This window comes from Drosophila santomea, chromosome 2L, assembly GCF_016746245.2.
Source record: "Drosophila santomea strain STO CAGO 1482 chromosome 2L, Prin_Dsan_1.1, whole genome shotgun sequence".
Lineage (NCBI taxonomy): Eukaryota > Metazoa > Arthropoda > Insecta > Diptera > Drosophilidae > Drosophila > Drosophila santomea.
The window spans coordinates 25,302,476-25,374,564 of record NC_053016.2 but is presented as its reverse complement, the minus strand read 5'-3'; the positions used below and the strand labels follow the sequence as shown (position 1 = coordinate 25,374,564).

Below are 72,089 nucleotides of genomic sequence, written 5' to 3'. Positions count from 1 at the left end.
ACCTCTACCCGTGCGCGAACTTGCGGGTCGCGCGCTCGCTTCTCCACCGGCCTCCATCCGACCGCGCCCACCTCCTCCCACACGCGGGCCTCCGGCGTGTCCTCCGGCGGTGCGGGCCATGTCCAGGTCACCGTTTGCTGGTGCCACCGGCGGCCGCCCAGGCCGATGGTGCGCAGCGTCTGCGCGACGTGCGCCTGGTCCACTTCCCAGGACTGCTGCCGCTCGCACCGGGGCCCCTCCTCATCCTGGGGTGGCGGCGTCGGCGTGCGCGGCGGCGGCGGCGTCGGTGGTGCTGGCGGCGGTGTTGGCGTGCGTGGTGGCGGTGGTGGCTGCGGCTGCGCCGGTGGTGGCGTCGGCGGCAACGGCGGCTGCGGTTGCGGCGTCGGTGGCTGCGGCATCCCCGGGTGCTGCGGCTCCGGTGTCGGCGGCTGCGGCTGCTGCTGCGTCGGTGGCTGTGACTGCGCCGGTGGCGGCGGTGGCGGCTGTGACTGCGCCGGTGGCGGCTGTGGCTGCGGCGTCGGTGGCTGCGGCATCTCCGGGTGCTGCGGCTCCGGCGTCGGCGGCTGCGGCTGCTCCTGCTGCTGCTGCGTTGTTGGTGGCGGTGGCGGCTGCGACGGCGGCGGTGGTGTCGGTGGCAACGGCGGCTGCCGTGGTGGCAACGACGGTGCGTGGGGCACCCACAATGCCTCCTCCTCCTCTTGCCACTCCGATAGGCGTTTTTCCCACGCGGCCTTGGCGGCGGCTGCCTTCCGCTCCACCACCATCCGCTCGAACCGCCGCAGCGTGGCGATCCGTGCATCCGCGAACTCGCGCATCTCCCGCGGGTCCTTCGACGGCATCGCCTCTCCAAGCCGAATCCGACCGTGGCCCTGCGTCGCCCGCCGCACGCTGCGGTAGGCCATCCTCGCCTTCGCGCTCCGGCCTCCTTCGTCCTCCTCCGAGGATACCACCGGGGTGACGGTCTCACCCCCGTCGTCCTCCTCGCTCTCCGAAGAGAGGGACACATAATCCACGGGTTCTTCGTGGGTCGCCTCCATTGCCTCGTCCTCCGACAGCTCCGTGTCGGGCACCTCCTCCGTGTCCTCCTGGACCGGGGATGGGGATCGCGACACCAAGGGTGACGCCAGAAGCTGGAGGTAGGACTCGGAGTCCGCCCTCCATATCGCTCCGGGCTGTTCCCCGGTGCCGGTCACCCTCACCTCCCGGTTGTTCTCTGCGTTGCTGCTCATCTCGTGCCGACTTGATTTTAAAAGAAAGCCTCTAGCTTTTTCCGCCGCGACGAAACCTCGGTTTTCGATTTACTCCTTTCCGCCGTTATTCCGCGGGGCCTGTACCGGTAACGGGATTCTCCTCCGTGCACCTGCCTCCTACGGAATTCGCAATTGTGTGCGTTAGCCGTTAACGGTTTTCCGGCTGTGTACCCTCCCTGTCCCGCTCTCGCGCTCCAACGGGCCTTTTTTGTGTGTGTGTGTGTGTGTGTGATTAACTGCGACTTTCCACGGCCTCCTCCGGAGATTATAGTGGCGCGCCTGATCCTGCGCTGCCTTTTCCATGTTCCTCCGCACCAGTTCGAAGATCTCCTTCAGTATTCCCGCGTTTTCCGCCGGCGTCTGTGGACATCTGCCCGTTCCGGCCGTCTGTTCGTCGAACAACGCATTCGGCAGCCTCGGTTCTCTTCCCTGCGTTATAAATGCCGGCGAGTATCCAGTGGTTTCTGCCACGCTCGTGTTCACCGCCAACTGCAGCTCTGGCCAGTTCTCGTCCCATGTCCTCTGATCGGCCCCCGTGAACTGCGCGATCATCGTCTTCACGGTCCTGTTGGCCCTTTCGGTCGGGTTTTCTTGTGGAGTGTATGGAGCCGTGAGCTGGTGTTTTACACCCAGCTCCTCCAAAAACCTCTTGAATGCCCTGCTCGTGAACTGGACTCCGTTGTCCGTGATTATGACCTTTGGCACTCCGTACCTGGCCACTATCCGCTCTCGCACGGCCTTTCGTAGCGTCTCGGTGGTCGCCCTACGCATCGGAACGATCTCGGTCCACTTGGAGAACCTGTCCACCAGGACCAGCAGCATCGAATTGCCGTGCTTTGACCTCGGCAAGGGGCCCACAAAGTCCGCACATACGGTGGCCCACGGTTCTTCCGGCACCTGTGTCAGCATTTTCCCGGCTGCTTGCAGTTGGTTGGGCTTGTATCTCATGCAGCTCTCGCACTTCCTCACGTATTTCCTGACGTCTCGGTGCATTCCTGGCCAGTGGTACCTGGCTGCCACCCTCGCCATAGTCTTCCGACTTCCCAGGTGTCCCGCCGTCGGCATGTCGTGGTTCTCGGCCATGACGCGCTGTCTCTCCCTGGTTGGTACACACAGCTTCCATGACACCACATCCTCGTGTCCTGCCCGGTGCGGAATGTGCCTATACAATTGGCCGGCCTCTTCCAGGTAGTCCGGGTACTTTTGGGGCTCCTGCTTCATTTTCCTCCGCATCCCATCTATCCACTTGCACTCCTGCTGTTCGTCCAGTTGCCCTTCTTCCGTTATCCTGCGGCTCGTTTCCTGCAGCGGCTGCCTCGATAGGGCGTCCGCGACGATGTTCAGCTGGCCCTTTCTGTACGAAATCTCGAAGTCGTATTGTTGGAGCTCCAATGCCCAACTCGCGATCCTTCCGGACGGACTCTCGATGCTGTTCAGCCACTTCAGGGCCATGTGATCCGTTATCACTTTGAAATGGTAGCCCTCCAGGTATGGTCTTAATTTCCTGACAGCCCACACTATTGCTAAACATTCCTTCTCTGTTGCAGAATAATTTTTCTCCGCTCCGTTCAGCGCTCTGCTGGAGTAGGATATCACCCGCTCGCCTTGCTCGGAGTGCTGTGTGAGGATAGCGCCCAGCCCGTAGTCGCTGGCGTCCGTCTGTAGCACGAACGTCCGTGTGAAGTCGGGGCATGCCAGGATCGGGTCGGAAACCAACCTAGTTTTGACGGCCTCGAACGCTTCTTGGTGGGCGTCAGTCCATTCCCATTTTTCTTGTTTCTTTAGGAGTGCGTTCAGTGGTTGTACCAACGTTGCAAAATCCGGTACAAAACGTCTGTACCACGACGCCACTCCTAGATACTGTCGCAGCTCCTTAACGTTTCCCGGGGGCTTTAGCTGAGCTATTGCCGCTACCTTCTCCGGATCCGTTCCGATGCCCTGATCCGTCACCCGGTGGCCCAGGTATTGTAGCTCCTTTCGAAAGAACTTGCACTTATCTGCGTTAACTTTCAGGTTTGCCGCCCTCAGCCTCCGGAACACCTCTTTCAGGTTACGCTTGTGCTCTTGTAGTGTCCGTCCGATCACAATTATGTCGTCCTGGTACGCAAATGCGTGTGGCATCATCTCTGGTCCTATCACCTGGTCCAACGCCCGCTGGAATGTTGCCGATGCGGAGTGCAGTCCGAACGGCATTACTTTCCATTGGAACAGGCCCTTTCCCGGCACCGTAAATGCCGTATATTGCCGACTTGCTGCTGCCAACGGAATCTGCCAGTACCCGTCCTTCAAATCCAGACTGCTTATGTATTTCGCCTCCCTTAGTTGATCCAGAATGTAGTTGATCATTGGCATCGGGTACGCGTCCTTCACGGACTTTGCGTTTATTTGGCGGAAATCCACACACAAACGCCACTGACCCGTCTTCTTTTTTACCATCACTATGGGAGAGCTGTACGGGCTCCTAGACGGCTCGATGCACCCCTTTTGTAGCAACTCGTCGACCTTGGCGTTGATCTCCACCTGCATCTTCGGGTTCTTCGGGTAGTAGCGCTGTTTGACCGGTTGATCGTCTTTCATCGTGATTCTGTGCACCGCAACCGTTGACGTCCCTTGGACTCTTCCCAATTCTGCTAGCTCTGCCTTCAGGAAGCCGTCTATATCTTCCTCCGCAAAGTCGGTCGTCCTTTCCACGACTGCCACTGACAGCTTCTCGCGTGCATTGCTTCGCACCAGCTGTCCCGCCGGTATCGTTGCGCTCAGACCCGCGCATGCTATCCTGGCTCCAACTTTCGTTAGGAAATCCCATCCCAGTACTAGAGCGTCGATGATGTTGTGGAGGATTAGCAGTTGCATTCTTACGGTCCTCTCTCCCAGTCCTACGTCTACTTCGAGCAGCGATGTGACCTCCTCGAACCGTCCATCAGCCATCCGCACCTCTCTTCTCGTGGCTACGACCTCTCCCACTGCCCGCAACCTGTCCGCCAACTCTTCGCTAATAAAGCTTGCTGTGGCTCCGGTGTCCATCGTGGCCTTAACTTCCATACCGTCTATGAGCACTGTGGCGGACAATTGCCTTTCTTCCGCCTTCAGCTTGCCCATTAATTTTGAGGGGCAGCACCTTGCGAACCCTGGTTGCCCCTCTGAGGCTGGGGTCGCGTGGCGTTTCCCGATCTTGGGCAGCATTCTGCGGTCTTCCGGCCGATTCGCCCGCACGACCAGCAAAATGTGATCGGTCGGTTCCGACACTCCCGCATCCAGTGCTCCTGGCTTCCGCACCTATGGCAGGCTTGCGCTGGGTTTAGCACAAACCCCCGCCGCGCCGGGTCTGGTCCTCGCCCGTTCGTCTCGTGCCTCGACGGCCTTTGGGCTCCTCTTGGCACCTTCTGCACATCGTGTGCTGTTCCCCTCTTTGGAAATCCCGCTGGTGGCGGGCTCTTTGGGTCCGCTCTGATTCGAACCGCTCCCTCTGGGAGTCCAGTTCCTCGAATTCGTCGGCCAGGACCATCAGAGCATCCAGGTTTCGGCACTCGTATGGGCGGACAAACATCCGTAGAGCCGGAGTGCTGTTCTCCCTTATCCTCTCCAGGATCTCTTTGTGGGACATCCCCAAGGGCCGCATTAGGGTCTGCATGTCCACCATGTAATCTTTGAAGCATTCGCCATGCCGCTGCTTCCTCTGCCTGACCTGGTCTGCCAGCTTTGTCATGAAGCCTCTGGGCAGGAAGAATTCCTGGAAGCTATGGATGAACTCTGCCCATGTCTCCCAGAATCTGTTGTTGGCGATGAACCACTTTAGGGCCCTGCCCTTCAGCAGTTCCGGCATCGCTCGTGGGATTTGGTTGATATCCAGGCCGTACGTCATTGCTGACCACTCCACCTGTTCCACGAACTCCAATGGCTTGTCGTGACCGTCGTATCGGAAGCTCCACTCCCGCACCTGTTTCGCCACCTTTGTGTAATCCGGAGGGGCTACCCTTGCGATGTCTCGCCGATCGCGGCTGGGCTCCCGCCTCTCCCTTCTCTCGCGGCTGCTTTCCCGCCGTTCACTCCCGGTTTCCTGCCTTTCGGGTCTGCTCCCGCTGGCCTCCATCATGCTGTGGACATCGAGGCTCCCCACCAGGCCTTCCACACCGGTGACTTTGATTTCCGGGGCCGGTCTTCTTGCGTACTCCCTTTCCAACGCCTCCAGTATGGCGACTGTTTCGGGCTCGTCTGTGGTCTGCTGGATAAATTCGGACAGCGTCCTCCGCATATCCTCAACCAACCCTTCGAGCTTAATGCCTAGGGCGCTTGCTATTGCGGGAAAGTCATCCCTCTTCAGGCTGTATAGCCACGATTTCCCCATCTTCTCCTCTGTTCTTTTGATCAGGACAATCACGGTTGGGCGCCAGATGTAACGAACTGTTTTTCTTGTTTCGGCTCGCTACGAAATGCAACGGCTAGCTCAGAGATTTTGTTTGTTCGTCCCACCAAATTTATGATTTGTGTGATTGCCCGACCAAGAAGATGACAGATTCTCAGATTTAACCACTTTTATTTAGCGTCACTTGTTGAACAGGATTCGGTGATCCTCGCCGCTGGATGCACGTCGTTGCTCCCTCGTCGTCCTTCCGTCGTACGCCTGCGTCGCTGCCGACGGGGATCCGTACCGGCTCGCCTGGGGCTTAGGATGTTATGGGGCAGGGTGTATCGTCCGCGAGCTAAGCTAGCGCTCCACTCCGAACCACCATGCGACCACTGACTCCACTGTCCCTTCCTGCGTGTGCCAGGCACTTGTTGCCCTCGCCGAAGGATAACCTGCGGGCTCGACCGGGGCTTAGGATGTTATGGGGCAGGGTGTATCGTCCGCGAGTTAAGCTAGCGCTCTCCTCCGAACCACCGTTGCGACCACTGACTCCACTGTCCCTTTCTGACCACGCTAGGTCCTTGTGTTTGCTCGTCCTTCGCTGATCTTCACGTGCGGCGATCCACTCTGGATGCCCGCTTGGCGCACTTGTGTTCACTGTCACTCGGTATCGACTCTTCGCGTACTTCTTAGCTTTCCGTATGGCTGTATGGCCCTTCGCGTACTTCTTCTCGACTGTATGGCTGTATGGCCCTCGCGTACTTCTTCCTGACTGTCCCGAGCTGCGCCGGCGCCGTCCCTTATATCGGCTGCGGGAACCCCGTTATTTCCCCTTTTGCACACGGCTCGCTCGGGTCCAAGGTCCAAACATGTCCCGTTAGTTCACGGTGCGTCCTCTTTGTGCCTGTCCAATGTCCGCACCATTACCGTATGACCTCTACGCCCTTGGCGGGTTCGAGTCCAAGGTCCAGCGCGGTACCGTTAATTCACGGTCTCTCCGCTTTGCCGGGGTCTAAGGTCCATTATTCACCGTTCGACCTGACCTTGGCTCCTCTCGCATTCCAGCCGTCTTCGCTGTTGCTACGCCGATCTCCTGCACCCGGACTTGTGGGGAGTTTTAAGACTCCTCACACAGGTTTGACGCCTCCAACCCAAAACACACAACAAAACTAAAGCACAACTGAACAGCAAGAAACAAAAACTGAAAAACTGATGAAAGCCTTACAACAGAGCATGATGGAGTTTATGACATTCATGAGGACCACCATTCAAGACGTGATGCGTAACAAAAACCTTTTGATACAAATGCTTGTAGCCCAACAATCAAAATAAATAATGGCTACCTTACGCATAGCTACGTGGAACGCCAATGGCGTTTCACAGCGCAAACTTGCGCTAGCTCAATTCCTACATGAGAAGCATCGACGTAATGCTTCTTTCGGAAACTCATCTCACAAGCAAGTACAATTTTCAAATGAGAGACTACCACTTCTATGGTACAAATTACACCGACGGAAAAGCCCACGGTGGGACCGCCATACTCATAAGGAACCGTATGATGCACCACTTTTACAAACAATTTGCTGAAAATCATATTCAGGCCACTTCTATCAACATAAAGCTGGAGGACAAAACTCACCTCACACTAGCGGCCGTATACTGCCCTCCCCGTTTAACAGTATTGGAAGATCAATTCCTGGATTTCTTCCAAGCACTAGGACCATATTTTATTGCTGCAGGTGACTACAACGCTAAACATACCTCACACCTACAAAATGTATTCACGCCAAACCAGGCTACTAACACATTCGCGCTACCGTCCTCACTCGTAAACTGCCACCAGCAACACACCCCAATTGTGTTTCGTCCAAAAGAAGTCATTAAAATAATCAAAGACAATCTCAGCCTGAAAAAATACCCCGGCTGCGACCTTATAACACCGAAAAGGATCATCGAGCTGCCACACTCTGCAGTTCGCTACATAACCCAGCTCTTTAATGCCATCACCAAACATCGTTATTTTCCACTACAATTGAAGAGATCGATTATCCAAAGCCTGGTAAGGACCACACAGTCCCTTCATCTTACAGACCACTAAGTCTACTCTCATGTATTTAGAAAATATTCGAAAAATGCCTGCTGATCCGACTTAATCTACATCTGAGAACCCACAACATAATCCCAGCCCACCAATTTGGATTTCGGGAAAGCAACGGAACCATTGAACAGGTGAATCGTATAACAAAGTAAATAAGAACTGCTTTTGAAAATCGCGAATACTGTATTTTTAGATGTATCCCAAGCATTCGACAGAGTGTGGCTTGACGGCCTAATGTTTAAAGTTAAAACAGCCCTACCCGAAAGCACACAGGTCTAACCAAGGTCTAACCAAGCTCAGCAGGCGTTCCCGTCTCCGGCGAAAAGACCTAGCAACCCATCAAAGAAATTTTTTGGGCCGTCTAATGGCGGCTGTGGCAGCCATCTTTCACCTTATAGTTAAATTTCCTTTAGCGGTAATTACGCTGCAGTCCAAACCGACTATCTGAAAGAAATGAAACTCTTTTTTATAGATAAATGTTGTGGCTAGTGATTAAAACTCGCTAATCTTAAAAAATTTTTAAATTTAGTGACAATTTCTTGCAAAAGAAAAAGGTTATAAAATTGTCACATTTTTTTTCTTAATATCGAAAAAACTATTTTGTAGTTATTTAAACAATTAGTTTTTATTAAAGTTAGAGTTGTAATCACTAGCGGTGACTTTAATCTAAAAAATGACTGTGCTTCCTGAATAATGTCTATGTTACTTCTGGATGCGTTGCCCCACAGTTTATTCGTTCGCAATCGTGATTACCGACTGAAAATAAGTGGTTTCGAGAAAACACGCTTTAAAGGTTTTGGACCCAACCTGAAGTGGCTACGCCCGTTCTGGGACCTGTCAGTAGTAGTAGTACGACTTTCAAACTTTGGGATAATCTTTTAGAATAGTATAGCTTTAAAGAATAAAAAAATCGATTGATTGAATCGATTGATACAAGAAGTTGTATCAGGATATTTTGGTTTTTCATAAGCTGTTGCAAAGTATTTTCCATGAACGTCATGAAGTCTTTCATGCATTGCTGTAGGGATAGCATCTTAGCTTCGATGCCACTTTGTTGAGTCTGTTGGATATTTGTCATTGTATATTCGAAATGAGCAGTTCTTGTCGGTGGGGCGGGGACTTCTAGTCCGGATTTTAAGGCGCTAGCGAAAGAAGTACTAGGAGTAGTGCTTGGGACAGTTGAGGGTGGTTGAAACATCAGTTGCGGAGAGTAGAAAGTGACTTTGTTGCATGTATGTGCTTTAGGCGGCTCTATAATTCTTTGTACACCACACAGCATCTGTCGTGTGCAGTATATTTGTCCCCGCAGTTACTGCATATATCACAGACTTCTCTTTCTTATTTTTGGGGCAGTCCAACAACATATTGTTTCCATGCCTTGAGCATGGCAATGTTCCGACGAAATCGGCACACACTGTCGACCAGGGCTCTTCCGGGATCTGTGTCAACATTTTTCCCACCGCCTGCAGCTGATTCGGTTTGAACCTTGCGCAGTCCTCGCACTTCCGAACGTACGCCCTTTCGTCTCTCTGCATTCCTGGCCAGAAGTACCAGGCTGCCAGCCGCGCAATTGTCTTACGAATGCCCACTTGGCCGGCTGTTAGAGAGTCGTGGTTTTCTCGCAGGACGGTGTTCCTAAGTTGCCGTACGTATTCTGGGAACTTTTGAGGATGCGCCTTTGTTTTTCGCAGAATCTCTGGCACTGTTGACACCAATTCTGCAGTGGCTGCCCTGATAACGCATCTGCTACTACGTTCAATTGGCCTTTTCTGTATGCGCCCTCGAAGTCATATTGCTGTATCGCTAACGCCCATCTGGCAATTCTTCCTATGTTCTATTCAATTCTTTCTATGTTGTTCAACCACTTCAGTACCATATGATCCGTCACTACCTTAAAGTGGTAGCCCTCCAGGTACGGCTTTAGCTTAGTAAGTACAGTAGTTCTTGCTTTCTCTAGGTTTATTCGTAGGTTCGCGTTTTTCAAGCGGCGGAACACTTCCCTAAGGTTTCTTTTGTGTTCTTCTAGGGTGCGACCAATCACGATAATGTCATCTGTATACGCAAAGACATGTGGCGACATTTCCGGTCCAATCACCTGATCCAGTGCCCGTTAAAATGTGGCCGACGCGGAGTGTAATTCAAACGGCATCACTCTCCATTGGAAAGGCCTTTCCCTGGGACCGTAAAAGCCGTGAAGAACCGGCTTGACTCTTCCAACGGTATTTGCAAATACCCATCCTTGAGGTCCAGAGTGCTTATGAAGCGCGCCTCCCTCAGTTAGTCGAGGATGTAGTTTATCCCTGGCATTGGGCAGGCACCCTTTATGGATTTCGAGTGTATCTGCCTAAAGTTCACTGCCTAAAGTACATTCAAGGGGATCCTTGAATGTTCTGTAAGTTCCATTTCCAGCAGTTCGTCCACCTTTGAATTTTTGGATTCTGGGTCTGTTCATTGAGTGAAATTCCGCAAACTTTGTTTCCAGGAATTTATCCATGTCATTCTCTTCGCCGTTCTTTTGGACTACTGCGACCGAAAACTTCTTCTCGACCACCCATTGTGTCTGCCTATGGCCGGTATCCGGATTTTATGACCGGCGCACTTGATGTCAACTCCGACTTGCGTGAGGAAATTCCACCCCAGCACCGTTCCACGGGCAGCCAGCTTGTCCGCCAGTTCTTCGCTTATGAAGCTTGCTGTCGCCCCGGTGTCGGTCGTGGCCTTGTACGTGTTCCCACCGATCGCTACTGCTCTGGACAATTGCTGCTCCAGGCAATCGCCTGGTTCACATACGTAGTCTCCGACACAGCTGACCGGGTCTTCACCACAATTCCTGCCTTGCTCGGTTTGGCCCCGCCTGTTGAATGCTTCCGGACTAACCGTTGTTCCGAACGTCTCGACGTAGCGATCTTGTTCCTTGCTGACTATTACGGCTGTAGCTTCCTTGCTGACTTTGTTTCTTCACATTGTTGACTCGTATACTCGTTCTGCTTGATTGTCCAGCTTCCAGCGTTCGGCCTGTTTCACATCGACTATCTCGATGATAGTCGTGTATGATGGCATGAGTGTTGCTGTGCGTCATAGCCCAACGACAAGTGCTTCAGTCTGCCACCGAATCGCATGAGTCCAGAGTTGTCAATGATGGGTGCGAGAGATGCAATAGAGCTCGATGATTTTACTTATCGACTGTTGAGCAGGACATTATAATCCTCAGTAAAGTTTCATGCCTCAGGTGATGATGATGATGGGGTACCAGATGCGATAACGACATTTGAAGCTGTATCCAAAAACATGCTTCAATTTTTGCCAGCAGTCTCCAAATTTACAACTGGTTGGGATGTCGATGTCGAAGGGGGCCTTGAGAGCGATGAGGGCCTTCTAGGGCTTAGGGAGAACCTTTGGAGCAAGACAAGACTCTGGCCAGTGAGATTTGTCTTCTTAAAGATAAGCAGGACCATGAGACCAAAGATTTGACTCGATTAGCTCACTAGGAAGGGCCCCTCTGGAAAGTATATCCGCTGGATTGCAGGCTGCGAAACACAATGCCATTCTATGCCATTTGCCAGGTCCTAGATTAAAGAGATGCGATTATCATCAACAATTTGAAAGCGTGACGACTTATCTCGAATCCAGGACAGCACCACAGCAGAACCTGACCAGCAATAAACAGGTCATGGAAATATACCAAACTGAAGGACTTCCAGCGCCAGTTGAGCCAGTAGAACTGCAGCGCATAATTCCAATTTGGGAACTGTGAGGGTCTTCAATGGGGCAACATGACATTTAGCACAGAAAAGGTGGGCTACCCGTTGACTATGAGACATGGAGACTATGTAGATGCATCCTTCATATGTTGGCATCACTGAATCCATGGATTTCGACTACGCTATAGGGTACCAGTGCAAGACGAGCCAACTGAAACTTCTGGGTGAGGCTGACAAATTTAGCCATGCAGAATTTGCTGCAGCAGGATTTTATCCTTCGTTATATAGGGGCAGATAATACCAAGAGGGTAGTAAACGGGAGCAATTTTAGACAAGACAGAGCGCTTGCTGGGGGTCATCATTTCTGCTAGCTACTGCATGGCTCTGACAGATAGAAGCGAAGCTGGCTTTGTTCCGTAGGTGACGGTTTCAAGCTTACCTGGGGTGTGTCACGTATAGAGGTTAGAAGGTTGAGAGCAGAAAGGGATAGTATAGTTAAATCCTTCTTTGTATTAAAAATTTTTACCTCCTTCTCCTTGATCCGTGCTGCTGCTGCTGGACTGGTGACTCATGATAATCGAGGCGGTGATCCGCTTTATATAGGGCTCCGCTTTAGTGTGCCCACCAGAGAGCTGCAGCAAGCCACCGACACCCTAAGTGCACCCGGTAAACACCAAGTGTCTCAGCACCCGAGTGTTTGTAGACACACTATTTTTGCACACTTGTGCAAGTAACAAAAACACCCGGGTGTCTGCTGTGCTTTTCTGTATGCATAAATTTTGTATGGGTGGACGGTCTCAGTAATGAAGGGTGAAAGGAAACACCCAAGAAAAAGGTCGTGCACATGTTGTTGCGTTTTTATGTATCTAATGTCTTAACAAAAAACAAACTTATATATTATTAAATAACATATTATATATATTATTAAATAATATTAATATCTTATACTCGTATATAAAATTCTGCTGTCACACTGTTAGTAACCAAACTCCTCCGAAACTACTTGACCGATTTTAATGAAATTTGGAGAGTATATTCTGTAGGCCTGGCAATCGGCTAACATCTATTTTTCGTACCCCTAACCGATAAGGGGTCCACCCCTAAAAATTTTTTTATTTCGTCAAGTTATTTTGTCAAAATTTTTTTGTTTTCAATTTCCATGTGGCATTAGAAAGTGCGTATAACTCTATATTTTCACCCTTCTATCAACAGCCCCTATTTTTTACCGTCCATTTTCACCCTCTCAACAAAATTTGAAACGGGAAAGGTCAGCCATGTTTCAGCTCAAGCAAATTAGCTCTCAGCTGTTTGAACGTCGTCCATTTTTCAGTTCCCGCCAATGAGATCTCAGCTTTATTGACAGCTTGACTTACGTGGCGAGGGTCTCATCAGTGTAATTTAGACCAGCGTTTTAAATGGAAAGTTCCGAGGTGAAAAGATATTGGTACCGCAAATCCCTATTATCCCCACAGATATGCCATGTCCATTTAAACGAATTCAGTTTCCAATTAGATTGGCATTTGCCATGACAATTAATAATAATGTTTTTCACATGGTCAATTATACGTGGCATGCTCGCGAGTGGGTAAACCCTCCAATTTGTTTGTCCTAGCTAAAAATGGGCTTACCAAGAATATTGTACACGCCCTAGCATAAAGAGAATAAATTACAAGGAATTTAACAAATTATTGTTCGGTATAATGTTATTTTCACATTCCCTTTTCGTGCACAGCGATCCACGCCTTTCTGATATACCACATCCACATCCAAATGTGTGTATACACACTTGCAATAATAGTGGTTTTCACCTTTTTTTTTATCATTTAAAAAAGAAATATTATAAGTTAAATGTGGAAAGCAAATATTAAAAATTGTAACAAAGCAAATAATATAAGATATAAAAAAGAAATGTCTATTACGTGTTGGTTAAATTTCTGTAAAAAGAATGCAAAAAAAAGGAGGCTATCTACAGATTTTGGGCATAATCTTTTTCGTTGTTCAATAATTATGTTACCACAGGCGCTCGAGAGTCTAACAGACACCCGGGTGTTTTGCCAGACACCAGCTGAACAATAATAAACTCAAGCTGTCTTGCAGTCTTCAAGGTCAAGCTTTCTCCGTATTTTGCTGCTTGTCCTATGTTACGCGTTAAAAATAAAGTGTTTTTAAAATGGAATCATTTACTATTACAAATAAAGGTATTTAGTGTAACTTTTTGCAGTGTTAGAGTTTCTGACGTGTTGTTTTAGTTTGTTAAGTGATTGTGAAACCTGTGTCTTTTTAAGCATTAAATGTTAAGTGAACTCATTTTTCACTTAGAGTTTTAAAAGTGATGGGCACCTGGTAGCACGATGAAATGAATTTTAAAATCTTTGTCAATGTTTATAGATAATGTAATAATGTAGATAATAACTTTGCAGATGGCTGAGTTATCTTACACAAAAGAATATACACGGGCCTGCCAAATTTGGAAATGCTCTCATATCGATAGGCGAGTTGTCCAGAAATAAGGATACAAATAAATTTCGACAACAAACACCGATTTATTTTACCGTCTATTAATAACTTCAGATCCTATAGTAACGGGACAGCGAAAATTGCCACAAATCAATTTAAAAAAATCTGTTTTCGGTTTGTTATTGTAACATTATTATATACGTCTTTATTAAAACTTATGATTTATATCTAAATGCGAAATCGATGTTCCTTAGTGTCTCCAGTTTTTTTTGTATTTCTTGATATATATATTATCCTTTTGTTGTATTTTTTCTTTATAAAATTAAAACATTTACATTTATAATCTTTCATAATAACAAAATTAAAGTATACTTTTAGGTGTATTTTTTGGTTTTTGCTTTTTGGTGGGCGTAAGTACTAACTACCACGCCCATTCCTTAGATTTTTTCAGTACAAATTTCATAACGATATGTCTGCTAAAAGTATTTTTGGACGTATAGATACCGTAAAGATGTATAGATACCGAAAGATTATCGTACTTCAAAGTTGATAAAAAAAAACAAGAGAGATCGCTATAGTCGAGGTTTGTGGGCGTTAGAGTGGGCGTGGCAACATGAATCGTCAAACTTGCGCTGCTTCTATGTCTCTGGAGTCTGTATGCTTAATCTCAACTTTCTAGCTTTTGTAGTTCTTGAGATCTGGACGTTCTTACGGACGGACAGACGGACATGGCCAGATCGACTCGGCTATTGATCCTGATCAAGAATATATATACTTTATATGGTCGGAAACGCTTCCTTCTGCCTGTTACATACTTTTCAACGAATCTAGTATACCCTTTTACTCTACGAGTAACGGGTATATAAATAAATTTAGGAGCTGCTGGCGGCTGCGAGGCCCGACATTCTCCTCACGATTGAAGAGTGCCTTTTGACAGCATTCTTAATTGGCAGCAGACTGCTCACTTCGTCGATCCTGCTTCCGTCCTTAGTTCGGAAACTCGGGCGACTCCATCTGTTTTGAGATAAATGCAAGTCTAAGTCTTACAGGCGAAGAAGAGTGGTGCTTAGATTAGCATAAGCGGAAATTTTCGAGTTTCAGTGCCTTAGCTGATGACCATTTTTAAGGGAATTAATGTGAGGAAGGAGCCCATTTGCTTCCTGAAATCGATTTGCTGGGGTCAAGTTATTAAAGCTCAGAAGGCACACGTAGAAAGGTAAATATTTGTGGCAAGGAAGACGGACCCACGCAAATTATATGTAATATATTATTTGTCTTGCAAATTTTGTATCAGTCAAAAACACTTTGGCCACGCCCATTCTAACGCCTACAAGTCGCCCAAAACGGCAACTTCCAGTCATTTAAACAATGTTTTTATTTGTTTCCTTTTCAATATTTTTGATTTTAATTTTGAACTTTCTTGTTTACACTTTCACTAGCTGAGTAACAGGTAGTAGGGGAACTCGACTATTTCGTGTAATGGTGTCCTACACTGAAAAAAATAAGAACAACAGTCAACACTGTAGAAAACTAAACTTGATGACGACCATGGACGGGGCCTGCGCTTGTGCGCTTGTGGAGTTCTTTGAGGTACTCTTCTTTCCATCGCACACGGAACTGCTGATGGAGAGCTTTCAAATGCTGCCACCGATTAAGAATGGATTTCGTTTCTCCCTTTACTTCGGGTTCCACCGTGGACATAAGGGGTCCACTGACAAGGAAATGACCTGGCGTCAGAGCCAGCAAATCTGTCGGATCCTTAGACATAGGAGAGAGCGGCCTGGAGTAAAGGCACGCTCTATTCTTGCCAAGAGCGTGGAGAGCTCTTCGAACGTGTATTTTCGTGTGGCAGTGCATTTGTAAAATAGCGTCTTAAAACTTTTTACGCCTGCTTCCCAAAGGCCTCCCATATGGGGTGCCCCCGGAGGAATAAATTGCCATTGCATCTCTTGATGACTATAGGCATTCGTCACCGACTCTTTTACGGCTTGAAGGAAATCGCGGGAAAGCAGGGTGGCAGCGCCAACAAAGGTTTTGCCATTGACTGACTGGACTTGACGTGGACACCGTCTTCTGGATACAAAACGAGTGAAAGCGGCAAGAAACTTTTCGGTCGTTAAGTCAGATGTAGGCTCTAAATGGATGGCCTTGGTGGAGAAACAAACAAAAACAAGAGAGAACGCTATAGTCGAGTTCCCCGACTATCTGATACCCGTTACTCAGCTAGTGGAAGTGCAGGTTTGTGGGCGTTAGAGTGGGCGTGGCAAAAAGTTTTTTGGCAAATCGATAGAAATTTAGACGACTAATACAAAAATGAAAAAATATCTAAACATTTTTCAAAAGTGTGGGCGTGGCAGCTTTGGGCGGTTTGTGGGCGTTAGAGTGGGCGTGGCAAAACGGTTTTTGGCAAATTGATAGAAATTTACAAGACCAATACAAAAATGAAAAAATATCAAAACATTTTTCAAAAGTGTGGGCGTGGCAGTATTGGGCGGTTTGTGGGCGTTAGAGTGGGCGTGGCAACATGAATCGACAAACTTGCGCTGCGTCTATGTCTCTGGAGTCTGTATGCCCAATCTAAACTTTCTAGCTTTTGTAGTTCCTGAGATCTCAGCGTTCATACGGACGGACAGACAGACAGACGGACAGACGGACAGACAGACGGACGGACAGACGGACATGGCCAGATCGACTCGACTATTGATCCTGATCAAGAATATATATACTTTATATGGTCGGAAACGCTTCCTTCTGCCTGTTACATACTTTTCAACGAATCTAGTATACCCTTTTACTCTACGAGTAACGGGTATAACTAACACATACCCCTTTGTAATAAGACATGCTCTTCCCGTATAGTTCTTTATATCGAACGGACCGGCGTAATCCATGCTTGTATACGTGAATGGTCGGGAGAACGATGCTCTTTATTTGGGCAGGACACCCATCAGTTGGCTTTGCAACCGCTTTTTGTGGATCACACATAATTTGCACGAATTTACTACTGCTTTCATCAGGTTTTTAATTCTCGGAATCCAGTGTTTCGACCGGATGATGCGCACCATTAACTGGTTACCACCATGGAGAGTTATGCGGTGAGTGAAATTCGCAAGGAGGCGAGAAAGCAGGCAGTTATACGGAAGAATCACTGGATGCCGTTCATTGTATTGAAGGAAGCCGACACACGGCCGCACGCCCTGATCAGTCCTTGCGGATCTAGAAACGCGTTCATGCTTAGGATTGCACTTGAACTTGGCACTGGACGCTTTTCACTTACGTAGTGATATTCCACAGGGAATTCTCTGCGCTGAGTGTTAGAAATTAGGAACCGCTCGGCGGCGCTGATTTCAGTGGCCAGCAAATGCACATCAGATGGAGATGTCTGCTTCCTGCACCGCTGAATGAAGCGATGAACATAAGCAAGGACACGTAGAGCTTTCTCAAGCTTGGAGAAACGTGGCAACAACTCTTCAGAAGGAGCTTTTGCGAGATGGACTTTTAGAGCACGCTTCTCCAGGTCGGTCACCGGAGCGTTGTCGACCTGAGTTGGCCATTGGTTGCGTGGATTTTGCAACCAAGTCGGTCCGTGCCCCCATAACTGGCTACCGGCTAGATCTTGGAGGGAAACTCCTCTACTTGACAGGTCTGCTGGATTATGCTCAGATTAAACATGAGACCAATTCTCTGTTTTTGTGGCCTGGGCGATCTTCGTCACCCTATTGGCTACAAATGTGGTCCACTGGCACGCTGTCTTGCTTAACCATGCAAGCACTATCGTGGAGTCCGTCCAACAGTAAAGTTCGGAGTTAATCGTAGGCATTTGCGGAATGACGGCTGCAGCCATTTCGGAAAGCAATAACGCTCCGCACAGCTCCAGTCTTGGGAGCGAAACCGTTTTGACTGGTGCTACCCGGGTTTTCGCGGTTAGGAGTTGCACCATAATGGTGCTGCCCACTTCTACGCGGACATATATTGCCGCCCCATAAGCCTTTTGCGATGCATCGCAAAATCCATGATGCTCGACCATGAAATCTGGATGAAACGATAGCCAGCGTGTAATGCGTATCTGCTCTAAAACCGAATAACTTCGGAGAAAATTAAGCCATCGCTGAAAAAGCTCATTTGGAATGTTTTCGTCCCACCCAAGCTCCTGCAGCCAAATCTCCTGCATGACAATTTTAGCTCGAACGATAAACGGCGCTAACCAGCCTGCAGGGTCGAACAATTTGGCAATTTGGGACAGGACTTGGCGTTTTGTAAAGGACGTTTCAATAGCCAACTCTGGCGGAACAAAGAAGAATTCGTCGGAGGTTGCCTTCCAGCGAATACCGAGGGTGTTGGCAGTGCTTTCTGCATCGATCTCGAGAACCTCAGTATTTAAAAGATGGTTGCTCTGAATGGCCGCAAAAACTTCCTTTTGGTTGGAGGTCCATTTCCTCAATGGAAATCCGGCGGAATTCAGAGCGTCTCGGAGCTCTTGCACCATGAGCTGAGCCTCATGCATGACATTTCGAATGATATTGCTACCTTTTGGATGGCTGAGTTCTACGTCAGCTGCTAGCTGCTGCAGTACTCGGATGGCCAGGAAAGGCGCGCAATTGACTCCAAAGGTTACTGTTTTCAATTCGAAATCTCTGATTTCCCCTCTATTGTTACGGAAAAGTATTCGCTGGAATGGAGTGTGTTTCAGATCTACCCAGATCTGCCGATACATTTTTTCGATATCGGCGCTGAACACGTATCGGAAATAGCGCCACTTCAGAATTTAAATGGTCAAGTCGGACTGTAAGACAGGGCCAGCATGAAGGATATCATTTAAACTGGTACCATTCGATGAAGGGCTGGAGGCTGTGCTGAGGCTGACACTGGCCCAGTTAGTACCCAGCCGAAAATGGTCTCTTGCCCCAAGAGAGAGCCAAAGATGTTGGTTTTTGCTCCACTCAGAAGCACCGAAGGCAGAATGTCGGCTCCGATAAGGACATCTATTTGCGCTCTATGTGCGCTCTCATAGAATTTTGGATCCGCCAGTGGAAAATCGGGAAGATCCCGAAGGAAATTTTGCGGAATTGGGTAGGAAGGCAGTGTAGTGTGCGCATATGTAATATTAAGAACAATAAGTATACAAACGCATGGCAACACTTTGTTGCTATGTTTATGTCAATAAGCCTCAAGACGAATGTAACATGATCGTCCACTTGAGGCTACAAACTATAAGTGCATGGTCAGCATTCCCACGCCGGCCAAGTGCACCATACATGTGTGCATAACTCACTCTCGCTATAAACATAAATATATAAGATATACATAAGAGAGAGCCGCTCCGCTGCTGGCGTAACCGGCAGCGCAGCTACGCGGTTTAGGTTTAGTTGAAATATACTTAAGACGGAATGATCAGAGTCTTGTGAACCACTGAACGGGCAGAACCCTTTTCTGCCCAACCAAATCTCTCAATATTAATAAAGAATATCAAGAATTATAAACTTATATTCTGCCTTTTGACTTACCACGTTTGGTTATACAACAGCAGATTTCCGGCTTGTTGAGGGAGAACATAGGCCGTCGTCTCCAACTGCAACGCGGGCCTAGTCGGAGATCGGATGGTGAAACTGCAGAGCTTTTTGGACTGAGCGGCTACTGTTTAGTTTAAGCCTGAGACTTAGGGTTGAACCACCTGTAATGGCAATCTAATTAGATTGAAAAGTCGCTCGGTTATGAATGTTGCCTCTGATCCGGAGTCGATCAGGGCGCATGCCTTAAAGTTAGTGTCAAGATGGGAAATATTTATCACGGCAGTGCCAAGAAGGATAGCTCTTGAGCCCGTGGCGAAATAATTTTGAACACCGGCTTGCTCATTTGGAACGAAATTGGCCTGATTTGCAGAAATTGGCCTTGCAGGATTTGAAGGGCTTGAATTGCTGGAAAAGGGGTTGTTTCGGTGCAACAACGTGTGATGCCGGCCACGGCAAGTAAAACAATTGTGCGTGCATTTGCACTCACGAAGCTGATGTCCCTTTGCAAATCAGTTTAAGCATAACTGCTTCCGTTTAATGTAGGCTGACCGGTCGTCAACCGACATTTGGAGAAAACGCGGACATACACGGACAGGATGGTTTCCTTGTTGCACAAGTCGCAACTTTTCGATTTTGGAGCCACTTTCGTCTCATAGGAATTTAGTTTTCTAGAGGGCCCACTTGAGTTCATCGCTTTGGAGTGCGACTGGCCTCTAGGGTTCGATGACGTTCTGTGAGGAAGGTGTTCAGCTCTGCCCATGTCGGGATGTCGGCTTTCTTATGGAGCGACTGCTCCCATAAGGAGAGAGTTATCTTCGGGAGCTTGGATGAACACAGATATACCAGCAGGCAGTCCCAGTTCTCAGTGTTGATGCCTGACAGTTCAAAGGCAGTCAAGCAAGCTTGAACAGTACTTTGCAGTACCTTTAAGGCCGCCCCAGATTCCTGTGGTATCGACTGCACATTAAACAGTATTTTCAATTGACTGTTTACCAACAATCGTTTATTTTTGAAACGCTCTATTGGGTTTTCCCACGCAGAGCGGAAACCCTCGTTGGTTAGAGGCGAAGTCGAAACGATGGCATGCGCGTCGCCACTTGTTTTGGCATTTAAATGGAATAACTTTTCAACCGGATTCAGCCGTGGATTATTGATATAAATGGCTGTGAAAAGATCCCGGAAAGTCGGCCAGCGAAGATAGTCGCCTGCGAAAACTTCTGTATCGCATGGAGGCAACCGACAGCCAGAGGAAATGTAGGCCTGGGGCGCAGCGTTCGCGGCTGGGATGGACTGAGACGTGCCCTGCTCGATTTTATCAACAAGCTGGGCAACACACCTTTCATAGACTGAATAGCAATAACTGTATTTAGCCCTGAGAATAGGCATGTAGCCTGCTGCTGCTTCGCCTGCTGACACAAGGCACTCTGAGCAGAGGTCGAATTCCTTTTCAACCTTGTCCCATAGGGTTCGGACTTGGTCGCGACGGACGCTAAGCATCGTGAGGGTTGGAGCTGCGGATTCCGGAGTGTTAGTCTGAGCCTCAAATTCGCTTAAGCGGTCAGAAATTTTTAGCTGTGCGCTGTACTGAGGCTTTGGATGGAGTAGCACAGTCGTCGGATATCTGCGCAGGCTTTTTCACCGAAATGCTTGGGATTCTTGGACTCTTGGGCCCGTGTGGTGAAAAAATAGACCTGGGTTTGTCAGCGTACAATTTCTTCTTATCGTTCCCGATGGACATAATCGAAGAAATGCGAAATGGAAGGGAAGCGGTTTTGGAGCCCGGTCACACTTTTGAAAATGTAGACAGATTCCTTAGACTGCACTTAATAAATTTAAGCTTGCCGCCCTGAACGATATAAAGCAGCGGAAAAAGCGGTTGGAACACTTGGAATGTGGAACACGGTGAAAAAAATGTTTATTGGAACGTAGAAAATTTTATTTTTTTGCTTACAACTGGAAACGGAGAAAATGGAATGTTAGAATTGGAGTCTTTTCTCCGCTTTGTAAGTACTTCTAAAACAAACACAAATTAATATCCAAGCAATACAGGAAAAAATATTTTTCGGGTGAACAACTTATATTTGGCGGTCGTATTATTTATTTATGAATGAAAAAAAAAAAATTATTGTCTTGTAGTTTTTTTTAAATTTTTTTTGAAAATTTAAAAAATAATTTAATAAATATTGAAAAATTTATTTGTTATAAAAAAGAGAAAAAACCGCTTTTAATTTATTGCTCGGAAATTAATTTGGAAATTTACGGAAAAAATTGATGGAAAACCAAACGCCTTTTCCGCGTCGGCACTTGGAATAAATTTTATTTGTGGTTTGGATTTGCCGACGGGAAACACTGTAGTATATGTATAAAAGGAATGCAGATAATATGCGCAATGTATGTACATATGTCGGTAATATATGTGGATGTAATATATGTAATGTATATGTGATATATGTGGATATGTAATGTATATGTGCTATATGTAGATGTAATATATGCAATGTATATGGATGTAATATATGTTGATGAAATATATGGAACTGGCGGGTACATGTTTAATTAATATTTTATTTGGAATGGCCAGAGGGTATGTGTTGTTTGTTTCGTTATTGTATTCTTCGATAGCAAAGCAAATTGTATTAAGTGGACTGCGAAGTTAAAGCAAAAATGTGTTGCGAAAAGAATTTGGCTTGCGTAGGACACAGTGAAACGAGAACAGAATTTTTGCCACTTTTGTCAGAGCTTTGGACTTAGAAATTTTCACTGAACTTGGCACAAATTATTTTCACTTTTTCACATTTGGAATTTTGCACTTTTCGGACTGGATGAATATTTAAATATATTCGGAAATCTGGACATAGAAATTTTCACGAATGAGGGTGAAAGGAGAACGGTGGGTAATATGGCGGCGCCCGTGGGAATGAATAAGTAATTTTCTTTAATTGCCTTTTGTCGAAGAAATCCGTTAGATTTGACAATAAATCTTACAGCAAATTGAACGAAATTGGACACTTGACTTTTCTTAGTTGCGCGAGCGCGACCGGGCGTATGTTTATTCGATCGTAATAGTTTTTACACTGAAGCTTATTTTAATTAGCTGGGCTCTCCCAAGCGCAGCGGAGACTTCTTGGAGACTCTGTGGTGAAGAGCGAGAGAGCGTAAGAGGGAGCGGAGAGCGGGTGACAGTCCAAACCCCGTAACTTGGACAAATTTTAAAGAGGGCCAAAAGTGTTCTTTGTAAATAATGCTATTTAATTTAATTACTTAAATGGTCAAAGTGCAGTAAAAAAGTAATTGCGAACATCGGAATTAAAACAGTGAAAAAGGTTACAGCTCAAGATTTTCTCAAGCCCTCCAACTTCTGCCTTTTCTTGGCTTCAAAGCAAGCAATTGCAAATTTAAAAGACATTTTTCACGTTGTTTGATTTTGACAAATAAAATAAAACAGGCGTTTGAGCAGCAAGAAGCGATGAGAAACGAAACAATCCGATAGCAAAACAATAGCAAATATTTTGCGAAAACCACCTAAAGCACCTAAAAACTAAATCGTACGATTTGGCCCAAATTGAAATCGAAAAAATTTTACGGTTACCGCATGCCTGTTTAATTAGTAAGAGGATTTACATGTTTGGATTTGTTTGGGGGTCATAGTTGCCTTCGTTACTATTTTTCCTACAAGGAATTGTTAATTAGTAAGATCATCGTTCCTACGCATATTCTTATCTTCTTTAGTGATAACTAAATCTCTTTATTAAGGTAGCACAACAACAACAATCGTGGAACAGGCTTCCTGTTACGCTTCGGCTTCCCACGCAACTGTCTTTGCACGGCAGGTTAGGCCGATGCAGATAAGTGCGCAGCAAATTGCTCCTGCAATTAGCGGCATCTGGCTCAGTCGGTATCCTTCGAAGTCCTCTTCAAATTTCCTGATTTGGTCCAGATTCCGTTCACTTTATTGGTCTATCATTGATGATGATAATTCCTTCGTCGACATAGGTAATCGGATGTAGATCGCTCTGCTGTGTATAGCAATGCGCCACGACTCCATGGTGGACCGAAGATAAAAGACAAAACGTGCTGCAAAGTGCCGCATGTTAGGGGATTGTAAGACCTTTATAGACGCAGCGGACAAAATATACCTTATGGGAATACCGGTGGGCTCCTCAACCCGAACACTCTCCAGATCTGCATGGTCCAAAATACTCGGACTAACTATATTCATTTTTGGGGAGGGTAATAACCAACATGAGATTTGGCAATTCCATAATAATAATCCTGTTACGAGTTAATAACATCGTGTACAAGTGTCCTAAATCTTTTTGTGTACTTTTAGAAACTTTTAGAGTATTAAAAACGAATAATACTAAGAAATCTTATAAAAATGTGCCAAGTGACTATGAATAGAAAAGGGTAAAACAAAAACTTATGCCAAGTGGCTTGAGATAATAAAAAAAGATGATTAAGACTTTGGGGTTGTCTTGGTGGAACACCCTCCCTTTAATTAGGTCTGTGGTCCCCAAGTCTGTCTCGATGGTCCTCTCGTGACAAGGGAGTGAGCTTGTTGCCTAGTCGCCTGTTTGACTTTACAAGGACTTTATCGCCGACCTAGAAGACTCTGTTCCGCCGTTTTCTCGGTTTCTGGTCATATCTTAGGCCTTTTTAATTTTTTCGTGTAAATCATTTTGTGGATTGGAGTAGTCCGCATGACCTCTGCCGGTTTTTTGTTAATTTCCGAATGGATTGATTTCTAATATTTGGCTGTGGCCAGCAAGATCAACTCCACTGAGTCACTTATGCCTTTGTCCATTTTTAGGCATCTAGCAAGTTCGATCAACGTGCTGTGGAAGCGTTCCACCTTTCAGTTAGAGACGCTATGGAGGGCATTCGAGATGCCTTTGTCCATTTTTAGGCATCTAGCAAGTTCGATCAACGTGCTGTGGAAGCGTTCCACCTTTCAGTTGGAGACGCTATGGAGGGCATTCGAGATGCCGACGCCGAAATGGTTTTTCAGCATGGTTACTATTGTGTGCGATTTCAATGACGGTTCATTGTCGCAGTAGATGACTTTGGCTTTGGGGAAAACATTCATAAGATGCAGCAGTGGCGCTTTCAGATCCTCTATGGTTCTACACGGAATCGGCTGTACCGTAGCCAATTTTGAATACTTGTCAATGCAGGTGAGGAAGTATTTTTTATCCGTTGGGAAAATATCGACATGCAATAGTTCCTGTTTCCTTGGATGTCTGTCATACTTCGCCTTGGCGTAGGTTTTGCAATTGGCTGATATCTCGCTCGCCCATTTGGTCTTTTTGAGAAGTAGTACTCGGAGAGTACCTGCTTTACGCTTTCTTGGGCCGACCTCTGAGCTCTGTTGTGTTCAGCGGCGAGAATCTCTTTTCTGTCCTTGACCGCGAAAATGTCGCTGAACTTTTTTACAATACCAAAGTTTTGTGGCCGGAAATTGTCGAACCACCTCGTCCTGGATTAGTGCTAGGGTGTGACGATTACAGTGGAAGGCATTTACGCCACTAGAGATAATGACAAGTTTCTCTAGCAAAGTCTTTTTGCACGAGAAATTGATCGAGTGGCGCATTTTATTCCCAAACAATATAAAAGTGTGTTTCCAAGGGAAGCGCGAAACTTCTAAAATTATCTGGTTCTGAAAGCAATTCACGGATTCGTCCGTAGACTCGATCGTGTGTGTGAGTGAAAGTTCGCTGTGTACTGTGACCGCGCACGACCCTGGGTCCTGGTCTTCAACAACGTTGAGTTGTTTTCCAGGCTTGTAAAAAAGTTCGCGCCGGACTCATCGGTACTTGCTTTCCACCTCTTGATCTTGGCGTTCGGATTCGATTTTGATACCGCATACGTCAAAGGTTGGTGGTCGGTAAAGATGTTAATTTCTGTGGCCGCATTATGGTAGGTGTCCAGGTGTCCAGACTATGGCTAACAGCTCCCTTTCGTTGGTAGCATAGTAAGCCTCGCTTTCGCTCAATGTCCTAGAGATCATTGTAATCGGACGCCCCTCCTGGGACAGTACTGCGCCAATTCCGTAGGCCGAAGCGTCTGTTGTTAGATCAAACGATTTTTTATAGTCACGGTATCTGATGATGACTTCCTCAGATGCTAGAAGGTTCCGCAGTTTCTCGAAGGCCCGCTGTTGCGCTTCGGAGAATTTGGAGAATGTTCCTAGATCTGTGCTTGCTCTCCCATTTTCGCCTTTCAGTATGTCTGAAATGGGTATTCCTATTGACGCAAAAGTTATTGATAAAACACCGATAGTAGCTGGCCAAGCTTTCTGCCGATATTCTCATGTTCGCATCGTATAGGCTCTTCAGAACCCAATCTATGTGCTTCATTTTCATCTTTGGGAAAGATGATGACGTCATCGACGTAAACGTAGGAGAACTTGCCGATTTGTTTTCGCAGAATATCGTCAATTGTTCTCTGAAAAAAGTTTGCAGCATTCTTGAGTCCGAATAGGAGTCTTCGGAACTAATATATCCCTCCGTTCACTGAGAACGATGTCTTCTTACGGTCGCATTTAGCGAGCGTGATTTGGTGATAGCCAGACTTCAAATTTCTTTTCAGTACCGAAAACTAACAACAAGTTAACAAATCTTAAGTGTAAATACTAATTACCAGTACATTTCATGAACTGTATTATAAAAGCGGCCCTAAAAAAAAAAATTACTGCTGGGTTGGCAAGTCGTTTCGACGTAGGCGTGATCGGCTGCTTAGCCTTGTTAGACTCCTCGCGAGATGGTTAGGATGCGTTGATAGCTTGTTAATCTCTTTTCTCTCCTTTTTTACTTTTCCTTTTTTTCCTCAATTTCGTCTTTTACAGGTGGCACGTTTAGATCTTTGTGAATGTTGGCGTTTCGAACATACCACGGTGCCCCGGTGATAGTTCTCAATGTCTTCGTCTGGGCTCTCTGAACGATATCGATGTTGCTGTTGCTGGCATTTCCCCATAGCTGGCAGCCGTAAGTCCAGATTGGTTTTAGCACTGAGTTGTAGAGCAGCACCTTGAAGTCCAAACTGAGTGGTGAGCGGGAGTTGATAAGCCAATGAAGGCTGTTGGCCTTCAGTTTTAAGTGAGTTCTCTTGGCTTCGATGTGTCGGCGCCAAGTTAGTCTTCTATCGAGGTGTACTCCCAGATACGTAACTTCGTTTGCTGTTGGAAGTGCGACGTTGTTCAGCATGAGCGGTGGACAATCTTGCTTGTTAAGGGTGAAAGTTACTTGCTTGCATTTTTGATCGTTTACCTTTATACGCGGATAACCACTTTTCCACGTCGACCAGGTAGATGGCTAGCTGAGATGATGCTTTGATTGGGCATCTGGAGCGGCTGAGAATATCTGTGTCATCCGCAAATGTTAAAACGGTCAGGTTGCTGCTTTTAGGGATGTCTGCTGTGAATAGGACGTATAGTGTTGGGCCTAGTACGCTGCCTTGTGGGACACCGGCTTCAATACTGTGTTCGTCGGATATCGCTGTGTTGCACCTCACGGAAGTTTGTAGTGAGTTGTAGAGGTACGATTCTAGCAGTTTATGAGTGTTGTTTGGAAGCGTTGTTTTGATTTTGTACATCAGACCGTCCAGCCAAACTCTGTCGAATGCCTGCGCAACAACTAGAAATATCGCAGAGCAGTATTCCCGTTTTTCAAATGCGTTTCGTATTTCTTATGTTATGCGGTTAACTTGCTCAATAGTTCCGTGTTTTTCACGAAAGCCAAATTGGTGTGCTGGTATTGTGTTGTGCGTGTTCAGGAATGGAGTAATAGTCAGAGACAGAAGGCATTTTTCGAAAAGTTTCGATAAGCAGGATAGAAGGCTTATGGGTCTGTACGACGATGGAACAGTGTGATCTTTTCCCGGCTTTGGTATCATTATTATTGTTGACTTTTTCCATCTTCCTGAAAAGTAGCCAAGTTTGTTGATGGCGTTGAAGAGCTGGGTAATGCTGCATACGGCACAGTAAGGCAGCTCAATAATCATCTTAGGGGTAATTGGGATGCACCCTGCGGATTTTTTTGTGTTCAGATGTTCTTTGATGATTTTTGAGATTTCGTTTGAGCGAAACACAACTGGTGCATGATGAAGCTGGGAGTCGTCTTATGCGGGCGGAATTTCGAACGTGTTTGTTGCAGAATTCGGTTGGAACACTTTTTGTAGATCAGTGGCAAATGTGCTGGCTCTATTTTTGTCGCTACGGGCCCAACCACCTGTGTGGTTTCTAATAGGGACCACTGGTACTGTGGGTGAGCCAACTCCTAATTTAGTCAATATCTTATTGCCCATTTGTTTAAAATTATCTATTGAAATATGTTCAAAGATATTTTCCCACGGTGTCATTTTGAGTTGGCTGATTTTGTTTATACCGGCTTGCATTTCAAAAATTGATCTGTCTAGGATTCTACATACAAGGTCACTACTTTACGTACTTTGTCATTGTTTATGACTTTATATACGTTGGGCTTAGATGCATTCTCTATATATTGCGAAGGCAATTCTATTTCTTTGTTATCCGCGCGGATTTTCTGTCTATTTTGATATCTAGTAGTGACTTTCAGTATATTTTATGTAATGTTTTGTAGGTCTTTCATGGTTATTCTTAATAAGGCAATACCTACATGATTGTTACTCGTAGAGTAAAAGGGTATACTAGATTCGTTGAAAAGTATGTAACAGGCAGAAGGAAGCGTTTCCGACCATATAAAGTATATATATTCTTAATCAGGATCAATAGCCGAGTCGATCTGGCCATGTCCGTCTGTCCGTCCGTCTGTCCGTCCGTCTGTCGGTCCGTATGAATGCTGAGATCTCAGGAACTATAAAAGCTAGAAAGTTGAGATTAGGCATACAGACTCCAGAGACATAGACGCAGTTTGCCGATTCATGTTGCCACGCCCACTCTAACGCCCAAAGCTGCCATGCCCACACTTTTGAAAAATGTTTTGATATTTTCTCAGTTTTGTATTGGTCTTGTAAATTTCTATCGATTTGCCAAACAACTTTTTGCCACGCCCACTCGAACGCCCACAAGCCGCCAAGACTCACCTTCGCACTTCCACTAGCTGAGTAACGGGTATCAGATAGTCGGGGAACTCGACAATAGCGTTCCAAGTCCAACTAAAGGGAAGGAAGGCGAAAAAATGTAATTTAAGCCGCAGAAATAACTTAATCGGAACATAAAATTTAAATACCCAATACAGGGAAAAATAAGCAAAATAAAGGAGAACCCATGTGTAACTGCCCATGTCGGTGGTCATTTTGGTAAGGAAATCTTCCTAGTCTTTTGTTTATGTATTTTTTGGTTCCGTGTCGTGTGGAGTGTATGTCCGCTGTCCCGTAGTACTGTTTGTCTCGTGAAACGGGGTGTTATTTTATTCCTCCTGTTCTCCTTCCGGAAGACTGTGTTTCCGGTAGGTAAGGCAGGGGGGTCCTCCCTCGTTTCGTTGAGTTTAGTCGTGCGCTTTAAAACGATGTCTTCCAAGTGTTTTTTTACCTCTGGGTAGATTTTGGTTTGAAATTCATTGAGCTTCCGTGTTGAAAAACGTGGGTACGGCCGCTGAAGAGTTCGAACGGTGTTAGGTTCGTGCTTGAGTGGATCGCATTGTTGTATGTGACAACTGTCTCAGATAAGATTTCTTCATGGTCCAAGTCCAGTTTCCCTCTTTCCTCTTTGCGAGGATGATTCGGTATATTTCCGTCAGTGTTGAGTGGAGCCTTTCGACTGTCGAGTTACTGCTTGACTGTTGAAAGGATGTCACGTGCACCTCTACACCGTATTGCTCTAGGAAATCCGTGAAAACGGTTCCCGCAAATTCGAATATGACCTTTTTGGGTATACCGAATTGGCAGCAGAATGTTTTAAATGCTTTGGTTACACTGATGGAATTCCTATTGGGTAGGGGGAATGCTTGCGCGAATCTAGAGAATTTGTCTATGATTGTGAGGTTGTAGTTTTTATTGATTGTATAGATATCCGTATGTAGGATATCTAATGGTTCGTTCGGGATTTCGGGCATTGTGTAGGGTGGTCTCGCGGTCCGAATTGCCTGTGCACATAGATTTCCCTTTTTAGGTGGGCGTACATCTCGTCTACCCCTAGGTGGTTTTTGTTTACGTGAGTTGTTTTAATAAGTGATACTAACTCGCCGGTGCTTGAAGGTTCCTTAAGGAACGTTAAGCACCTGAGGATTTTATAGTTGTTAGTTTCTGTGAAATATTCGGAATAAGCTTTTCTAATTATTTCGAAAATTTCGTCGGTAGCGAACACGGCTAAGGTTTTGTTCGGTTCTAACGTTTCCTTTAAGATATCCGTAACTATCTCTAAGGTAAAGAGAGGTTCGGAAATCTGTCTTCTGATTTTATTTTTGGATGGGACGCAGACCGTGCATGACGAGTCTGGTGAAACCGTAAGGGTGGCTTGCAAATTAAAAGCGTTGAGTGGGCTTTGAGATACCGGAATGTCTCCTGGTTCGCTCGGCATAGATATTTTTATGTGGGTGTTTGGTTCCACCTCAGTGGTCAGTGCGTCTCAGTACGTGTATTCGCTCAAGGCATCCCGCCAGCGAATAAGTTTTGCGTTCTGGCCATTGAAATTCTTGAGTCCTAATAGGGGTTTGTGGTCGGTAACTAGTTTGAATTTCCGACCGTAGAGGTATGGTCTGAAATATTTTACTGCCCACACAATTCCTAACATTCTCTTGTCTATCGTCGAGTAGCGAGTTTCAGCCTCGGTGAGGGTTCTGCTTGCGAAGCATATTGGTCTGTCACAGGTTTTTGGTCCTTGCGACAGCACCGCTCCCAACGCGACGTTACTCGCGTCTGTAGTTAAGGTGAAGGGTAAGGTGAAGTCTGGGTGTCTCAAAATTGGGTCGTTGACAAGGAGTGTCTTGCAGACTTCGAAGGCTTCGCGGAATTCGTTGTTGATTATTACCGACTTGCCACCTTTTAATTGGTTGGTGAGCGGTTTAGTAATTCGCGCGAAATCTTTTATAAATTTCCTGTAATAGCCTATAAGTCCCAGGAAAGACTTCCTCTTTATGGATGTACGGGTACCTGTAAGTCTTTACGTGTAACGGTGTATCGTCTGTCGGGATAGAATGTTTAACTGTATTCGAAAAGGTGAGGGTCTCCCTCTCGTCGTAGAATAGCTCCCGGAACTGGTTGCAGACCGCGAACAGTCCCTGTCGCTCTTCTGGGTTTAGGTGCTCAGTTTGGATTTGGCCGTTTAAATTGTTCGGTGGGGTCCGGCCCCAATGTCATGCTGTAAATTTGGTCGTATTCGTCCTCGTCATAGGGTGCAACTTCTATTGGTTGGTCTAAGCAAAGTGTTTGTTCGTCATGGGAGTTGTTTGTTACCTCGAGGTAGCTATGTCTGTCGATAGCAGTGTAAAGTCCACCCGTGATAGTGAGGTCTTTATTGATGCCTACTGAATTGCAGAAAAAGTCTCCCTCGTCTATGTCTACTGGTAATTTAATTCGAGACTTGCTGTGGGGTGCGATGTGGAGTTCCTGCGTACCCCTGTTAATTTGTGTTATTATGTCGATTGAGGCGGATTGTGTCTCAAGTTTTAGGTTCTTGATATCAATCTTTGCCTTGAGTTTTGTGAGGACGTGCATGCCCAGGAGCCCGTTGAAGTATGGGTGGAATTTGAAGAGTAAAAGGTTTATCTCGCCCTGCTCTCCAAATTCCTTTGGCATGGGCAAGGTTGTTGCCATTTTCAGTGAATAACTGTCCATGACAGTGGTTATTTTGATTTCCCGGTCGAGTGTGCGGGCTGATTCTTGCGGAATGATGGCCGGGTCAATGAAGGAGTATGAGGAACCGGTGACGATAAGGAATTTTAGGGCCTGAGGGGGGTCAAATAGGTTCAGCGTTATGTAGGGCAGAGTCGAGCCATGCGTCATGTTACTTAGGTAGCCGACTTGTCGGTCGAGGCTCCTGGTTGAAAATTTACATTGTCGTCGATATTGTTAAAATTGGTTTGAGCCCTTGGAGGGTGTCCGTTGCGTCGGTCTGGGTTGTCTTGTCTCGGGGCCGGTGGTCCTGCCCTGAAATTGTTAATCCGGCCCCTATTGTCGTTGTTGCGGAATTCCCCCTGCCGGAAGGGGTTATCCCTCCGATTATCTGGTCTGTAGTTGTTTTGGGAATAGTTGGGGTATCGTTCAAAGAGTCCCCCTGGTTTGTTTGGGGGTGCCCTGTTGTGGTCGAAATTGTTGTAATTATTTCTGGGCCTATTCTGTCTTTGGTACATGAAGCGTCCTGAGCGGGTCGCGGATGCCTACTTGGAAGGCATTTAGGCAAATGCCGTCGTAAAGAGCTCTCCTCGATGCTGCACAGCCCCCTTGTTCGGAATCGGTGGCCAGTGTCAGCAGCTCGCTTCTCAATCTGGTAATTTCATGGAACAACTTCCCGAAGGGAATACCGTCTGGCTGATTCTGTATTTCGGAGATTAAAATAGGCTCCGATTTCTTACATGCCTACATGCGTTTCAGGTTATGCCTGATGCTGTCCCATTCCAATTTTGTGTCCAACATATTCAGGGCCTCGTCCGCTTTGCCTATCACCTTGTTCCTTAGTGTGCGTAGCAGTAGCTGCCCGTACGGAGTCTGATCAGTGCCCCTAATGAGCATGATCACTTCCTCCACGCTCACTATGAATTTTTGTAGGGTCCTCGGTGCACCCTCGAAGGCTGGCAGTTGTTTTACAAAGGCTAGTATGTCTTGGGGATTCAGTGTCATGTTAATTGATGTATTCATTGACGTGTTTAGTAGTGTGCTAGCGTTGGCCATGTTTATTACGTGGGGTGCCGGATTCCATAACTATGATTTCTTCCTCCCTTATCTCTGGTAAACTGCTACTACTTCTAAGGCCTAGCCTAGATTTTGTTTTTCTGGACATTTGCAAGGGTACTAAGAAGTTTGAGAGAATGATGTATATATGTATTGGTATACGAGTTGTTGTACCCTGGTAAAATGTATATAGGAATATTGTGGTAATAAGGGTAAATTACCAAAATTTTTTTTAATTAGCAAAAAAATATATAAGGTATAGAAATTTGTAAAAATATGTATATAATGAATGTATGAATATGTTTAAAAATAATACGGATAATATATAGTTTTAAGGATGTAGCGTATTTTTTTTCTTTCCCTTTTTCTTAAATTCTTTTGGATATTTTTCTTGAGGACGTGTATCTTGTTTGCTTGTACTTATCGTTGGTGGGGTGCGTTGTCGATCCTAGCGAATACGTTGGGATCTGTAATTTGATATTATTTATATGTGTCTATAACATCAAGAAAATGTAACTATTAAAGCCAAGTGGTCTCAATACAATGCTACTTTTAAGTGTTTTTCAGTGTACATTGTGCAGCCATAAGATTCGATAACTTGTATATTTTTCTTTTATGATCCGATGCGCAAAAGCATCCGACTCCGCGGCGGTCGTCTTGTCGATTTTACTGAGTACAGTTTATGTTGTTATGCGACACCGTCCACAATGTAGCGGCCGGACGCTGCGGCGTGCATGCAAGTATGTGCGCCCACATAAACAAACTCAAGTGGTCGACTATCAAGTGCGGCTGCCGAGGCCTGGAGGGGGGCTCCCTACGAACTGCTGTCGGTGCCAGTTTCCCCTTTCTTGCCCGGCACACAGAAAGAAATGATCGGCCGCACTTATATTTACACATGCATTAATTAGGTGGCGGAGCACTGGCCATTATTAAGTTGTGGCACATAGGTTTCGTTATGCTTTCCCTTTTTTTTTTCCAGTGTGGCTATATTCACATATTTATGCCCGATGCATGAGCGGCTATCAAGGATTGATTTCCGCCTAAATATGTTTGTATAATTTTTCTTTGTGTAATATGCAAAATTATTTATTTTTTATTGTGGCACATATTAGGCGTATACATATTTTAATGCGCGATGCATTATGTAGCGGCAATCAGCGATTGGTTGTTGCTAAAAATATGTTTGCATACATTTTTTTTTGTCTAATATGCAAAATAATTTATTTTTTATTTTGGCACATATTAGGCGTATACATATTTTAATGCGCGATGCATTATGTAGCAGCAATCAGCGATTGATTGTTGCTAAAAATATGTTTGCATAAATTTTCTTTTGTGTAATATGCAAAATTATTTATTTTTTATTGTGGCACATATTAGGCGTATACATATTTTAATGCTCGATGAATTATGTAGCGGCAATCAGCGATTGATTGTGGCTGAAAATATGTTTGCATACATTTTTTTGTGTAATATGCAGAATTATTTATTTTTTTTATTGTGGCACATATTAGGCGTATACATATTTTAAAGCGCGATGCATTATGTAGAGGCACTCAGCGATTGATTGTTGCTAAAAATATGTTTAGTTCGGTAGTACGAAATTTAAATTGTCATTTTTGGGGTTTAATAGTATATTCGTTTCATTGCATATTTAGTGTTTACATATTTTAATGCGCGATGCATTAGCGGCGATCAGCGATTGATGGCTGCTTAAATATGTATACATATATACATATACATATATATATATTCATGGTTTGCGTGTGTAATGCACAATTGTTAATGCCGTTTATTTTGCTTCCGCGCACCGTTATTTGTTGATTTCGCATATTTGCTCTTGTGTATAAAGGTATTTATGGAGTCGGTTCTTTTTCTTTTAAGCGCACGGAATTTACAATTCGTTTGGGTGCACTGCATTATTTTTAATTTCGTTTTGATCCAGTGTGGGTTGATGACTTTGCTGCGGTGTGTGTCCGGGTTGAGTGTCTCATAAGTAGGTCGCTGCCCGTGGGGGTTTCGGTGGAGGTGAAGGCATGCTTGTGGCGTCCCACTTCTACCCGAAAACAGGGCAAAACCGCAGATTCGGTGTATGCTATGGGGATCCCTATCTCCAAAAAAAAAAAACAAGTTGAGTGCCATTGGAAATGATTTTTCTAGCCCTTTCCAATGGTATGCTTTTCACGATTCTGAAATTAACAAGAAAGAACGCTATAGTCGAGTTCCCCGACTATCTGATACCCGTTACTCAGCTAGTGAAAGTGCGAAGGAGAGTCTTCTACACTGACAGTTTTTGGCGGTTTGTGGGCGTTAGAATGGGCGTGGCAAAAAGTTTTCTTGCAAGTCGATAGAAATTTACAAAACTGATACAAAAATGAAAAAATATCAAAACATTTTTCAAAACTGTGGGCGTGGCAGCTTTGGGCGGTTTGTGGGCGTTAGAGTGGGCGTGGCAGCATGATTCGACAAACTTGCGCTGCGTCTATGTCCCTGGAGTCTGTATGCCTAATCTCAACTTTCTAGCTTTTGTAGTTCCTGAGATCTTAACGTTCATACGGACAGACAGACGGACAGACGGACAGACGGACGGACGGACAGACGGACAGACGGACGGACAGACGGACATGTTCAAATCGACTCGGCTATTGATCCTGATCAAGAATATATATACTTTATATGGTCGGAAACGCTTCCTTCTGCCTGTTACATACTTTTCAACGAATCTAGTATACCCTTTTACTCTACGAGTAACGGGTATAAAAATACGACTTTTCATAAAAACTCTCTAAATTGCAATTGCACTTCTTCGCGCACAAGCAATCTTGGAAGGGGGTGTACTTGCGCGCACAAGCAGTCATAAGGATGATCGTAAGGGTGTGGGTGAGATTTCTGTTCAAGGATATGCACCTTACTGTGTCCTCAATTTTCTGGGAAGGTAATTGGTGGTTGGATTATTTGTTGAGAAATATTTAGAAATATCATACAAACTGGTTATAGGGTAGTGTATAAGTATATATAAAAAATCATATAATCATAAAACCGTTAAAAAACCGTCGCTCCCGTATATTCCAGCTACTTTCATCTAAAAGCTATGGAGCCGTTGAGAAGAAAACCTAAACAATCTGAAGTCATAGCGACTTTCAGCTTAAGGCTACCCACGTTTTAAATGTATGCCTTGCAAAATGTTACTTATAAAGTAACAATGACTAGTAGTCACCAATAATTTCCTGAGCCCTGACTGCGGTCATCCGAAGTAATTCCCTACAGAGATATGTATTTCAGATTATCTGTGATCTGTTTCCATTTTCATTACGCTAAAAGACCCCATATAATTAAATATTTATGATTTTTTGAACATGTTTAGCTATTGAGCTTTTTCAATAGCTGTTGCGAAGAATAAATAGCTGAAGAAAGTTTGTTTATTTTCCGATACTGTTTATTTTGCGAATTGTTTACGGCAGCTACGGCCGACAAAGAGCTATATCGAATGCACAAGTTGAGTTTGCACTATGGGCATCGCAACTGCTACGACTGACTACTTCGGCTTACAATATTACGAATATGAGATTAGTCTACTACACAGTTTTGGCGGCTGCATGACCCAACAGAACATATTATAGAGAAAGTCAAGTCATTGCAGTCTGTGCAGTCTGCATTCTGTGAAGGCTCCTTAATTCGAGAACCAATCAGATGGATTCTAAGAGTAGACTGAAGCATATAACGATCTATTAAGACTGAGCTGGTGGAATATTAACGTGTTAGCAGAGCACACGATGTCCTCGGCATTTCGGATATCTAGTCGGCTTGGGGTGGATCAGCAAAAGAAAAAAATAATTAAAATTCGCGTACCATATTTATGGTCAAAAAGGGAACGAACAGAAAAGGCTAGTATAAAAATAGAAAAGAAAAAACTAAAGAGGGAGAAAATAAGGGATACACTTGCCAACATCACTTCTTCTGGTCCTTATGGTCCTACAAATTACACTTAGGATCCCTTGAAGTGACTACATTCTACTCATTCCATGACAATTTGATATCCATGACCCCCGGATAAGGAAAAATTGATCTAAAATTCATTTTGATAACGTTTTATTAACATAGTAATTTATAAACTATCCATTTCATATTCATCTCAGTTCTATAATTATATATTGTTGATATAATTCACCTAAATTCCTATTTCATTTCTCGTTATATCTTTAGTTTTACCATTAGTTATGTATAGATAAATGTATATAAAGAAATTAGCTTTATATATATAAGTATAGTAACTTATTGGCAAAGAGATAAATGTTACTGGAAAAGAACTGGGTTAATCTTATATAAAAGCAGTGAAATTCCATAATTAATAAGTTTGATACATTAATAGTAACAAGAGAGAACGCTATAGTCGAGTTCCCCGACTATCTGATACCCGTTACTCAGATAGTGTAAGTGCGAAGGACAGTTTTTGGCGGTTTGTGGGCGTTAGAGTGGGCGTGGGCAAAAGTTTTTTGGCAAATAGATAGAAATTTACAAGACTAATACAAAAATGAAATAATATCAAAACATTTTTCAAAAGTGTGGGCGTGGCAGCTTTAGGCGGTTTGTGGTCGTTAGAGTGGGCGTGGCAAAAAGTTTTTTTGCAAATCGATAGAAATTTACAAGACCAATACAAAAATGAAAAAATATTAAAACATTTTTCAAAAATGTGGGCGTTAGAGTGGGCGTGGCAACCTGAATCGGCAAACTTGCGCTGCGTCTATGTCCCTGGAGTCTGTATACTTAATCTCAACTTTCTAGCTTTTGTAGTTCCTGAGATCTCGACGTTCATACGGACGGACAGATGGACATGGCCAGATCGACTCGGCTATTGATCCTGATCAAGAATATATATACTTTATATGATCGGAAACGCTTCCTTCTGCCTGTTACATACTTTTCAACGAATCTAGTATACTCTTTTACTATACGAGTAACGGGTATAATAATAATAATGACATATTTAATACTAAGAATAAAACATGGGAAGGTATATTGCTGTATTACGCTAATCCAAATTCTTCGTTTTCATGTATGTAAAAAAAAAAATTCATAATTCCAATGCGAAAGACGAAAGGCGTAATCAAAACAAAACTAATTTTAACGCGAAACAATTACTTCTGCCTTTAAAGCGCATTGCGTATTGCCGATAACGAAATAACTAAATAAAGGGTAGAATGCAACAATATATATGATAGAGTACTTACAGTAAATCCCATTCCGGCGGCGAAAGATCTTTGGCTGGGGCGATCGGCTGGGAAAAAACAAAAGTTCTTGCTCATGGTTACAAACTTAGATCGTCGTCGGTTTTTTTCCTTTTCATATTTTTTTTTTGGTAATATAATCACATTATTATTTAGAAATTGTTTTTATTACGTTTGCTTGATTTTAGATTGCTGAATTATTCGTTTACTTTTTTTTAGCGATTTCTTTCCTTTTTCACGTACTTTTCTTTTCACTTTGTATATTAGTTTTCACCCGTTCACTTCAACAACATTTTTCTCTTATTTGATTGGTTTTTCCATTTCATGATCCCTATACAGTATCAAGAGAGAATAATTTTAAACTTTAAACGAATTGGTTTCTTAATTAAACCATTGGTCGAACTGGCAGGTGATATCGGTAAATATCGCTGAGAAGAATGGCACTAGTAGCAAAGTATGAGCTTATTAAACAGGGTAGCTCGAAGTCATATCGCCTGCACTGGCTAGCAGCTACGTTTTCGTTTCTTCTCCTTTATTAAATCCCTTTTGGTTTTTTTTTTTTTTGCAGGCGGCACAGGCTAATTTTTTTCCTTTACATTTCTTCTTGCTGGTCAATTGTTCAACGACTACGACTACGGCGCTGCGATGCTGGCTTACTTTTCCGCTTAACTTTTGCCTATGTTACTGCTCACAAGGTGCCACGCTATGATTTTTTTTTCGTTATTTGAAACACATTGCTAATGCAATTCAATCACGACAAAAAAAACAAGAGAGAACGCTATAGTCGAGTTCCCCGACTATCTGATACCCGTTACTCAGCTAGTAGAAGTGCGAAGTCTTTAACACTGACAGTTTTTGGCGGTTTGTGGGCGTTAGAGTGGGCTTTTTCAAAAGTGAGGGCGCGGCAGCTTCGGGCGGTTTGTGGGCGTTAGAGTGGGCGTGGCAAAAAGTGTTTTGACAAATCAATAGAAATTTACAAGACTAATACAAAAATGAAAAAATATCAAAACATTTTTCTAAAGTGTGGGCGTGGCAGTTTTGTGCGGTTTGTGGGCGTAGGAGTTGGCGTGGCAACATGAATCGACAAACTTGCGCTGCGCCTATGTCTCTGGAGTCTGTATGCCTAATCTAAACTTTCTAGCTTTTGTAGTTCCTGAGATCTCAGCGTTCATACGGACGGACAGACAGACAGACGGACAGACAGAAGGACGGGCAAACGGACATGGCCAGATCGACTCGACTATTGATCCTGATCAAGAATATATATACTTTATATGGTCGGAAATGCTTCCTTCTGCCTGTTACTTACCTTTCAACGAATCTAGTATACCCTTTTACTCCACGAGTAACGGCTATAATAAAGGATGGTTACAGACTACCGCAAGTTGAATAAAGTAACTATTGCAATACATATCCCATACCTAAAATGAATGAGGTACTCTCGCAACTCGGAAACAATAAACTGTTTTTCGTACTCGATCCCAAAAGCGGTTTCCACCAAATACCGTTGAGAACGTGGGATATCGAGAAGGCAGCCTTTTCTGTCAATAATGGCAAATACGAGTTTACACGACTCCCATTTGGGCTCAATAATGCTCCATCTCTTTTTTAACGTGCTCTGGACGATGTTCTCAGAGACTTGTTATAAATATTATATATTGGCGATATTGTGGTTTTTAGCAAAGATGAGAAAACAAGTGCGAGTTTTTCAAATCCCGGGTGGAATTCCTCAGATTTATAATCTCTGATAAAGGGATTGAAGCCAATCCAGCTAAAGTCACAGCAATTGCCGAATTTCCAAACCCAAAAACTTTGAAGGAATTCAGATCTTTTCTTGGGTTATTACAGGCGGTTCATAAGGGACTACCCTAGACTTGCTAAGCCCCTGACTTCTCTTTTAAGAGGAGAAAACGAAAAAGTGCTTTGATCTCTTAGGAGGTCATACTTAGCTATCCTGACTTTAAAAAAGTATTTCAATCCAACTCTCGCTGGATGATAAGCTCATATCCTTATTGTCCAGGATATTGACAAGAGCGGAGGAAAACTATGCAGCCAACAGGAAAGAAATGCTGGCCATAGTATGGGGATTGAAGACTCTTAGGAGCTATCATTATTGACCCATTCCTTGAGTAATTGGAATGGTAATGCCAGAATGAAGATGGAAGTCGACTTTGGAAGAATATAGAACATATAAACACGTTTCTGACCATATAAAGTATATATAATAAACTTTTTTGGTGATAGATTTAATGAAAAAAAATATATATTTTCCTTTTTTATGATCTTTATTTGAAAAAGTTTCACCAGAGGTCAGTTAAGAACTAATTTACAAAGGTATTCTTTCGGCCCAGCAAACCTTTTACAGAGGATTAACATAAGCCTTTTAAGTTTTACTTAGCTTTATATGTCAAGCTTAACAGATCATTAAGCTCGTTACCGTTAAGCGGTTCGTATCTTGTGGGAATGTTATTTATGAGGCTTTTGGAGAGTGAAGCTTTCCAAAAGATCGGCTTTAGCTTTTTTATATGAAGAGTGAATATGTCGTATGAAGGAATGAATATGTCACTCCCCCCCCATTTAGATATTAGCTTGTCCTCAAGCGATTATTTCTGGATATAAGTGTGGTACGTGGTACTGGATTTGCAATTTCAGCTATTTCTGTTTTTGTCTTTGTTTCTTTTTCGATATTTTTGTTAGTGGTTTTACTTGGTTTTAGGTAAGAGATAATAATTTTGTGTGGCGCTGTTTTACATTTCATATAAAAGTAAAATATGTAAATTAAAACTAAAACAGATATGAAGAATATTAGTATTTTTCTGTAAATTATTGTTTAACAAAATCATTTCTTTGATTTCTATGTGTGACATTGGTTCGATTTTTGTTACATTGTGTTCAGTAAATATTACATTTGTGTATTTTTGAATACTATTAGATATTGTAATTTGTTTTAATTCTGCTGTGCAGTTGGATATTTTTATAATTTTATTATTTTCAATATAAATCTCTTGACCGTTACAATTGTGATAAAGTTTTTCTCTGGTCATATTCCAGGTTATAAGTATATTTGGCTTAATGTATTGAATATAGGATTGTTTACGATATTTTTGAAAAGTACAAGTTGGTGTTTCGTGTTTTATTATGTTAGCTATGCAATGGTCTTTGACAATATTCTTTGTTAGTGTATTTAGAACATAGTTGTTATGTGAGTAGAATTTGCCTTCAATATTTTCCTTAATAATTTGGCCATTATTGTCGGGGTAAGGTGCAATGATGAAAGTTGGTCGTTCAATTGAATTCATAGGAATGTGGGACATTAGGAATATTTTATTAGTAGGTACGTTATACCAAGCGGAAGTTTTTATGTTTATCAGATTTTTGTAATTAATGTTGCCAATATTTTCATGTTTTAGTAGTTTAGGATTAAATATTCCTAGTCGTGTTAGTTGTGAACCCATTTCAATGTCTTCGATATATTCGGTAAAATGTTCAATATTAAATATTAATAGATTCAATTTTTGTTCCTTTTTCAAAGAATTGGACTGGTTGTTAATTATTTCGATGCCATTATTGAGACTGTCAATAACGTGGTTTAGAGTGCTGACCTGTACTGTGTCTTGTGATAGAGTCGAAATTTGTTGTTCAATATGTTGTCTGTCGTCTTCGTCTAGTGTGCCAAAAATATATCTTAATGTGGAACCTACAAAGTTAGCCAGTCCTCGTTTGTTTCGTTTTGAGATGCGTATGCCATTTATTTCTCTTTCCATTTTCTCGGTTAAATATTTAATTTGTGTGACATTTTTAAATTCTTGACATTGTTTAATTATACTATAAAATGTTTCTTCAACTTCTGTAATATTTATGGTGAGACAGTGATGCATAAAGGTGATGGGGATTTTTATTGTTCCAGATTCAAACAAGATAAATCCTTGATTGTTATACCCGTTACTCGTAGAGTAAAAGGGTATACTAGATTCGTTGAAAAGTATGTAACAGGCAGAAGGAAGCGTTTCCGACCATATAAAGTATATATATTCTTGATCAGGATCAATAGCCGAGTCGATTTGGCCATGTCCGTCTGTCCGTCCGTCTGTCCGTCTGTCCGTCCGTCTGTCCGTCTGTCCGTCCGTCTGTCCGTCTGTCTGTCCGTATGAACGTCGAGATCTCAGGAACTACAAAAGCTAGAAAGTTGAGATTAAGCATACAGACTCCAGGGACATAGACGCAGCGCAAGTTTGTCGAATCATGCTGCCACGCCCACTCTAACGCCCACAAACCGCCCAAAGCTGCCACGCCCACACTTTTGAAAAATGTTTTGATATTTTTTCATTTTTGTATTGGTGTTGTAAATTTCTATCGATTTGTCAAAAAAAATTTTGCCACGCCCACTCTAACGCCCACAAACCGCCCAAGCTGCCACGCCCACACTTTTGAAAAATGTTTTGATATTTTTTCATTTTTGTATTAGTCTTCCAAATTTCTATCGATTTGCCAAAGAACTTTTTGCCACGCCCACTCTAACGCCCACAAACCGCCCAAAGCTGCCACGCCCACACTTTTGAAAAATGTTTAGATATTTTTTCATTTTTGTATTAGTCGTCTAAATTTCTATCGATTTGCCAAAAAACTTTTTGCCACGCCCACTCTAACGCCCACAAACCTGCACTTCTACTAGCTGAGACGGGTATCAGATAGTCGGGGAACTCGACTATAGCGTTCTCTCTTGTTTTTATTAGTTTGTTATAATTTTTTAGTTCACATTTTTCTCTTTTCAATTTATGAAATTTAAATAATTTGTCTAAATACTTATGCCACCGATAATTTATAGAAAAGTAATTTTTCTTAAATCAACAATAAAGTTATCCCTATGTTTATATTACCTAATTTAACTACGATAGTCTACCTATTTTCTAAAATTATTAAACAATTTTCCTGTAAGTAAACAATAAGTTACAAACAAATATAATGAATATTTTTCTTGTCTAAATACTTATGCCCAGCAACAGTGGCTAACGTCAACTGTGTCCATTTCACCTACTTTCTCGTGAAGGCTTACCGCCACTTTTCCGGCGTTATGGTCTTCCATTTCCTTATTGGAAAGCGTGGAGCAAGGTTGGTTGTGTCCAAGCCAAACATACTGTTTTATTAAAATTGGAATTGAATAAGTGCCATCGGGAAATATTTGTATTATAATAGTGCTGAGCTGTGAATCTGAAGGCAGCAGCTTTTATCGTTCGGTGGCCCTATAGGAAAGGTGCAAGCCTAAGGGTTACAGCGCTGCCGATCTGCAAGGAGCAGCAAATATTTGGGAGGCGAGCTAGCTTCCGGCGCGATCGTCGCCACCACCCGCAGGCAGCAGCAGGACGTACAATTAAAAGTCCCCAAGGAAAACCAATTTCGGCCGAGAGAGGCAATTTCCGAAACAGCAGCCCGGATAGAGATAAAGCTTTTATGCTGGTGACCAACAGAACATAGTTTGCTGAGCCGAACGTTTTAGTTATGAGTTGATCCGATCGCCTATTAGTTGTCGCCGCCGAAAACCGCCCGCGTTATCTCCCCGCCGCGAATAAGCCCTTTAAAAAGGCCCAAAGTTAGACCTAGATTCGTCTCGATGTGAACACCAAACGCAAGAAGAAAACCATATAGAACCAAAAGAAAAAAAAAAAGGGAAAAAAATCCGTGAAATTAAGGATAGATTAAGCTAAAAAAGAAATGTAGAGTGGCAAATCCAACGAGGATTTAATATTCATTTAGTCATCCTAAATAGTGCGGAAATGAAAAGAAATAATAGTGTCGATTAAACGAGTATAAAGTGCGTGTCGCCAAATTGTCAACGTTAATCTTCCCGACTTTGGCTATGTCCCTAGTTGTGGTTGCCCGTGAATTGTCCAAAAAAACAATTAAATAATTTAAAAAATATTAAATAACATCTTATACGCTATTTTTAATCACATATTTTATCGTACCATCTATATTCTTATTTATATCATGTATCTATTGTTTAGTCTAAGATATTTATTTCCTTTTAGCTTGTAATAAAATTTTATAATGTTCTAAAGAAAATTTAAAGTGGCCGCAGCTAGCTTTGCTTTGTGATGTAGGGGTAGGAGCGTGAGAAAGAGATTAGCCTCTAGGACATGCCACAACAAATCTCATTGGGGCAAATTAATTTTGCTATTATTTGTATAGGATTACTAAGCGTTTATTTTTCAGAAGAGAAACTCCGGCCACGGGTAATAGCGAAAGGCATAGGCCCAATAAAAACGGAAGACAAGAAGCGCCAGCCGCTTGGACTGCAGACAGTGAAGGTTATGTCTGACGACGGCAAACGTTTCATGTTATTGTTATTGCTGATTAGCAATAGGCAACGCTCGTCATTTTTTTTTTTAATTTCGCTTTTGTGCTGAAACCTTTTGTTTGCATATAAGTGCATTTTAATTGCAAGCATTGCTATGCTTGCTGGCCAGACTTTTGTTATTGATTTTGATTTATATTTGATTTGCGAAAGAAAGTTTTGATTGATTTTATCGACTTATACTTTTTTACATTAACCCGTAACCTGGACATTCCACCCCCTTGCAATCACAAATATACTCACACTACGGCATGCAGCGGCACCGGACACGATCCACACAAAAACTGTTTTCTGGGCGACCGCCATTCCATTCAGGAATCCGGATTGGATGACCTTTGGATAAATGTCTGCTCCCAGGACCATGGAGACGGTAGCAGGCCGATGGAACTGGTCATCAGCCAGCATGATGTCCTGGAACTTGGATTCCACTGTGTCGCTCAATGCCCGGACAGGTGTGCGGATCCGCACACTGGGCTCGATCTTGAGCACGACCTCCAGCTTCGTTTCCGCGTCGACCCTGGAGCGAATCGTCGTCGTACAGACCTTCTCGCCGCCAACTCTGGTCATCGGTAACTTAAAGGGGTGAACGGATCGATGAGTGCTGCGGTCTCGAAGGTCTTCGTCCCGGTATCCAACTTGACGGAAGGATGTTCACGCTGTGGCGTTGCAGCAGCGTGGTCGATTCCGGGCGTTGTGGGACGAGGCCGAAACTGCTTGCCGGGTTGGCACCGGCTGGAGACGAGAGCGCGCTCGCGACCGCGACGACGAGATAACCTGCTCGTGTATGTGGAGCAGCGTGTGGTGGGATCGGTCGCACTTCCTGCAACTATCACCGCTCCGGCAGTCTCCTGTGGAATGCTTGTGAGCGAGGCAATTGGTGCATTATTTGTTGATGAGGACTGCTCGCAGACGCTTTTCAGCGCTGAGCTTTAGAAACCTCGGCCACTTCCGAAGAGGATGGATACCGCGGCAGACTAGGCAACGTTAGGATTGAATACCTCGGGTACGTCTGCTCTCCAAGGCACGACCACTGCGTGAGTTTTGTTGACGATGGGCCATGCTGCTGGTAGTTGAATGTCGAAAGGAGATCGAAAACGAAATGAAAAAGAATGGATGATTAGTAATAGTGAGCTACAATTAAGGACGAGAGGTGCGCCTATTTATTGTGGAGATTCGGAAGACTTCGTCTTTTTCTTTACAACTGGAAACGGAGAATGGTGGAATTTGAATCTTTTCTCCGCGTTGTAAGTTCTTCTAAAAACAAACACAAATTAATATCCAAGCAATACAAGAAAAAATATTTGTCGGGTGAACGACTTATATTTGGCGGTCATCTATTTATTTTTTAAATTTGGTGTACAAAGAACATTTGTTTTTGGATGAAAAATGATTGTGGTTCTTGTAGTTGCTATAAAAATTTAAAAACCGCTTTTAGTTTATTGCTCTGAAATTGATTTGGAAATTTATTTATATTGTATTTTATGAATCGAAACTAAAACTCCTTTTCCGCGTCGGCACTTGGAAAAAATTTTATTTGTTGCTTTGGACTTGCCGACGGGAAACAATTTACACTTTGGCGTATAAGGAATGCAGATAATATGCGCAATATATGTATGTAATATATGTAGGTAATACATATATGTAATATATGTTCATGTAATATGGAATATATGTTGATGTAATATGTAATATATGTTGATGTAATATGGAACTGGCGCGTAAATGTTTAATTTATATTTTATTTGGAATGGCCAGAGGGTATGTGCTGTTTGTTTTGTTATTGTATTCTTCGATAGCAAATTGTATTAAGTAGGACACAGTGAAACGAGAACAGAAGGTTGCCACTTTTGGCAGAGCTTTGAAATTTTCACTGAACTTGGCACAAATTATTTTTACTTTTTCACATTTGGAATTTTGCACTTTTTTGGAATATTTAATATGGTTTGCAATTTGGACGGGATGAATATTTAAATATATTCGAAGATTTGGACTTTTAACTTTCACGAATGAGGGTGAAAGGGAACGGTGAAGTAATATGGCGGCGCCCATAGGAATGAATAAGTACTTTATCTTTAATTGCGTTTTGTCGGCAAAATCCGTTAGATTTGACAATAAATCTTACAGCAAATCGAAACTTTTGCTGCAGACCGGCAATTAAATGAAGGGAAATTTCGTACTTATCCTGGAATTTGTTCGCTGGTGGGCAAAATCGAAAAAATCCAGGTTATCCGGCTCAAAGGATTAAATGTTTGGGGGTGGCTGGCCTGGAATTTTCCGTGGTAAGCTGAAATATAAAAACACTCGAAGTGCGAGGAACAGGCGAACACTTTACTATCAATTATTGCGCGAGCGCGACCGGGCGTGTAGTTTATTCGGCGATTACCAATTAGAAACTAAAGCTTATTCTACTTATCTAAGCTCTCCCGAGCGCAGCGGAGACTCCAATTTGAGCTGCCACGGGAAGATTAGAATTGGAGATTCAGGGAACAATACTGTGGTGAAGAGCGAGAGAGAGAGGGAGGGAGCGGAGAGCGGGTGACAGTCCTCGCCCCATAACCTCGGCACTTATTATCTATTTTTTTTTGTTTTTGTGGCTTTTTAGGCTTGCTAGTATTCCTTAATTTGTGGGCTATACAAATTTAAGATAGAAATCATGGAGACAAAAGCTTCGGGGTAAACTAAATGCATTTTCTGCGACAAGACCTCGCTACCGGATCAATTAAGTCGTGCAAGATGTGGACATGAATTCCACAAGAAATGCATGGACACTCTGATCAAGTCGAAGGGCAGTTGCCCTGGTTGCAAGACTAAGGGAGCCTCCGCTAAGCAGAACACCCCAGCTTGTGGAAAGCAATCGGTTAGCAGCATTGACGCAGAAGCGACCAGCAACATTGTAGCGCAATAAATAAAGGCGCGGCAGAATAATATGCTAACCAAGCTAACAGAAAAGGCGGGGCAAATAATTCAGGCAAATTTTTCGGCACAGATACAGGAGCTACAAAGATCAGCCGAATCTGACCAAAATTTTGGAGGTTCGTCTGAATTAGGGGATATTGAGCTCTCGGATAGACCCGTTTCAACCTTTACAACTTTAGATTTGAGCAGCCATCCGGATAAGGGCGGACAGGTCATCAGCAGCTGGAAGCTGCGATTTAATGGGGCTCAAGACGGTCTTGGTGTGGATAATTTCTTATATCAAGTGGAGGCGTTCTTCCGGGAGACGCTCAATTCCCGATTTGATTTGGTCTGCGGCAACGCCAGCGTGCTCTTCAATGGGAAGGCACGAGAATTTTATTGGCGTTTTCACAAAGTATCCGATTGTTCGCGGTGGTATTTGCTTACAGAAGATTTACGCAAGAAGTTTCGCGATACGCGCACGGATGTGGATCTAAGAAAGTCAATTAGGACCGAAAGCAGAAAGAGAGTGAGAGCTTTGACTGTTTCTATGATGTCAATGTGCAGATAACGGACTGTCTAGAGGTTCAAATGCCGGAAAAAGATCTTATAGGAACTCTACGCCGGAATTTGCGTCCGGAAATCAGGCATGAGCTTTTAAACGTAAGCATAGATTCCGTCCAAAAGCTTCATGATATCTGTCGGCGCAGAGGGGGTTTCTTAGAGGACGTTAAACGTACTTATGGATACCAAAAGCCAGCTCCTTTTCGAAAGCAGGTATCCGAGCTAGTGAAGGAGTTTTTGTCGGATGACGCAACGGAGTTTCTGACGCCGATCAAGTAGCCGAGGTAGATGATTTTCCATTGGTATGCTGGAACTGTAGGAAAGAGGGACATCGGTATCACGATTGTGAGAAAAATATTTTGCTATAGTTGTGGAGCACCAAACTCCAATAAACCATCCTGCCACAAGTGTCAAAATAACGTGAAACTGAACACACAACCCAGACAGCAGCCGAGTGTTCCCCGAGAAAAGCCAGCGAAGATGTCAATTAAAAAAGCAATTTGAGGAATTAGACATAGACACACGGCAATCCGCCGATCTTTTGGCCTCAGATTTTATTGAATCAAACAATACCTGATATAACGACTAATTTAGATAAAAAATACTCTCGGAACATACAAAGAATTAGGAACTTTTGGGGAGCAGCGAAAACTATCGAGGCATATCAGACATAATAGCCAGGATAAACGCCCGTATGCTGAAGTTCGCCTATTAGATAGAGCAGTACTCGGCCTTTTAGATACTGGTGCGTCCATGAGTGCCGTGAGCGGAAGATTGGCCGAAGAAATTATTAGGCAGAGGAAGCCATTTAAGAGGGTGGTAACTATTGTAAATAAGGCCGATGACCAAAGGCAAAAAGTGATAGGCCGATTTAAAACGCCGGTTCAGTACGAGGAAACGACACAAGAGCTAGATTTATATATTATTCCTTCTCTCAGCTAGAATTTATATTTGGGCATTGGTTTTTGGACCGTGTTTGGGCTCTTGCCCCCGGAAATGAGTATTGAAGAATTGACCAGTGACGCGCATGTCTTGTCTGACATCCAACGAGCCAAGTTGCAGGCAGTTATTGATCAATTTCCTTCTTTCGCTGTTTTGGGTTTGGGAAAAACAAGCATGCTTTCCCATTCTACAGATGTTGGGGAAGCCAAGCCCGTATAACAGAGATACTTTCCCGTTTCGCCAGCTGTTGAGAAGTTATTCTTCGAGGAAGTTAATCGCATGATCCAGCTCGGCGTAATTGAGGAATCGGATTGCTCTTGGTATTCTTCAGTAGTCTTGTTGCAAAAACCAGGTAAGATGCGACTGTGTCTCGACACCAGAATGGTGAACGCAGTGACAAGGAGAGACGCGTATCCTTTGCCACAAAAAGATGCTATCTTGAGCCGTCTACCTAAAGCCAATTTTATTTCCAGCCTGGATCTCAAAGATGCTTATTGGCAAATTCCACTAGATCCGCAGTCGCGCGACAAAACCGCATTCACGATTCCTGGCAAGCCATTATGTCAGTACAAGGTGATGCCTTTTGGTTTAACGAATGCGTCGCAAACAATAACTAGGCTGATGGATAAAGTTATACCGGCTGAACTTAGAAATGAAGTTTTCGTGTATCTGGATGATCTCCTGATCGTCTCAGACAGCTTTGAGGGTCACGTAAAATATCTGCAATGACTGATTTTCCATTGCCCAGGTCTTTAAAAGCGTAAAGACGATTTCTCGGAATGGTCGGTTGGTACCCAAAATTTATTAGCAATTTTTCAGACGTATAGGCACCCTTGACAGATCTTTTAAGGCCCACGCAAAAATTTGTAATGACTCCGGAAGGAGAAGAAGCGTTTGCGAAATTAAAGGAGATGCTTTGTTCTGCCCCCGTTCTACTTAGCCCAAATTTTAGACAGCCATTTTACATTCACTGCGATGCCAGCAACTCCGGAGTGGGATGTGTTAGTGCAGAAGTCTGAAAGTGATGAAGAGTGCCCAATAGCATTTGTCTCGAAGAAGCTAGACAAGGCGCTAAAGTCGTATACAGTCAGCGAGAAAGAGTGTTTGGTTGCCATTATCTGCATAAAACGGTTCTGAGCTTATGTGGAAGGCCATGTTTTTACAGTCATCACCGACCATGCGTCGCTCAAGTGGCTGATGTCGCAGACCGATTTGAATTCGAGGCTTGCTCGGTGGGCGGTGAAACTTCAAGTCTTCAATTTTAAAATTGAGCATAGAAGCGGCAAGCTCAATGTAGTCCATGATGTTTTATCACGGGTTAACGAGGAAGATCATATGAACATATGTGGATATGTATGAAGTATGAACATTTGACCATATGTATGTTACATACATACATATATGACCGTTTGCTCGTTTGATGTAGGGAAAAAGAATGGAACAAAGCGAAGACAGATTGAAAAGAAAAATGTCGATCGATGAGGAAAGCTGAGTTTCTCACCTGCCGTTGTTTTGGAAAATTCACGGATGTGGAATTGCTGAAGACCGGCAGTGAGAAATTTAAGAAGGCTCGTACTTATCTTGCTGGCAGAAGAATATCCGGCACAAAGGACCAATGTGTAGGGGGGCTCGTCCTCCAAAATGCGTTGATCTGATTGTCGAAATTGGGACAAATTCCCACGGCGCAAACGAATATATCGTAAAGGGGACCCCCGAAGAAGAAGAACAGCAAGCGCGGGCGTCGTGGGCATAAGTGCGTTTTATTCGGGTTCATACATAAGACTAAATGTAGCTTAAATCGAGAGCGGCGCTCTTACCCGCTTTACATTGCTAAAGCGGCTCGGGTGATCGGGTGCGCTTGGAGAGCGCGAGATTGGATGAGAGCGAGAGCGTAAGTTCGTAAGAGAGGCGAGCGCGGACGAGAGCGAAAGCTCTGTGTGCAGAGGCCAGCATTAAAAACGAACTTAAAGTATCGCCACTTTAGAATCTGAATTGTTAGGTCGGATTGTAAGATCGGGCCCGCGTAAGGGATGTCATTCAGACTGGTCCCGTTTGCGGAAGGGCTAGTAGCATTGAAAACTACCCGCACTTTGGTGGTTGTACTTTCGGGCTTGATAGATACCTAAGTCAAGGTATTCTTGGATCACCGCGTCATACTGGGCTTTGAGTAAGGGATCCCTTTTCAGCCGCTGCTCGTTGCGGAGGAACTGAGCCAGAGCAAAGGATCGTGAAGATGCTAGCTCGGAACCCTTGTGCTCGTGGTAGAGCAAGGGGAGCGTCACAACATACTTGCCACGATGGTCCCTTCTGGTGGGTTTTACGAAATTTTGTTCGCAAATCGAATCAGACACTTCCTCCACCTCCAAGAATTTGGTAGGGCAGTCCCCAGTAGAACGGTCCTTGAACCGGATGCGAAGCATACTTGCACATCTGAGGGTTTCTCTGAGGCGCCCGTGCCTTCTGGAATAGGTGCGGGCCGAGTCCTGGCTGTCGCAGTCGAACTTGGAGCGGTTGCAAATGGATTACCGCGGTGCGATCCCGTTGCTGGTGCCCTCGTGCGAAACAGTTCAGGCAGAGCTGCCTTCTCTTGATGTAGTCGAAGCGAATCCGAAACTGGCGAAAGTTTCGCGGGTGGTGCCCTTTGCGGACAACAGAATTGGAACGGGCGTGTGAGCAAGAAGATCCGAGATCTCGATGTCGTCGGGCATGAATATGTGAATACAAATATGTTTATTTCGTTGCTCGGACGTTGAGCTTTCTTATATTCTGTTGGGTCAGAAAACAAAATTAGGTCCACGAAGGGTTGATCTTGCCCCGTAATTCGAAAATAATTAATTACTAATTCAGAAAATAGTAATCGCAAATATTCACTTATTCTCAAACTAAATAATTGCGAAGCCGGAACGGTGGAATTAAAACCTTGGCTGTTATGCCGTCGGCAAGCAGTATGTGCGCAAGGGACGGAAGATAAAGGGAGAACAAACAACAACAACACCGCGGCTTCTGCAGCAGTTAACTCGAAACTGGACAAAAAACAATCTCGGTGCCGCCCTTATGGATTTGTAATAAGGTTGTTGTTTTTGTCTCGCTTTTAGTTTGTATTTATATAATTTTGTTATTTAATAATTGATTATATTTTTTGTAATTTATTAAATATGTTAATTCGTAAATTAATCATTTATTAGAAGAAAATTAGTTCCTGGAAAAAAGGCAGATAATATACGTATACGGAATATGGGCATTGTAACGAACTGATTTTCTTGGTCTGCTCGCTACGGAATTCGTGCGGCTAGCTCAGTAGAGTTTGTGCGTTCGTCCCACCAAACTTATAGAATAACGTGATCACCCGGTTACCAGTAATAACACTTGTAGTTTCGTTCGTGGATCTTTATTTGTGCTTGGACTTACAAAGAAATCTGATTATGCGGCCGTAGTGCCAGATTGTCCAACAGCCTCGTTCCGCTGTCTCGCCGTTCCTGTCGTCCTAAGTGGCACGGACCTTCGTTGTTGGGCGATCGTCACTGAGAGTTTTTGTCTTACGCAGACTCTCGGAAGCTAACGGCTGTGATCCCCAAGGCAAACGCCTGTGGAACAGCAACGCGTCAACCCCACGTCTGGTTCGGACTGGTGGCGCCGGTATCACGCCTGTTTGGATCGCACGGATCGCTGTTCGCCTAGGCGATCGCCTGGTTCAAGTTCGCGGTCTCCTACAGAGTTCACCGGGTCTACACCCGGTCCTGTGCCCTTCTTAGTTTGGTTTCGCCTGTTGTGTGCTTCTGGGCTACTCGTGCTTCGTCGTACTGAACCTCAGCTACCTGCCTCTCAATTCGTAGACCTTCTCGTCCCGAACGTCTTGACGTAGCGATCTTGGTCCTTGTTGACTACCACGGCTGTAGCTCCTCTGCTGACTTCGTTCTAACGTTGTTGACTCGTACACTTGTTTTGCTCAACTGTCTGTCCAGCTTCCAGCTTTCGGCCTGTTTATATAGGCATCTTCTAACGGTTCATCCCTTTGGTCTCCAGTCTCCGGATCCAAAGTCCATGATTTTACCGTTGGCCCGGTCCAAAGTTCGATTTGTCCCGTTATTTGCCTTTGAGCCTGGTGACTCTCCAAACTCTCTTTCCAGTAAGTCCGGAGTCTCCGCCCTCTCTCTCTCCATTTCCAGAGTCTCCAAACTCTCTTTTATCACAGTCTCCAAACTCTCTTTCTCCAGCCCAGAGTCTCCAAACTCTCTTTCTCCGGGCTTCGCACTGCCTCGTTGCGTATCTGGCAACGGCAGGCTCTCCTTATGCGATCACCATCCGCATTTGTGCGGAGTTTCAACTCCTCACATCTCCCCCTTTCTTCGGGAAAATTTAGAATCCGGCCTTGCAATTACAGCGGAACACTCCTAAGATCTCGTTGACGCTCACAGCTCCATCTCGAGTTCCACAGCGCCGATCTCCCTCCAGTAGGTTCCTCGGTTCGCCTTATTAAATTTTTCCGCCCATTTGAATTTCTGTGACGCTACTTCTTCCATCACTCTTGTTCCGGCTCTTGTTCTCGTCTTCTCGCCTTCTGGTCACACTACTAGCCGTCGATCGATTGTCTTCGATAACTTTCGTTCGTGCGGCGTTGCCACTCGATGACCATAAAGTTTCCTTAGTGTGACCCGTCATGTGCTGCGAATTCCGATATTTCTGCCCATCGATTGACACTATCGAGTGCCGATCGAACGCCTTGTGATCGAGGCGCCCCCTTCCCTAAGCTTTGATGACTATAAACAAAATTTTCGCGGTAAGTTGGAATATAAACAAAATGTTTCATCCTTGTAATCCTTGACTTTCTTTCCTGCAGACTTATTTGGCGTGCCTTGCTGTACTGCTGTACCGCCCCTCCCCTTTCCACGGGAGTATGTGGGTTCCTTGGTCCGGGGGTTGTTGAGGCAGGATTCTGGTTCGCTCGCGGTCCGTTTCCGTTGACTTTCGCCCTGGCCTGAGGCTAGAACGGTTGCCGAGCCTAGTCCGTTCTCAGGTGCTGTCACTCTCAACTTCCCGTCGTTTGTGCCTTACCCTTCCCTGGTGGTGGTTGTCGCGGCAATACTCTGGTTCGCTCGCGGTCCGCAGCCGTTGACTCTCGCCTTGGCCTGACGCTGTTATGGTTGTCGGACTCGCAGTCTGCATCCGTTGACTCTCGCCTCGGCCTGACGCTGGAACGGCTGCCGTATCCAGTCCGTTCTCAGGTGTTGTCGTTCTCCTGCTTCCTTCCGATGGATCCGAATCCACGTTCTTGTCACCATTTTCCTCCTGATCCTGCTGTTTTAGGTCGCTGTCATGTACCGTGCGTTCCTTTTTGTTCTTCCGGTGGCGAATCTTACATAACACTGGCGATATGAAATCCACAATTTGGTACGGTCCATCGAACCTCGGAGGAAAGGAAGTCGTGGTCAGTGTTGAACTTGACTGTTTTTGTGAAAACGTGGGTACGACCGCTGAAGAGTTCGAACGGTGTTAGGTTCGTGCTCCAGTGGATCGCATTGTTGTATGTGACAACTTTCTCTGATAAGATTTCTTCATGGTCCAAGTCCAGTTTCCCCTCCTTCCTCTTTGCGAGGATGTTTCGGTATATTTCCGTCAGTGTTGAGTGGAGCCTTTCGACTGTCGAGTTACTGCTTGACTGTTGAAAGGATGTCACGTGCACCTCTACACCGTATTGCTCTAGGAAATCCGTGAAAACGGTTCGGCTCCTTGGTCGAATATGACCTTTTTGGGTATGCCGAATTGGCAGAAGAATGTTTTAAATGCTTTGGTTAAACTGATGGAATTTCTATTGGGTAGGGGAAATGCTTGCGCGAATCTAGAGAATTTGTCTATGATTGTATAGATATCCGTATGCAGGATATCTAGTGGTTCGTTCGCGATTCGGGCATTATGTAGGGTGGTCTCTGCGGGTGCCTGTCATACTTGAGTGTAAGGCATGTCTCGCAGTCCCAAATTGCCTGTGCGATGAGACTTTTTAAGTGGGGCACATAGATTTCTCTTTTTAGGTGGGCGTACATTTCGTCTACCCCTCGTTGGTTTTTGTTTACGTGAGTTGTTTTAATAAGTGATACTAACTCGCCGGAGCTTGAAGGTTCCTTAAGGAACGTTAAGCACCTGCGGATTTTATAATTGTTAGTTCCTGTGAAATTTTCGGAATAAGCTTTTCTAATTATTTCGAAAATTTTGTCGGTAGCGAACACGGGTAAGGTTTTGTTCGGTTCTAACGTTTCCTTTAAGATATTCGTAACTATCTCTAAGGTAAAGAGAGGTTCGGAAATCTGTCTTCTGATTTTATTTTTGGATGGGACGCAGACCGTGCATGACGAGTCTGGTGAAACCATGAGGGTGGCTTGCAAATTAAAAGCGTTGAGTGGGCTTTGGGATACCGGGATGTCTCCTGGTTCGCTCGGCATAGATATGTTTATGTGGGTGTTTGGTTCCACCCTGCTCAGTGCATCTGCGACGACGTTTTGGGAACCGTTTTCGTGTTCCAATTCGTACGTATTTTCGCTCAAGGCATCCCGCCAGCGAATAAGTTTTGCGTTCCGGCCATTAAAATTCTTGAGTCCTAATAGGGGCTTGTGGTCGGTAACTAGTTTAAATTTCCGACCGTAGAGGTATGGTCTGAAATATTTTACTGCCCACGCAATTCCTAACATTTCCTTCTCTATCGTCGAGTAGCGAGTTTCAGCCTCGTTGAGGGTCCTGCTTGCGAAGCATATTGGTCTGTCACAGGTTTTTGGTCCTTGCGACAGAACCGCTCCCAACGCGACGTTACTCGCGTCTGTAGTTATGGGTAAGGTGAAGTCTGTGTGTCTCAAAATTGGGTCGTTGACAAGGAGTGTCTTGCAGAATTCAAAGGCTTCGCGGAATTCGTTGTTGATTATTACCGACTTGCCACCTTTTAATTGGTTGGTGAGCGGTTTTGTAATTCGCGCGAAATCTTTTATAAATTTCCTGTAATAGCCTATAAGTCCCAAGAAAGACTTAATTTGTCAACTGGTCTTGGGGCAGGGAAATTCTTTTAAGGCCGCTCTTTTATTATGGTTCGGTTTGATTCCTTCTTGAGTGACTACGTGGCCCGAGAAGTCTATTTCCTTACGTAGGAAGATCGACTTGGTGAGTTGGATTTTCAAATTCGCTGTACGGAGTTTTTTGAAGACGGAGCTTATGTCATCTAAATGTTTCTGGAGTGAAGCGGAGAATATTATGATATCGTCTAGGTAGACTAGGCAGATATCTCCTATTAGCGTGCCTAAGACGTTATCCATGACACGCTGAAATGTGGCGGGGGCGTTTCTCAGCCCGAAGGCATTCTGGTAAATTCATAATGGCCGTTTTCGACCGAAAATTCTGTTTTAGCCCTATCTTGCGGGTTCATCTGAATTTGATGGAACCCACTTGCCAGGTCCAGGGTGGTGAAGTACTTGTCCCGGCCTAGGCTGTCGGGGATTTCATTTATGTTGGGGATAGGGTATCGGTCGGCGATGGTTTTTTCGTTTAGTTTCCTGAAATCTATAACCAGTCGCCATTTCTTGTTGCCGTCCGAGTCGGTTTTCTTGGGTACTACCCAGACGGGTGCGCCCCAAGGTGAGTGGCTATTTCGGATTATGTCTTGTTCTAGCATCTTTTTTACTTGGTTCCGTACTTCCTCTTTATGGATGTACGGGTACCTGTAAGTCTTTACGTATACCGGTGTATCGTCTGTCGTCGGAATGGAATGTTTAACTGTATTCGAAAAGGTGAGGGTCTCCCTCTCGTCATAGAATAGCTCCCGGAACTGGTTACAGACCGCGAACAGTACTTGTCGCTCTTCTTGGATTAGGTGCTCAGTTCGGATTTGGTCGATAGGCTGTTTGAATTGTTCGGTGGGGTCCGGACCCAATGTCATGCTGTAAATTTGGTCGATTTCGTCCTCGTCATATGGTGCAACTTCTATTGGTTGGTCTACGCAAAGTGTTTGTTCGTCATGGGAGTTGTTTGTTACCTCGAGGTATCTATGTCCGTCGATAGCAGTGTAAAGACCGCCCGTGATAGTGAGGGGTTTATTGATGCCTACTGAATTGCAGAAAAAGTCTCCCTCGTCTATGTCTACTGGTAATTTAATTCGAGACTTGCTGGAGTTCCTGCGTACCCCTGTTAATTTGTGTTATTATGGCGATTGAGGCGGATTGTGTCTCAAGTTTTAGGTTCTTGATATCAATCTTTGAATTGAGTTTTGTGAGGACGTCTATGCCCAGGAGCCCATTGAAGTATGGGTGGAATTTGAAGAGTAGAAGGTTTATTTCGCCCTGCTCTCCAAATTCCTTTGGCATGGGCAAGGTTGTTGCCATTTTCAGTGTATAACTGTCCATGACAGTGGTTATTTTGATTTCCCGGTCGAGTGTGCGGGTTGATTCAGGTGGAATGATGGCTGGGTCAATGAATGAGTATGAGGAACCGGTGTCGATAAGGAATTTTAGGGCCTGAGGGGGGTCAAATAGGTTCAGCGTTATGTAGGGTAGAGTCGAGCCATGCGTCATGTTACTTATGTAGCCGACTTGTCGGTCGAGGCTCCTGGTTGAAAATTTACATTGTCGTCGATATTGTTAAAATATGTTGGAGCCCTTGGAGGGGGTCCGTTGCGTTGGTCTGGGTTGTCTTGTCTCGGGGCCGGTGGTCCTGCCCTGAAATTGTTATTCCGGCCCCTATTGTCGTAGTTGCGGAATTCCCCCTGCCGGAAACGGTTATCCCTCCGGTTATCCGGTCTGTAGTTGTTTTGAGAATAGTTGCGATATCGTTCGAAGCGTCCCCCTGGTCTGTTTGGGAGTGCCCTGTTGTGGTCAAAATTGTTGTTGTAATTATTTCTGGGCCTACTCTGTCTTTGGTACATGAAGTCGACGGGTTCCTAGCCCGGATGACCGTCCTGAGCGGGTCGCGGATGCCTACTAGAAAGGCATTTAGGCAAATGCCGTCGTAAAGAGCTCTCCTCGATGCTGCACAGCCCCCTTGTTCGGAATCGGTGGCCAGTGTCAGCAGCTCGCTTCTCAATCTGGTAATTTCATGGAACAATTTTCCGAAGGGAAGACCGTCTGGCTGATTCTGTATTTCGGAGATTAAAATAGGCTCCGATTTCTTGCATGCGTAAATGCGTTTCAGGTTATCCCTGATGCTGTCCCATTCTAATTTTGTGTCCAGCATATTCAGGGCCTCGTCCGCCTTGCCTATAACCTTGTTCCTTAGTGTGCGTAGCAGTAGCTGCCCGTACGGAGTCTGATCAGTGCCCCTAATGAGCATGATCACTTCCTCCACGCTCACTATAAATTTTTGTAGGGTCCCCGGTGCACCCTCGAAGGTTGGCAGTTGTTTTATAAAGGGATTCGGTGTCATGTTAATTGATGTATTCATTGAGGTGTTTAGTAGTGTGCTAGCGTTGGCCATGTTTATTACGTGGGGTGCCGGACTAGTCGCCCCCGATCCCCCTGACCCGTTTCCGGAATCCATAACTATGATTTCTTCCTCCCTTATCTCTTGTAAACTGCTGCTACTTCTAAGGCCTAGCCTAGATTTTGTCTTATCCACGATTGTTTTTCTGGACATTTGCAAGGGTACTAAGAAGTTTGAGAGGATGATGTATATATGTATTGGTATAGGGGTTGTTGTACCCTGGTAAAATGTATATAGGAATATTGGGGTAGTAAGGGTATCATAAAAAATTTTTGAATTAGCAAAAAAATATATAAGGTATAGAAATTTATAAAAATATGTGTATAATGAATGTATGAATATGTTTAAAAATAATACGGATAATATATAGTGTGTTTACTCCAGCTCCCGTGTGCCAGTTCCACGCGTCCCTAAATGGAGAAGGGAATCCACCCACTCTCTTTTGAAAGAGGGAGTATTCTTCCATTAGGGACCGCTGGCCACACCTTTTCTTTTTTTTGCTTACTCACTTACTTACTTACATTTCTACAAGTCACGAAGACAAAATTTTGGAGCAACCTGTTTATATTTGTACATATATATATCATAGTGAATAAAGACTACCCTTTGGAGAACCCGAAACCCTCGCCTCTGCGTTTTCAATTGGAATCAGAACGATCCAGTTCTCAGCCGCAACAACCCCCAGCAGAGCTAATGCTACATTTTATGGTCCTTCTAGCCGGATTCTTCGAGGGATAGTCCACAGCTAAGTACTGCATGCCATTTTGTCCAATTGTAAGCCTTTTGCCGACCGCCATATCGCTTTGTCAATTTTCCCTTTGGCCGGCAGAAGTTTTTTTTTTACATCGTTCCCTGCATGTATGTACATATGTGTGATAGTTCTAATTCTACATTTGGTTCCAAAACTCCAAGTGTCAACAATTTCCTACATTCTTTTATTCTTGGCAACTGATCGTTTTTTTTTTTTTTGCATAAACAAATATTAATTTGTGCAATTAATAGTTCCCAATTGTCCATATAAACATAAACATACATAACATACAACACTTATATTCTATTCCTTTTTCTGGTATTCATTTTGCGCTTATTCTCAAACAACTATAATGATGTCTGAAGCAGGCCAGAAGCGGGATCCTAGCCCAAGGGACGCGGGGGCCGGACCCGCTGGGAATTTGAGATCAAAAACTAGAACCTCCTTAGACGCTGCGGTGCTTGATTTTATAGCCACCAGTGACCGGCTTAGCAAATTTGAAAGCCAGATTTGTGCGGCATCCTCGTCCTCTGCCGAGCCTAAATCCCAAATCCGTCCGTTGAGACGTTCTCGAAGGGTTGCAGGCTTCCGCCATGTGACACGGAAATCTTCACTGGAGATTATCTGCGGTGGCCCACCTTCTGGGACCTATTCACAGCGATCTACATCGATAATTCCAGGCTGACACCAGTGGAAAAATTATTCCACTTAAACGCCAAAACTAGCGGCGAAGCTCACGCTATTGTTAGCAAGTCCCCCCTTACAAATTCTGGGTTCCAATCCGCATGGTCTGCACTTCAAGAGCGTTTTGAAAACAAGCGACTCTTAGTAAATAGCCAGTTGAAGGTTCTGTTCAATCTCCCGAAGATAAGCACCGAATCAGGAACGGCCTTGAAGGATCTTCAGAGCACGATTCAAGGGTGTTTGATTGCCATGGAACACTCCAATGTCTCCACAGAAAATTGCATTCTGATTTTCTTCTGCTCTTCCAAGTTGCCAACAGTCACTCTCTCATTATGGGAACAGTCGTTGAACAACAAGTCCGAAATTCCTACCTGGGACAAGATGAATTCGTTTCTCGAAGAGAGATATCGCACGCTAGAAGCGATTGAAGAGGTTCGACTTCATACTTCCAACTGACAGCAGACCAGGGAGCCCAGGAACCCACAGCCGAAAAGGGTAAACTCCTTTGAAACGCAAGTCGGCCCACGTGTACGCTCCTGTGATCTCTGCTCCAGAGAGTCACATCCAGTTCGGCAGTGTCCTCGTTTCCTCCAGATGACTCAACCACAAAGAGTATCATATATCAAGCAGAAGCGATTATGCCTTAATTGCTTCGCCAAAGGACACAATCTTCGAGAGTGCACAAGTAGACACAATTGTTTTACGTGCAAGGGCCGCCACAACACGCTGCTTCATAAGGAAAGTCCTGCTACTTCCACCAGCGCAGCGCAGGCTCATAATCCAGATCAGCCCATTGCGAACACTTCTGTTCATTTCGCCTCCAATCGGCAGGGCATCCTTTTAGGAACGGCCATTGTCCAAGTCTGTCACCAGGGAGAAAACTTTCCCGCACGAGCACCAGAATCAAGCTTCCTTGTCAGACCGTGAGAACTAGAATCACGGGGCTGAACCAAACCAGCACAGGTGTCTCACAAATGATGTGTCATTTCCAGATGGGCACGGCGGCGAAGCCGATGCTCAAGATAGACACGACTGCGTTGGTGTTGCCCAATCTGGCCGGGAATCTGCCGACGAGTTCGATCGATCGCAGCATTCTCGGAAGACTTCCCAATATTCCGTTAGCTGATCCACTCTTTTTCCAGCCCTCCCAGATCGACCTTCTAATAGGGGCGGATATTCTTCCGTCTGTCCTCCTCTCAGGCTTGAAGCCAAACTTATGTGGGTCACTGCTAGGGCAAGAGACCATTTTTGGGTGGATTTTAACCGGGCCAGTTTCTACAGCCACTAGTAGGGTTTCGTCCTTCACAACAAAGATATCCATAGAATCGGAACCTACCATGGAGACACTTCTCACAAAATTTTGGGAGGTGGAGGATCTTCCATGTAAAGTAGTAAAGGAGTCGGACAACTTGTGCGAAGAAAACTTCGCTCAAACGACTATCAGGTCTCGGGACGGGAAATATGTAGTATCCCTACCCTTCAAGGATGCTGAGCACATCAACTTGGGGCATTCCAGATCATTCGCGCTCGCACAATTCTTAAGGAATGAGACTCGCCTGAAAAGGGATCCTATTCTCAAAGATACCTATGACTCAGTGATCAAAGAGTACATAGATCTTGGCCACATGAAGCCTGTGCCTGCGAATACGGACACGGTGAATTTTTATCTTCCCCACCACGCGGTTTTCAAGCCCGAACGTCCTATCGCAAATCGCAAAACTGTTCGATCCCGCTGGATGGTTATCCCCATTTGTAGTCCAGGCCAAGATCCTAATGCAGGATATATGGTTAGCCGGCATTGGATGGGACGAGTTTCTCCCTGCAGAGCTACGGCAACGCTGGCATGATTTCCTTCGCAGCCATAGTTCCCTCCACAAGGTTCGCGTCCCGCGTTGGGTACAATTCCGACCGGGAGCACAAGTTCAGATCCACGGCTTCTGTGATGCATCTCAGAAGGCCTTTGGGGCAGCGATTTATGTTCGCATCCAATACGACGGAGGCATTTCGTCGAGTCTGCTCACGTCAAAGACTAAAGTCGCCCCTGTCAAAACCGTTTCACTCCCGCGCTTAGATTTGTGTGGTGCAGTTCTTCTTGCTGACCTGTGGGCTGCAATTCTTCCTCACATCCCGTTTGGTCGAATAGAGACGTTTTTCTGGACTGATTTCACCATTGTGTTGGCATGGTTGAACAAGCCACCATGTCAATGGACCACCTTCGTAGCGAATCGAGTGACTAAGATTGCTCTAAATACAGATGCCAGTCAATGGTCACATGTGCGTTCCGAGCACAATCCAGCAGATCTAGCCAGTCGTGGTGTCACGGCTGAAGAGCTGGCAAGTAGTGACCTCTGGTGGCATGGCCCGTCGTGGCTGATTCAGCCGCAAGTCGCCTGGCCCACGTCGCACGAAGAGGTATCGGACCCTGAACTCGAGAGACGATCCGTCCGGCGCCATTTAGCGTGTCCAGCATGGGATCTCCTAGAGCGTTTTTCAGACTTCAATCGCATGCTGCGAGTCATGGCTTTTGTGCAGCGGTTCATCAACCGCTGCAGACGCATTCCTACGCCTTCTTCTACAGACTTAAGCAGTAAAGAACTCGCCCATATACAACTCATGCTTATTAGGCAAACTCAACGGGCCGACTATCCAGAGGAATACAACATCCTGCAATCCAAAGGACAGCTTCCCTCGTCCAGTTGTATCCTCAACCTTAATCCGTTCCTGGATGCTGACGGCATCATGAGGTCATGCGGTCGTTTGACTGCATCTGACTCGTTATCCTACGACGAACGTCATCCTATCCTTTTGGCGTACCATTCCAAACTAGCAGAGCTTCTGGTCACATTTACTCACCGTATCTCCATACACGGGGGAAACCAGCTTATGGTTCGTCTCATCCGGACGAGATACGGGATTCCGAAGCTGCGGAACCTGATCAAACGTGTGACCACGACCTGCAAGGTGTGTGTCATTCACCGGAAGAAGGTGCAGTCCCAGCTAATGGGTAAACTACCTCAGTCCAGAGCGACCTATTCGCGACCCTTTACACACACAGGACTCGACTTCGCGGGACCGTTTGATGTCAAGAGCTATTCAGGTCGTGCCTGTCGAATCACGAAGGGCTATGTCTGCGTCTTCGTGTGCTTCAGTACGAAGGCCATCCATTTGGAAGCCACTTCGGACTTGACCACGGAGAAATTCCTCGGAGCCTTCTCAAGGTTCGCGGCCAGAAGAGGGTGCCCTCTCCATCTTTACTCGGACAACGGAAAGGCTTTTGTGGGCGCGGAGAAGGCCCTCACAGAAGATTTCATCGCTGCGGTTAAGGAAAAGGTTACCTCGTCATTTAGCCACCAGAGCCTATCCTGGCATTTCAACCCTCCAGGCGCCCCCCATATGGGAGGCCTGTGGGAAGCAGAAGTCAAGAGTTTCAAGACTCACTTCTACAAGACGACAGGTAACTTTAAGTATACCCTTGAAGAGTTATCCACTCTACTGTGTCGGATCGAGGCATGCCTCAACTCCAGACCAATTTCCGCGATGTCAGAAGATCCGTCGAATATCCTCGCTCTCACTCCGGGACATTTTCTGATAGGCGGACCGCTACTTGTCCCCGCCGAACCTCCCACCGCCGGCGAAGCCAGTTCTATCCTGAACCGATGGCAGCGACTCAAAGCCCTTGGCCAGCTTTTCGCATCGAGATGGAAAGCTGAATACCTGAAAGAGTTCCATAAGAGGACCAAGTGGCAAATTCCAACCAGGAATATGTCCGAAGGCGACATGGTAATTATCAAGGAAGACCACGTTCCATCGTATGGATGGAGGTTAGGGCGTGTGATGACAAAGTTCGCGTCGTAGACGTCCGCGCGGCCCGTGGTATCCTCAAACGGCCAATTTCCAAATTAGTTTTCCTTCCCGTAGACAAACATGTCCAATGTCTATGCGTTCAATGTCCATGTCCAACTGTGACAGTAAAGCGTATCCACTAATTATTATATTTTTTGTTCTATCCTCCAGTCGTTCTTTTTCTCTCAGCTGCTCTCATCTCTTTGCGCCAGCCATGCCGTCCCATCGCAACCAACGTCGCCAGCTCATCGACAGATGTTCTCGAGGAACTCGATCGTTCCGATGCCGAGTCTGTCAGGGGATTCATCCGCTTCGGACGTGTTCGCGGTTTCTCCGGCTAGATGCAGAGCGGCGGCTCCGTGCGGTCCTAATCAACAAATATTGCCCGAACTGCTTGGCGCACCAGCATTCCGGAGGCTCGTGCCGAAGTGAGTGTCGCTGCCGAGTATGTGGGGACGCTCATCACACCTTGCTACATCTCCATCGGCGGGAAAAGCGAGAGCGGTCTGCCAGCGCGGACAGGCCCATCGAGGCGCCAGAGCCGAAGGCCAACATCGTGCAACCCCGCCTCTCGGCAGTGCTCGCCCACACTGCAACGGCTATCCTGCCCACCGTCAATCTGCGGTTCGACATCGGGGACAAACGCTTCGATGTGCGGGCTATGGTAGATGCGTGCTCTATTTTGAGCCGCATTGACGGATCACTAGCCGAGGCCATGGCCCTCCCTATCCTGGGAGTCGGTGATGAGAGGGTGTGCAGAGCCACTCTCATACCGATTCATACAGAGACGCCACGGATTGAGGTGGTGTTCCACGTCGAGGAGCAGCTGCGAATGCGGACTCCTGCCCGAGAGCTGCCTGACGCCGCCAAAACATTGTTCACCAACCTCATCCTGTCGGACCCCAGTTTCCACAGGCCGGCTGGTACCTCCGTCGTGCTAGGTGCGGATGTGTTTCCCACGCTCATCCAACCGGGTGTCATGCACAGCCATAACGGGCACATAGTAGCACAGAGCACGGTTCTAGGATGGATGCTCTCCGGAACATACGCCCACTGACGCATCACGGATTCTTTTGCAATCTGTGGCATTGCAAGGCGGGCGGGATGTTTACTCCAGCTCCCGTGTGCCAGTTCCACGCGTCCCTAAATGGAGAAGGGAATCCACCCACTCTCTTTTAAAAGAGGGAGTATTCTTCCATTAGGGACCGCTGGCCACACCTTTTCTTTTTTTTGCTTACTCACTTACTTACATTTCTACAAGTCACGAAGACAAAATTTTGGAGCAACCTGTTTATATTTGTACATATATATATCATAGTGAATAAAGACTACCCTTTGGAGAACCCGAAACCCTCGCCTTTGCGTTTTCAATTGGAATCAGAACGATCCAGTTCTCAGCCGCAACAACCCCCAGCAGAGCTAACTCTACATAGTGTTAAGGATTTTTTGGAATTGGTTTTGGTTTTTATACAATATATACTACGTAACGCCGTAATGTAAATGGTAACCATAATTGTTGAATCGAAATCGAAATCTGAATCGTAATCGTAATCGTACCGCAACTAGTCGGGAATGTGGCTAACCCTTGACAGCTGCGAGGCGCTCGACCGCCAACCGTATACTTTTTCCTTTTCCTTAAATTCTTTTGGATATTTTTCTTGAGTACGTGTATTTTGTTTGCTTGTACTTATCGTTAGTGGGGTGCGTTGTCGATCCTAACGAATACGTTGGGATCTGTAATTTAATATTATTTATATGTGTCTATAACATCAAGAAAATGTAACTATTAAAGCCGCCGGGCCAAGTGGTCTCAATACAATGCTACTTTTAAGTGTTTTCCAGTGTACATTGTGCAGCCATAAGATTCGATTACTTGTATATTTTTCTTTTATGATCCGATGCGCAAAAGCATTCGACTCCGCGGCGGTCGTCTTGTCGATTTTACTGAGTACAGCTTATGTTGTTATGCGACACCGTCCACAATGTAGCGGCCGGACGCTGCGGCGTGCATGCAAGTATGTGCGCCCACATAAACAAGTGGTCAAGTGGTCGACTATCAAGTGCGGCTGCCGAGGCCTGGAGGGGGGCTCCCTACGAACTGCTGTCGGTGCCAGTTTCCCCTTTCTTGCCTGGCACACAGAAAGAAATTATCGGCCGCACTTATATTCAAACATGCATTAATTAGGTGGCGGAGCACTGGCAATTATTAAGTTGTGGCATATAGGTTTCGTTATGCTTTCCCCTTTTTTTTATTTCAGTGTGGCTATATTCACATATTTATGCGCGATGCATGAGCGGCTATCAAGGATTGATTGCCGTCTAAATATGTTTGTATAATTTTTCTTTGTGTAATATGCGAAATTATTTATTTTTTATATATTATTATATATTATATCTGGCACATATATTAGGCGTTTACATAATTTAATGCGCGATTGATTGTTGCTATAAATATGTTTGCATAAATTTTTTTTGTGTAATATGCGAAATTATTTATTTTTTTATTGTGGCACATATTAGGCGTTTACATATTTTAATGCGCGATGCATTATGTAGCGGCAATCAGCGATTGATCGTTGCTAAAAATATGTTTGCATAAATTTTTTTTGTGTAATATGCGAAATTATTTATTTTTTTATTGTGGCACATATTAGGCGTTTACATATTTTAATGCGCGATGCATTATGTAGCGGCAATCAGCGATTGATTGTTGCTAAAAATATGTTTAGTTCGGTAGTACGAAATTTAAATGGTCATTTTTGGGGTTTAATAGTATATTCGTTTCATTGCATATTTAGTGTTTACATATTTTAATGCGCGATGCATTAGCGGCGATCAGCGATTGATGGTCGTTTTAATATATATTTACTAATATGCTTTTAGACTTGCGTGTGTAATGCACAATTGTTAATGCCGTTTATTTTGCTTCCGCACACCGTTATTTGTTGATTTTGCATATTTGCTCTTGTATATAAAAGTATTTACAAATCTGGCTTTTACCTCCTCGAAGGCTTGCTGGTGGTCCTGTGATCATGTCCACTTGGTACCCTTGCGGAGGAGGTCGTTGAGTGGCCTTACAATGCGCGCGAAGTCAGGCACGAAACGTAGGTACCATGATGCGACTCGAAGGTATTGCCTCAGTTCTCGGACCGATGACGGTGGTTCTAGCTGGGCTATGGCTGCTACCTTCTCTGGGTCCGTGCATATCCCTTGGCTTGTGACGCGGTGCCCTAGGTACAGAAGTTCTTGTTTGAAGAACTGGCATTTCTCCGGGTTTATTTTCAGGTTCGCTTCAAGCGACGGAATACCTCCCTGAACTTTCTCTTGTGTTCCTCTAGGGTACGGCCAATCACGATGATGTCGTTTTGATACGCAAATGCATGCGGCGACATTTCCGGTCCAATCACCTGATCCAGGGCCCGTTGAAAAGTGGCTGACGCGCAGTGTAGCCCAAATGGCATCACTTTTCATTGGAAAAGCCCTTTCCCTGGGACCGTGAAGGCCGTGAGGATGTAGTTTATCCGTGGCATCTGGTAGGCATTTCGCGTTTATCTGCCTGAAGTCCACGCATAGTCTCCATTTTCCCGTTATCTTCTTTACCATGACTATGGGTGAACTGTACGGGCTTCTTGAATGCTCTATCATCCCCATCTCCAGAAGTTCGTCTACCTTCGCGTTGATCTCCCCTGGAATCTTTGGATTCTTGGGGTAGTATCTCTGCTTAATTGGTTTATCATCCTTCATGGTTATCGTGTGCTCGGCTATACTCGATGTTCCGGACATGGCGTAAAACTTCGCGAGCTCTGCTTCCAGGAATTCGTTCATGTCGTCCTCTTCGCCGTCCTTTTGGACTACTGCGACCGAAAACTTTTCCTCGAGCCACCCGTTGTGTCTGCCTCTGGTCGGTATTCGGATTTCATGCACGGCGCACTTGATCTCGGCCCCGACTTGCGTGAGAAAATTCCACCCCAGCACCAGCGCATCCACTATCCCTGGTAATATGAGCAGGCTCATGACGAGTCGCCTGTTGCCGAACTCCACTCCTATTTCGAGCTTTGCGTTGATTTCGCCGCACCTTCCATCTGTCAACCTAACCTGCCTCGTATCCTTGTAATCGCTCCACGGGCAGCCAGCTTGTCCGCCATCTCTTCACTTATGAAGCTTGCTGTTGCCCCGGTGTCGATCGTGGCCTTGTACGTGTCCCCACCGATCGTTACCGCTGCGGACAACTGCTGCTCCTCCTCGATTAATTTTCCAGTTAGTTTGGAGAGGCGGCTCGGTGCGACCCCTGCTCGCCTGTCTGCGGCTCAGATCTCTGCCCATTTCCCGCTCTCTGCCAGCATTCCGTACTTCTGACTCCTATTTTTCCGCAAATCCAGCAGAACAGCAGCCTCTGTTGTCGGCAGCCTCTTGCCCAATGGTCGTGTCCACCGCACCTGCGACCAGCTTCTTGTGGATTGGCAACATGAGTTGGGTGTTGACCCGAGTTCCCCGCAAGAGTCGTTCTAGTGTGTCTCTGGGTGGTGACTGGCGGTCTCCATAAGGTTATGTTATGACGCCTAGACTGACCCGGGGTATATCGTGCCCACTGTTCCTCGGACTGCGTGCCTAGCTCTTCTGAGTCCTACACGTGACGTGTGTTGTGGCAGGAGCTTTGTTGCGGCTGTATTTGAGTTCTTCCGCAAAGGCGTCCCGTTCCCTGTGCAGTTCCTCGTACTCATCTGTACTCATCATCTATGAACTCGGCCCAAGTCCTCCAGTACTTGTTGTTTGCTATGTACCACTTCAGACCCTTTTCCTGCATTAATTCCGGCATGGCTCGGGGGATCATGTTCAGGTCCAAACCGTAAGTGTTGGCAGACCACTCCACCTGCTCCAGGAGTTCGAGAGGCTTTTCTTCTCCGTCGAAACGAAACGACCATTCTCTAACTTGCTTCGCCACCTTTGCGTAGTCCGGCTGGCTGGGCCTGGGTCTTTCTGTACTTGGCCTCCTTTCCCTGCTCGTCTCCCTCCGTTCACCTTCCCGCTGCATTTCCTCCATGCTCAGACTTGCGATGAGGTCTTCGCCCTCGGGGTTTGTCAGCTTTACGCTTGGACCTGGTCTGTCTGGATATGCCGCCTCAAATTCTGTCCAGACTGCTGCGAGCTGTGGGTCGTTTTCCGTCTCTGCGTAGTACTCCGCTAGGGCCTTTCGCATGTCCTCTGTCCTTCCGGACAGCGATATACGCAACTTCTGTGCAACATATGCGAACTGATTTTCTGGGTCTGCTCGCTACGGAATACGTGCGGCTAGCTCAGTAGAGTTTGTGCGTTCGTCCCACCAAATTTATAGAATAACGTATTCACCCGGTTACCAGTAATAACACTTGCAGTTTCGTTCTTGGATCTTTATTTGTGCTTGGACTTACAAAGAAAGCTGATTATCCGGCCGTAGAGCCGGATTGTCCACAGGCCTCGTTCCGCTGTCTCGCCGCTCCTGTCGTCCTGAGTGGCGCGAACTTTTGTTGTTGGGAGCTCGTCACTTGGGCTGAGAGTTGTTGTTTTACGTAGACTCACGGCAGCTAACGGCTGTGATCCCCAAGGCAAACGACTGTGGAACAGCAACGCGTCAACCCCACTTCTGGTTCGGACTGGTGGCGCCGGTATCACGCCTGTTTGGATCGCACGGACACACCTAGGCGATTGCCTGGTTCAAGTTCGCGGTTTTCTTCAATCCCTGCCGCTTATCCTGTGCCCTCCTTAGTTTGGCTTCGCCTGTTGTGTGCTTCTGGGCTACTCGTGCTTCGTCGTACTGGACCTCAGCTACCTGCCTCTCAATTCGTAGACCTTCTCGTCCCTAACGTCTTGACGTAGCGATCTTGGTCCTTGTTGACTACCATGGCTGTAGCTCCTCTGCTGACTTTGTTCTAACGTTGTTGAATCGTACACTTGTTCTCCTCGACTGTCTGTCCCGCTTCCAGCGTTCGGCCTGTTTATATTGGCCTCCTCTAACGGTTCATCCCTTTGGTCTCCAGTCTCCGGATACAAAGTCCACGAGTCTCCAAACTCTGTTTCTCCAGGCCAGAGTCTTCCAAACACTCTTTCACCGGGCTTCGCACTGCCGTTACTACGCGTTGCCTCGTTGCGTATCTGGCAACGGCAGGCTCTCCTTATTTGTGCGGAGTTTCAACTCCTCACAGAATGCATGCAATAGTATGGTAAGGCATCGAAAATTGGACTGTATTTAATGTCTGTAAAAGGACAGAAAAATTATGTGGCGAAAAAATGGCACACACCAAGATGAGAAAAAAAAAATCGCAATCGCGGCGGACTGTCCAGCAAACAAGGAAATTCCCGAAGACAGTGCACACAAGTTTGCCGATATTAATTATGCCTTTTTTTCTCACCACACAATTTTCGCGGAGTTAGAATTGCGTCGACATATAATTGTGTACATATGTATGTGCATGCGGGATGTATGGGATGAATTTATATAATATGTAACTTTGTATAATGTATGATCATATAATATATGGTCATAGAGCGAAAGTGCAAAAGAGGGGCGAGCGCGGACGAGAGCGAAAGCTCTGTGCGCAGAGGCCAGCATTAAAAACGAACTTAAAGTATCGCCACTTTAGAATCTGAATTGTAAGGTCGGACTGTAAGACCGGCGTAAAGGATGTCATTCAGACTGGTCCCGTTTTGCGAAAGGGCTAGAAGCATTGAAAACTACCCGCACTTTAGTGGTTGTACTTTCGGGCTTGATAGATAGTACGTGGCGGAACTGCTCGTCATAAAAACCCTGGCCATGTGACCTAAGTCAAGGTATTCTTGGATCACCGCGTCATACTGGGCTTTGAGTAAGGGATCCCTTTTCAGCCGCTGCTCGTTGCGGAGGAACTGAGCCAGAGCAAAGGATCGCGAAGATTCGAACTCGGAACCCTTGTGCTCGGGGTCGCGCAAGTTGAGCGTCACAACATACTTGCCACGATGGTCCCTTTTGGTGGTTTTTACGAAATTTTGTTCGCAAACCGAATTAGACTCGGAGACAGTCTGTGTGGACACTTCCTCCACCTCCCAGAATTTTGTGAGGAGCTAGTCCAGCGAGTCGTCGAGGGCGCAGGTCACTCGCGTGGAGAAGCGGACACCCTCCGGTGGTCTGCTGAATGTACTGGGCCTGTCAACACCCAACCAAAAATGGTTTCCTGGCCAGAAAGGGATCCACAAATGTTTATTTTGAAGTTGCCGAGGAGAATAGTCGGGAGAATGTCTGCTCCTATCAAGACATCAATCTGGAAGCTCTCAAAGAACTTGGGGTCCGCAAGGGGAATGTCCGGAAGATACTTAAGAAGATCTTGTGGGACTGGATACGAGGGCAGATTTCCGGCCAGGTGCCTAAGAACATAGGCTGTGGTCTCTAACTGAATCCCAGGCTTGGAAGGCGATCGAATTGAAAATTTACACACCTTAGTGAGTTGACCGGTCACGGTTTGGTTTAGGCCAGACACTTGTGCCTGGATAGCCTTGAAGGGAAGTCTGATTAAATTGAACAGCCGTTCCGTGATGAAGGTTGCTTCGGACCCAGGGTCAATCAGGGCTCGCGCCTGGAAGTTGCACCCCAGATGGCACACGTTAATGAGGGCAGTGCCCAGTAGAACGGCCCTTGAACCGGAAGCGAAGCAGGCAGAGCTGCCTTCTCTTGATGTAGTCGGAGTGACCATTCACATCCATTTCAAGGGACCGTGAACATAAGCGAATAGTGTGGTTCTCCCTGGAACAGAGATCACACCCCTTGGGGGCAGAGGCCACCCTGGTCTCGTATGAGTTAAGCCTGCGCCGTAGGGCGCTTGCAGTTGCCGATCTCGGCGGAAATTGCCGACGGCCTCCAGAGTACGATGGCGCTGTCAGGTGGACGCATCCATCTCATTCCAAGCTGGAATTTCGGCCTTGTTGTGGATGGATTGCTTCCACAAGAATAGTGTGGTTGTAGGAAGTTTTGCGGACACCATAAACATCAAGAGGCGTCGACTGGAATGGAGAACGTCTTCAATGCTGCCAAACAGCTTAGAATTGTGCTCTGTAAGTCTCTTAAGGCGGCTCCGGACTCTTGGTGGACAGTTGGGAGGCTGTGTAAAATCTTCAAGTGGCTGCTAACCAGCAAGCGTCTATTTTCATAGCGATCCTTAAGGCCTGCCACGGTCAACTAAAGCCTTCATTCGTCACCGGTGCTTTTGACACAATCACGTGTGCATCGCACCTCGTCTTGGCAAGCAGGTGAAACAACCTTTCCACCGGTGTGAGACGGGGATTCTGGATATATATCGCGGTGAAAAGGTCTCGAAATGCGGGCCACCGCAGATAATCCCCAGCGAAAACTTAGGTGTTCACTGGCGGTAGACGACACCCTGACGTCGAAGGTGTGGGAACACTGACGGAAGCCTGAGTGGACTGGACTGCCGCCTTTTCTATTATCTCTTGAAGATTGGCAACACACCTCGAATAGATGGAATAAATGTAGCTGTATTTGGATCCCAGCATTGTGAAGGTGTCGGAATCCTCGGCGGACACGGAAAGGAGATCGGAGCAGCTATCATAGCCCTTCTTCACATTTTCCCATAAGGTCCGGATTTCGTCCAGATGGACTAGGCACATTTGCCGCGAAAATCTCTGATGTTCCGAGGCGCCCGGAGTGTGGAGGTTAGCTTTGAATAAGCTAACTCGGGCCGTCGTGGCAATAAACCTTTTTAGGGAGACTTTTACCGCACTTTGCGCCATTTTTGCGACCGACCGATCAACTAGGTTATTTAAGAACGGCGGAAAAAGCAAAAAAGAAAAGGGTTTAGAAAACGCTTGCCCGCAAATAACTTGACTCCAACAAACCAACGGGCAGGAAAATATACTCGCCGGTGGCGAACGACGATGACACGGCCTGTGTGGCACACGAATAAATGCGCGCCGCGGTCCGAAGCGAATCCGAAACTGGCGAAAGTTTCGCGGGTGGTGCCATTTGCGGACAACAGAATTGGAAACGGGCGTGTGGGCAAGAAGATCCGAGATCTCAATGTCGTCGGGCATGAATATGTGAATACAAATATGTTTATTTCGTTGCTCGGACGTTGAGCTTTCTTATTAGGTCCACAAAGGGTTGATATTGTCCCGTAATTCGAAAATATTTAATTACTATTTCAGAAAATAGTAATCGCAAATATTCACTTATTCTCAAACTAAATAATTGCGAAGCC

At 45.3% G+C, this 72,089-nt stretch overlaps 1 protein-coding gene and 1 long non-coding RNA gene across 2 annotated transcripts in view; both read right to left on the bottom strand.

Moving 5' to 3' along the window:
* The window catches only part of LOC122756502 (branchpoint-bridging protein-like), a 1,551-nt gene extending 322 nt beyond the window's left edge, over window positions 1-1,229 (bottom strand). The window contains exons 1-2 of the mRNA XM_044006330.1: window positions 678-1,229; window positions 1-482 (exon numbers count right to left, since the gene is read on the bottom strand). The exon at window positions 1-482 is cut by the window's left edge and continues 322 nt beyond it. Of these exons, the coding sequence (XP_043862265.1) occupies window positions 1-482; window positions 678-1,229 (1,034 nt within the window). The remainder of the gene's footprint in view (window positions 483-677) is intronic.
* Window positions 1,230-14,712: 13,483 nt separating this feature from the next.
* Window positions 14,713-22,404, bottom strand: LOC120458932. Its single transcript, XR_005617236.1, has 3 exons — window positions 22,347-22,404; window positions 19,356-19,522; window positions 14,713-14,865 (listed from the first exon to the last, which is right to left on the bottom strand). It is a non-coding gene; the product is annotated as an uncharacterized LOC120458932 (long non-coding RNA).
* Window positions 22,405-72,089: the final 49,685 nt, after the last annotated feature.